Genomic DNA, 68,419 nt, shown 5'->3' with positions numbered 1-68,419 from the left:
TTTATGTCTGGACCTTTAAATAAAGTATGTCAAAACATTATCAGAGTTAATCAAAGACTTGTAATTCCCAATTTTGAAGCTCAGAATATCATTCATTGCAAAGCAAATGCTGCAGGCTTAGAAATGGAAACTGAATGTGAAGATCTCTGTTGGCTGCAAAGACACTATTTTAATTTGAAGCTTGATGTGAACCAATGAGAAGTGAGGAAGATACCTTTGAAATAGGTTCTTTCCTTACAATTGAAGACATGTTAATGCATGAACAGGCATTTAAGTAAAATGTCACAAAGTCATTTTGAGTTCTTTATCTAACACTCAGTAGTCACAGAAAACTCAGGAACAAATGCTCATCACGATGAATGCACACAATGCAGCACAAGTGCACAAAGCTAATCTTTCCAGAAAAATTACTCACAACACGTATTCATTATAGATGTATTCAAATTAAAAATTTAGTAAGAAAGCATATAAATATTGTCACAGTCTGGAATACAGTCTTGACAACTGTGTTAACAGAACTTTTCACTTCAAAGCTGCTGAAAGACTAGTTTGTTTTGTTCTTAAAAATGAACCTGCAAAAATTATGAGACAGAAAATTCTTAACATCAGTCAAGTTTTCACATTCATAAATTATTGTGTTGTTTAAGATTACAAAACCAGATTTTGCACATTTGTTTATATTGTATTATAGAAGATTACACACACAGACACACACACACACACACACACACACACACACACACTATTGAGGCATCCTTGGATTTTGATATCCATGGGCATCCTATACCAATATAGAGGAATTACAATGGACATTGTACTATAAAGACTTAAAGACTGTAATAAGAAGGGAAAATGCAATTGTTTATGGAGGCTTTTATGTTCAACATAGCTTCAAATGCAAAAATCAAGAGTAGGCATTGGATCCAAGGTGGGAGAAAAGTCACTACACTACTGAATAGTGTGACAGTCCCCCTCTTGCATCCCCTTGCTCACCCCATTGCCAGGATCTTGAACCAGAAATAGTCTATGTAGAAGTCAGCACAGAGGTCAGACACATTTTCTCCCAAGCTTTGGAATGGGCACATGTGATTTCTGTCTTACAACCTCATAGACTCAATAAATACCTCAATGGACATAGCCTTCTCATTTCAAGTGAGCAGAATCCTCCAGCCCCAGGAAACCCAGAGTATGTTGTCATTCCCTACCAGGAGCATCTTGTATATCTACCATTCCTGTCAAGTTACAAACTACCTACCAGGGACCCTTATAAGCAACATTTCTTAGAAACATATATGATATGTGATGCTTACTGGGTTACCAAGGGCACAGAATTAAGGAGTTGAGGCAATTGTCATTCAGAGACATAAAGATTTTATTAACATTTCATCTAGAATATGTCATTACAAATAAAAAGAACAGATTGCGCAGTTTTTAAATATTCTAAGTTGACAATATTGACCAACAATATTGACCAAGAAAAGGGCAAAAGCAAACCAAACCGAAGTCTCTGGTTAGCAGCATCCAGAAAGCTCTTGTTCTATATTTAGTGAGTGCCTTACTCGTCTCTGTTTATAGTGTCACAGATAGCAGGTACTTCAATATGTATTGAACTAGTGAATAAAAAGACTCTCCTTAAAATACACAGTGAAAGCAAAAACATGTCTACTTTTAAACTCCCAAAACTGTCCAAAATCTTCTCGCTTTACTGATGTCCTTGTTTGGACTGCTTCATTCTTGTTAGGCCAACCTTTCATTCTTTTTCTGCCTCAAGGTAAACTGTGCTTTAGTTGCATGAATGTATAAGGATCCTGTACCCAGTAATGTAAGAATGGATATTAGTGGCAAGCTCACTAACAAAGGCATATTGTTTTCTTATTTTAATAAATTTTATTTAAGTTAGAAACAATCTTATTTTACATATCAATTTCAGTTCCCTCCCTCCCATCCTTCCAGGCCTCCCACCGAACCTCCCATCACATCCCCCATCCACTCCACAGGGAGGGTGAGGCCTTCCACCAGGAATCATCAAAATCTGTCAAGTCATTTGGGGCAGGGCCTAGGCCCTCCCCTGTGTATCTAGGCTAAGAGAGTATCCCTCCATGGGAAATGGGCTCCTGAAGTACATTTGTGTACAGAGATACATTCTGGTTCCACTGCCAGAGGCCCCATAGACTGCCCAGTGCTCCTATGTGACACCCAGGTTCAGGGGACTGGTTTGGTCCTATGTTGGTTCCTCAGCTGTCAGATTGGGGTTCATGAGTCCCACTTGCTCAGTCAGCTGTTTCTGTGGGTTTTCCCAGAGTGGTATTGACCCCTTTATTCATCACTTCTCCAACAGAGGCATATTGTAATAGAGTAGAATGTAGGTTTCTGGTCTCACAATCACTAGTCCTTGAATGTAGGAGAGGTTAATGGGATCAGTATGCAGTAACTACAGTTAGGGAACTACACTATTTCTAGCCCAGATATCACCAGAAGTTCCAGTGTAAGGATTGGCTGTTAAATGGCCAGATGTGAACTATAAGTTCCCATATGAGGTGTGTGAAAAATACTTTGAGGCTTCTGCTTGCCCTCCTTTGAGTCTCCTGGACTGGGGACTGCATGCAGGGTGACCTGCCCCGGTGGACCAAGCCATCCAGAGTCTCCCACATTGGAGTGCTAGTCCTGCCTCTACCCACCAGGAAAGGGAGTGTCTCAGACCCACCTGCACCCACCAGGAGAGCCATCAGAGTATTGTACTTGCTTGTACCCACTGTAAGAGAACCTTGGACAGGTACCCACAAGGAGAGGGAGAGACCCCACCTGCACCCACTGGAAGACAGGATGGAAAGATGACAATATAAGAACACATTCAACAACAGAAAGACCAATATGATGCCGCCAGAATCTAGGGACTCTACACCTACAAGACCTGAACATCCCAACACAGATGAAGCAGAAAAGAAGACCTTAAACAGCTTTATGAAGACAATAGAGATCCTCCTAGAGAAAATGAGAAAATCCCTTAAAGAAACGGAAGAAAAAAAATTCAAGAAATGGAGGAAAAGACAAACCAAAATAAATGCAAGAAATGAATAAATCTCTTAAAGAAAGCAAGGGAAGCCAAGAAAAAAACAACCAAACAAGTGAAGGAAACAATTCAAACATTTCAAGACTTGAAAGGTGAAATAGAGACAAAAAAAAAAAAAAAACACAGGCTGAGGGAATGCTGGGAATAGAAAAGCTGGGTAACTGATCAGGAGAGCATAACCAACAGAATACAGGAGATGGAAGAGAGACTCTCAGGCATTGAAGATACACGAGGAGAAATAGACTCATCCACCAAAGAAAATCTTAAGTCCAACAAATCCCTAACACAAAACATCCAGGAAATATGGGGCACTATGAAAAGACCAAACCTAAGAGTAATAGGTATAGAAGAAGGTGAAGAAACCCACCTTAAAGGTGCAGAAAAATATTCAACAAAATCATAGAAGAAAACTTTCCCAGACTAAAGAATGACATGCCAATGAAAGTACAAGAAGCCTACAGAACACCAAATAGAGTGGACCACAAAAGTCCACTTGCCACATAATAATCAAAAACCCCAAACATACAGAATAAAGAAAGAATATTAAGAGCAGCAAAGGAAAAAAGCTAAGTAACATATAAAGTCAGATGTTATCAGAATTATACCTGACTTCTCCATAGAAACTCTGGAAGCCAGAAGGTCCTGGATAGATGTTCTATAAACACTATGAGATCACAGATGTCAGCCCAGACTATTAAACCCAGCAAACCTTTCAATCACTATAGATGGAGAAAACAAGATATCCCATGACAAAACCAGATTTAAACAGTACATATCTACTAATCCAGCCCTACAGAAAGTACTGAAAGGAAAACACCAACATAAGGAAGTTAACTACACTCACATAAACATAGGCAATAGATAATCCCACTTTAACAAAAGCCAAAAGTAAAAAAGGGGAGGAAATCCACACACAATTCCATCACCACCACCAAATCCAAAACAAACAACAATTAACAATCAATAGTCATTAATATCCCTCAATATCAATGGTCTTAACTCGCCTATAAAAAGACACAGGCTAACAGAATGGATACGAAGACAAAAGCCATCGTGCTGCATGTAAGAAACACACCTAAACTTCAAAGACAGACGGTACCTCAGAGTTAAGGGATGGGAAAAGATTTTCCAATCAAATGGACCCAAGAAATAATCTGGTATAGTAATGCTAATATCTAAAACTTAGACTTCAAACTAAAATCAATCAAAAGAAATGAAGAAAGTCATTTCATATTCATCACAAAAAAATCCATCAAGATGAAGTCTCAATTCTGAACATCTATGCCCCAAACACAAAGGCACCCATGTTTATAACAGAAACATTACTAAAACTCAAATCACACATAAAACCTCACACATTTATATTGGGAGACTTCAACAACCCACTCTTACCACTAGACAGGACCACCAGACAGAAAAACAACAAAACAAAGGAATTAACAGAAGATATGATCCAGTTGGGTTTAACAGACATCTATAGAACATACCATCCAAACACAGAAGAATATACCCTTTTCTCAGTGCCACATGGAACATTCTCTAAAATTGACCACATATTTGGGAAAACAGCAAACCTTAACAGATACAAAACAGTGGAATAAACTTATCAGATCATTTTATCAGATCATCATGGTTTAAAATTAGATTCAACAACAACACAAATTGCAGAAACCCTACAAACTCATGGAACTTGAACAATGCGCTATTGCATCATTCCTGGGTCAAAGAAGAAATAAAAAAAGAAATTAAAGACTTTCTAGAATTCAATGAGAATGAAGATAAAACATACCTAAACTTATGGACTCTTTAAAAGCAGTGCTAAGAGGAAAGATCATAGTACTAAGTGCCCACAGGAAGAAACTTGAGAATAGTCACACTAGAGAATTAACAGCACACATGAAGGCTCTAGAACAAAAAGAAGCAAACTCACCCCACAGGAGTAGATGCCAGGAAATAATCAAATTAAAGCCTGTAATCAGTAAAGGAGAAACAAATAAAACTTACAAAGAATCAATATAACAAAGAATTGGTTCTTTGAGAAAATCAACAAGATAGACAAACCTTTATCTAACCTAATGAAAAGGCAGACAGAGAACATGCAAATTAAAAAACAGAAATGAAAAGGAGGACATAATAACAGCCACTAGGGAAATCCAGAGAATCAACAGGTCATACTTTGAAAATCTGTACTCCACCAAATTTGAAAATCCAAAGGAAGTGGACAATTTTCTGCATAGATACCCACTTACCAAAATTAAAACAAGGACAAGCAATTTAAATAGACCTATAACCCTAGTGAAATAGAAGCAGTCATCAAGAGTCTCCCAACCAAAAAAATCCCAAGGGCCAGATGGTTTCAGTGTAGGATTCTACTGGAAATTCAAAGAAGAGCTAATACCAATAGTCCTCAAAGTATTCCACACAATAGAAGCAGAAGGGACATTGCCAAACTCTTTTTACGAAGCTACAATTACCTTAGTACCCAAGCCACACAAAGACACAACTAAGAAAGAGAACTATAGACCAATCTCCCTCATGAACATAGATGCAAAAATACTCAATAAAATACTGGCAAATAGAATCCAAGAACAAATGAGAAAAATCATCCACCATGATCAAGTAGATACAACATATAAAAATCCATCAATGAAATCCACCATATAAACAAACTGAGAAAGAAAAACCACATGATCATCTCACTAGATGCTGAAAAGCCTTTTACAAAATCTAACACCCCATGATGATAAAGGTCTTGGAGAGATCAGGGATAACAGGAACATACGTAAACATAATAAAAACAATATACAGCAAGCCAAAAGCCAACATCAAAGTAAATGGAGAGAAACTCAACATGATTCCTCTAAAATCAGGAAGAAGACAAGGCTGTCCACTCTCTCCATATCTCTTCAATATTGGATTTGAAGTTCTAGCTAGAGCAATAAGACAACAAAAGGAGATCAAGGGGATATAAATTGGAAAGGAAGAAGTCAAACTTTCACTATTTGCAGATAATATGATAGTCTACATAAGTGACTTGAAAAACTCTACCAGGGAACTCATACAGCTGATAAACACCTTCAGCAAAGTGGCAGGACACAAGATTAACTCAAAAAAAATCAGTAAACCCACTATCTATAGATGATAAATGTGCTGAGAAAGAATTCAGAAAAACATCACCCTTTACAACAGCCACAAATAACATAAAATATCTTGGGTGTCTCAGAGTTGTTTTGAGTTGCATTTCTCTGATGGCCAAGGATTTTGAGCACTTTCTTAAGTGTCTTTCAGCCATTTCAGATTCCTCTGCTGAGAATTCTCTATTTAGTTCTGCACCCTACTTCTTAATTTCATTCTTTGGTGTTTTGGTGACTAGCTTCTTGAGTTCATTGTATATTTTGGAAATCAGGCCTCTGTCAGATGTAGGGTTTGTGAATATCTTTTCCCATTCTGTGGGCTGTCAATTTGTCTTACTGCCTGTGTCCTTTGATTGATGGGGGAAGTACTTTTGTGTATGTTTATCTTATTGATTGTTTAATAAAGTTCTGTTTGACCAATGAAACAGCAAGTTAGACAGGACTAGGAGTCAAAGAGGATTCTGGGAAATGTAGTAGAGAAGTGGTGATCCAGGCAGGAAGTAACATAGCAAGGAAGTGTCCCCCTTTGCCCCTTTGCCTCCTCCATATGGCGGGATATGAGCCACCGGCAAGGAGGGACGCCAATAAGGCATCCGATAAGATAAGTCTTATAAAATATATAGATTTATGATAATTGAGACTGAGCTAACAGATGAGAATCCTAGTCATTGGTCAAGCAGCATTGTACCTAATACAAGTCTCTCTGTGCATTAATTGGGACCCAGACTTGGGCTGGGGGCTGGCGTAAAGTGTACATGTGGCTGTGGGGTTCTGCGGCTTATGGTGGAAAGATTTATCATTACAGAATGGAAATCAGCCCTCTGTCAGATGTGGGGTTGGTGAATATCTTTTCCCATTCTGTGGGCTGTTGTTTTGTCTTACTGCCTGTGTCCTTTGATGGCTAAAATCGAAACACCAATGACAATCTATGCTGGAGAGGATGTGGAGGAAAAAGGAACACTTCTCCATTGCTGGTGGGAGTGCAAACTTGTAAGACCACTTTGGAAATCAGTATGGCGGTTGCTCAGAAAAATGGCAATCAGTCTACCTCAAGATCCAGCAATTCCTCTCTTGGGCATATACCCAAATAATGCACATTCATACAACACGGACATATGTTCAACTATGTTCATAGCAGCATTGTTTGTAATAGCCAGAACCTGGAAGCAACCTAGATGCCCCTCAACTGAAGAATGGATTGAGAAAATGCGGTACATTTATACAATGGAGTCCTACTCAGCAGAAAACAAACAAACAAACAAACAAACAAAAAAAAAACAATGGATTCTTGAAATTCGAAGGCAAATGGATGGAACTAGAAGAAACCATCCTGAGTGAGGTTAACCCAGTCACAAAAAGACAAACATGGTATATACTCACTCATATATGGATTTTAGACATAGAGCACAGGATTACCAGCCTACAATCCTCTTCACCAAAGAAACTAGGAAACAAGAAGGACTCTAAGGGACAAATGCATGGACCCCAAACAATGGGAAGGGGCAGGATCTCATGAGCTAATTGGGAGCATAAGGGTAGGGGAGAGGGAGTTGCCAGAATGAGAGGATGAGAAGAGGAGGGGAGAGGAGGAAATGGAGGAGCAGGAATGTTGAGTTGGGGGAAGAATAGTGGAGAGCAGGATGAGAGATATCATATCAGAGGGAGCCATTATAGGTCCAAGGAGAGTTCTGGCACTAGGGAGATTTCCAGAGATCTACAAGGATGACATGAACTGACAATCTAGGCAATGGTGGAGCAGATAACATAAATGCCCTTCCCCTATAATGAGACTGATGACTATTTTATGCCATCCTAGAGCCCTCATCCAGTGGCTGATGGAAGCAGAGGCAGACATCCACAGATATACACTGAACTGAACTCTGGAACCTAGTTGCAGAGAGGGAGGAATGAAGATCAAAGGGGTCAGAACCAGGCTGGTGAAACCCACAGAAACAGCTGGTCTGTACAAGGGGGAGCACATGGACCCCAGACTGCTGTCTGGGAGGCCATCACAGGACTGATCCAGACCCCTGAGCATGGATGTCAATGAGGAGGCCTCGGCACTCTAGGACGCCCCTGGTAGTGGATTACTATTTTTCCCTGGTGCAACAAGGGACTTTGAGTGCCCATCCCATGTGAAGGGATGCACTCTTGGCCTGGACACATGGGGGGGAGCTAGGCTCGGCGGAGGATGATGTGGTGGACTTTGGGGAGCCCCTGATGAGGGCCCTACCCTGCCTGGGGAGTGGAGGGTGAATGGGGTGGGGGGCAGGGGGGGTGACGGGGAAAGTTAGGGGGGAGGGGAGGGAGAGGGAGAAGTGATTGACATGAGAAGAAAGCTTATTCCTAATTTGAACTAATAAAAATTTAATTACAAAAAATATCTTGGGGGTAACCCTAACCAAACAAGTAAAAGATCTGTATGACAAGAACACTGAGTCTTTAAAGAAAGTAATTAAAGAAGATACCAGAAATTGGAAAGAGCTCCCATGCTCCTGGATAGGTAGGATCAACAAAGTAAAAATGGCAATCTTGCCAAAAGCAATGCACACATTCAATGCAATAATCCCCATCAAAATACCAGCACAATTCTTCACAGACCTTGAAAGAACAATACTCAACTTTATATGGAAAAACAAAAGACCCAGGATAGCCAAAACTACCCTGTATAATAAAGGAACTTCCAAACTATATTATAGAGCTATAGGCCTGAAAACAGCTTGGTATTGGCACAAAAATAGACAAGAAGACCAATGGAATGGAATAAAAAACCCTGATATTAACCCACACAACCATGAACACATGATTTTGATAAAGAAGCTAAAATTATAAAATGGATAAAAGAAAGCATCTTGAACAAATGGTGCTGGCATAACTGGATGCTAGACTGTAGAAGATTGGCGATAGATCCATATCTATTGCCATGCACTAAACTTAAGTCCAAATGGATCAAGTCCTCAGCATTAATACAGCCACACTGAACCTCTTAGAAGAGAAAGTAGGAACTACCCTTGAACGAATTCGTACAGGAGACTTCTTTCTGAACATAACACTAGTAGCAGACACTGAGATCGACACTTAATAAATGGAACCTCCTGAAACTGAGAAGTTTCTCTAAGGCAAAGGACACAGTCAACAAGACAAAATGGCAGCCTACAGAATGGGAGAAGATATTCACCAACTCTACATCTGAAAGAGGGCTGATTTCCAAAATATACAAAGATCTTAAGAAGCTAGTCACAAAACACCAAATAATCCAATGAAAAAGTGGAGTACAGAACTAAATAGACAATTCTTAATAGAGGAATCTAAAATGGCTGAAAGACACTTAAGAATGTGCTCAACATCCTTAGCCATCAGGGAAATGCAAATCTGAGATACCATCTTACTCCTGTCATAATGGCTAAAATAAAAAACTCCAATGACAGTTTATGCTGGAGAGGTTGTGGAGAAAAGGAACAATCCTTCACTGCTGGTGGGAGTGCGAACTTTTACAGCCACTCTGGAAACCAGTATGGAGATTCTTTAGGAAAATGGGAATCTGCCTACCAGAAGATCCAGCAATTCCACTCTTAGGCATATACCCAAAAGATGCACATTCATACAACAAGGATATCTACTCAACTATTTTCATAGTGTCATTATTTGTAATAGCCAGAACATGCAAACAACCTAGATGCACTTCAAGAGAAGAATGGATAAAGAATATGTGGGTATCCTGGGTCTTTTGTTTTCCCATATAAAGTTGAGAATTGTTTTTTTCTAGTTCTGTGAAGAAATGTGCTGGGATTTTGATGGGGATTGCATTGAATCTGTAGATTGCTTTTGCCAATATTGCCATTTTTACTATGGTGATCCTACCTATTCAAGAACATGGGAGATCCTTCCTATTCTGGTATGTTCTTTAATTTCTTCCTTTAAAGACTCAAAATTCTTATGATACAGGTCTTTCACTTATTTGGTTAGCAATACCCCCAAGGTATTTTATGTTATTTGTAGCAATTGTAAAGAGTGATATTTCTCTGATTTCTTTCTCAGCATATTTATCATTTATATATAGTAGGGCTATTGATTTTTTGAGTTAAACTTGTATCCTGCCACTTTGCTGAAGGTGTTTATCAGCTGTATGAGTTCCCTGGTAGAGTTTTTTGGTTCTCCTATGTAGACTATCTTATCAGCTGTAAATAGTGAAAGTTTGACTTCTTCCTTTCCAATTTATATCCCCTTGATCTCCTTTTGTTTTCTTATTGCTCCAGCTAGAACTTCAAGGCCAATATTGAAGAGATATGGAGAGAGTGGACAGCCTTGTCTTCTTCCTGATTTTAGAGGAATCATGTTGAGTTTCTCCCCATTTAGTTTGATGTTGGCTGTTGGCTTGCTCTATATTGTTTTTATTATGTTTAGGTATGTTCCTGTTATTCCTGATCTCTCCAGGACCTTTATCATCATGGGGTGTTGGATTTTGTCAAGGCATTTTCAGCATCTAGTGAGATGATCATGTGTTTTTTTCTTTCTCAGTTTGTTTATATGGTGGATTACATTGGTAGATTTTCTAATGTTGAATCATCCCTGCATCCCTGGGATGAAGCCTACTTGATCATGGTGGATGATTTTTCTGATATGTTCTTAGTTTCAGTTTGCCAGTATTTTATAGAGTATTTTTGCATCTATGCTCATGAGGGAAATTGGTCTGTAGTTCTCTTTCTTAGTTGTGTCTTTCCCTGTACAATAAAAGAACTTCCAGAGGCATCATCATCCCTGATTTCAAGCTCTATTATAGAGGTATAGTCCTGAAAATAGCTTCGTATTGGCACAAAAATAGACAGGTAGACCAATGAAATTGAGTTGAAAACCTTGATATTAACCCGCACACCTATGAACACCTGATTTTTGATAAAGAAGCTAAAGTTATACAATGGAATAAAGAAAGCATCTTCAACAAATGGTGCTGGCATAACTGGATGCTGGCATGTAGAAGACTGCATATAGATCCATGTCTATCACCATGCACAAAACTTAAGTCCAAATGGATCAAAGATCTCAACATAAACATAGCCAAACTGAGAGAAGAGAACGTAGGAAATACCCTTGAATGAATTGGCACAGGAGACTGGTTCCTGAACATAACACCAGTAGCACAGACACTGAGATCCACAATTAATAAATAAAACCTCCTGAAACTGAGAAGCTTCTGTAAGGCAAAGGACACAGTCAACAAGACAAAACAACAGCCCGCAGATTGGGAAAAGATATTCACCAACCCTATATCTGACAGAGGACTGATTTCCAAAATATACAAAGAACTCAAGAAACAAGTTCCCAAAACACCAAATAATCCAATTAAAAAGTGGGGTACAGAACTAAATAGACATTCTCAATAGAGGAATCTAAAATGGCTGAAAGACACATAAGAAAGTATTCAACATCCTTAGCCATTAGGGAAATGCAAATCAAAACAACTCTGAGATACCATCTTACACATGTCAGAATGGCTAAAATCAAAAACACCAATGACAGTTTATGCTGGAGAGGATGTGGAGAAAGGGGAACACTCCTTTACTGCTGGTGTGTGTACCAACTCGTATAGTCACTTTGGAAATCTGTATGGTGATTCCTCAGGAAAATGGAAATCAGTCTAGCTTAGGATCTAGCAATTCCACTCTTAGGCATATACCCCAAAGAAGCACATTCATACAACAAGGACATCTGTTCAATGATGTTCATAGCAGCATTATTTGTAATAGCCAGAATCTGGAAACAACCTAGATGCCACTCAACTGAAGAATGGATAGAGAAAATGCGGTACATTTACACAATGGAGTACTACTCAGCGGGGGGTGGGGGGAAGCAATGGAATCTTGAAATTCACAGGCAAATGGATGGAACTAGAAGAAACCATTCTGAGCGAGCAGTAACCTAGTCACAAAAAGACAAACATGGTATGTATTCACTCATATTTGGATTTCAGACATAGAGAAAAGAATTACCAGCCTACAATCCAGATTGCCAGAGAAGTTAGGAAACAAGGAGGACCCTAAGGGAGACATACATGATCCCCTGGAGAAGAGGAAAGGGACAAGACCTCCTGAGCAAGTTGGGATCATGGGGGGAAGAGAGAGGGAGCTAGTAGAATGAGAAGGGGAGAAGAGGAGGGGTGAGGAAGACATGATGGGGCAGGGTGGTTGAGTTGGGGAAGAACCGAAGAGAGCAAGATAAGAGATAATACAATAGAGGGAGACATTATAGGTTTAGAGAAATCAGGCACTAGGGAAATGTCTGGAGAGATAAAATGATGACACCAACTAACAATCTAAGCAACAGAGTAGAGGCTACCTTAAATGCCCTTTCCTGATAATGAAGTTGATGACTAATTCTTATGCCATCATATAGCCTTCTTCCAAGCAGCTGGTGGAGTAGAAGCAGACACCCACAGGTAAACCTTGAACTGAGCTGAAATCCAGTTGCAGAGAAGGAGGACTGATGAGCAAAGGGGTCCATACCAGGCTGGTGAAACCCACAGAAACAGCTGACCTGAACAAGGGAGAACTCTTGGTCCCCAGACTGATAGCTGGGAAACCAGCATGGGACTGATCCAGACCCCCTGATGTGGGTGTCAGTGAGGGGACCTTGGACATCTATAGGGACTCTTGTAGTGGACCAGTACTTATCCCTAGCATAGGAATGGACTTTGGGACCCCATCACACATGGATGGATACTCTCTGAGCCTAGACACAAGGGGGTTGGCCTAGGCCCTATCCCAAAGAATATGACAGACTTTGAAGACCCCCCATGGAAGTCCTCACCTTCCCTGGGCAACAGAAAGGGTATGGAATAGGTAGGGTGTTAGTTGGCAGAGGGGCCAGGGAGGAGGGGAGGGAGAGGGACCTGGGATTGACATGTAAATAATTTTCTTTCTAGTTAAAGTTAAAAAAGAAAATGTGGTACATTTACATTTATATTTTTAGTGAAAAAAGAGTATGAAATCTTAATATTTACAGGCAAATGGATGGAACTAGAAGAAACCATTCCAAGTGAGGTTACCTAGTCATAAAAACACAAACACAGTATGTACCCACTCATATATGGATATTAGACATAGAGCAAAGGATTATTAGCCTACAATCCACACTGCCAGAGAAGCCAAGAAAGAAGGAGGACCCTAAGAGAGACATGCATGGTTCCCCAGAGAAGGGGAAAGGAACAAGAGTTCCTGAGCAAATTGGGAGCACGGGGGTGGGGAGGGATGGAGGAAACAGAGAAGGGGAGAAGAGGAGGGGGAAGGAAACATGAGACATCATGAAGATTGAGTCTGGTGAAGAATAGAGGAGAGCAAAAAAAGACATACCATAATAGAGGGAGCCATTATAGGTTTAAAGAGAAATCTGGCACTAGGGAAATGTGCAGTTATCTACAAGGCTGACCCCAGCTAAGAATCTAAGCAATAGTGGAGAGGCTACATTAAATGCCCTTCCCCTATAATGAGATTGATGACTACCTTACATGCCATCCTAAGTCCTTCATCCAGTAGCTGATGGAAGCAGAAGCAGACACCCACAGCTAAGCACTGAGCTGAACTCCTGGAATTCAGTTGCAGAAAGGGAGGACTGATGAGCAAAGGGGTCAAGACCAGGCTGTGGAAACCCACAGAAACAGCTGACCTGAAGAAGGGGGAGCTCATGGTCCCCAGACTGACAGCTGGGAAACCAGTATAGGACTGATCCAGACCCCTTGAACATGCATGCTCAAGGAGGCCTGCACAGTCTATGGGGCCTCTGGTAGTGGATGTGCATTTGTCCCTAGTGTACGAATGGACTTTGGGAGCCCATTCTCCATAGAGAGATACTCTCTAAGTGTAGACACATGGGCAAGGTCCTCAGCCCTGCCCCAATTGATGTGGCAGACTTTGATGATCCTAAGTTAAAGTCCTTACCCTCCCTGGGTAGCAGAATGGGGGGTGGAATGGGGGGTTTTGTGGGGAGTATGGGTGATGGGGAATGTAGTAAAGAAGTGAGCAGGATAACCCCACGCCCCAAATTTCCCAGACAAAGAGGGAAACCTGCCGCCACGCCTGCCCTCTGGGACCGCTGAGAGGCATTGGAGCAGCTTCCATATGCTTGCGCCATCCAGGCGCTTCTGGAGTTTAGACTCAGCATTTCTGAGATGATAAAGACAGATCCAGATAAAGAAAAACCTCTAAAGGTTTACACTACATTTAAAAATATATGTAGGCTTGTGAGAGAAAAAGTAACAGGAGGAAGTAGAGTAGCCGGTTATGGTGGCCAACGCTGGTAGGATTTGCTGAAGGAACCAGAGGCAGGCAGATTTCCACAGAGAAACTCTGTCTCAGAAAAAAAAACAAACAAAAGAAAGTAAAAATAAGGTAATAAAAAAAGCCACATAATGATGGAAAATACACAGAGAATCTGGATACTAAATGCCATACTGTTGTCTTTAAATTAATTGCCGAGGAAAGAATTACTACTGCTAAAATACATTTGATTAAAAATACTGCTAAATTAATTCAACTTATACATTTTAAAAATGCTTTGACTTCAAAATTTAAGTTTAAGGACAGGCTACTGACAATGAAAGGTTTTGCTTGTATTTCCACAGAAAATAAAAAGCTGTGGATTCCTTCCAGACTAATATGGTTTGATCAAGCAAGACCCCCTAAAGCTGAGATGATACAGCCCTTACAGACTACCAAAACAAGGACTTGGTCAGGTTTCTATGTTTTATCATGATCCCCATGGTATATGAACATCGCCCCCAATCAGCAGGAAGCAGTTTAGAAGAAACGATGCCCATATTCCCAAATATTGTTTATAAATGTTTGTTTTCATTTAAATGGGGTTAGTTATAAATGATAATGAGCAGAGTCAATCTCTTTTTAAAGAAAAAAAGGAGAAGAGGATATAGGAATGAATACTTTGCATTGGCATAGATTTTCATTTATTGATGCAACTTTAACGTCAATTTTGTGATATGTATATGTCTCCTCTTGTTTAGGTATTGTGTTTATATAGATCTTTTAAAATGATATACATAATTAAATACAGGTTATATAGTCACCTATGATAGTCAGAACTTGTAATTAGGTTAGTTAGGTTTTCTAGATTTACAGAGATGAATTTGAGATGGTTAGGTATTCTTCAAACCTTTCAAAGACCTACAGAAATATGGCATTTAAATGGTTTAGGGTTTTTCTTGGCAGTGAGATACAACTGCTCCTGGCACACCAATTATGTCAGAAAGGAGGATGGGCATCGAAGAAACTCGTTATGGAGTTTGCTTTCAACATGGCAAGATTAGCCATTTGGGCAAGAAACTGCTCTTGCCTGGACTGTTCGCTGCTGTATAAACTGGACATGCAGGATCCACAAAAAATGACTGCTGAACTTACAAGACAGTACTGAAGGGTTCCTGTTAAAATGGAGAAGTGTGCCAGACACACAATGGCCTATGGGCTGAATATGGATGCCCCAACGTTACAGAGAAACTTTGGGTGACTGTCCAGGTAGCGAGAAGTCTCTGTCAATTCTAGAGTTCATATTTTATCCTTCTGTGGTCTTTGATAGAGTTGAAGACAGATAGCTATGGTTATAGTTTTCTTCAGTTATTATTATAAAAGATAAGTTAACCTTTTTATTTAGACAGAAAAGAGGAGATGATGGGGAATGTACTGTGTATATTTATCTTATTGATTGTTAAATAAAATACTGTTTGGCCAATGAGACAGGAAGTTAGACAGGACTAGAAGTCAAAGAGGATTCTGGGAAATACAGTAGAGAAGTGGTGATCCAGGCAGGAAGTGACATATCAAGGAGACTCATATTTAAGCGAAGGAGAAACAGGAAGGGCTCTCTTTTCCTCTCTGCTCCTGCTCCAGCGCACGATGTGATCTACTGGCCAGGAGGGACGCCAATAAGGAGTCCGATAAGTCTTATAAAATATATAGATTTTTGATAATTGAGACTGAGCTAACAGATGAGAATCCTAGTCATTGGCCAAGCAGCTTTGAACCTAATACAAGTTTCTGTGTATTCATTTGGGCCTAACTTGGGCGGGCGGCTGGTGTAAAGCTCACACTTGGCGGTGGGGCTCAGGCGGCATTTGGCGGAAAGATTTATCGTAACATATGGGAGTCTGGGAGGGAGAGGTTACTGTAATTGATATGTAAAATAAGATTGTTTCTAATCTAAATATAAAGGTCAACCACCAAAAAAAAAACTTTGAATTAAGAGATATTTATCAAAGTAGCAATTCCTGATGTTATTACAAAATAAGTTTTATTTATAAGCCACCAGAGTATAGAAGGTCTGAAGTGTTTATTTTTCTTATGGAGTAAAAGAGTGAAGAATTGTTCAGCACATTGGGTTGTAAACAAACCTGGTGTTACAGATATTTTAAAATCCAACAAACATGTTCAGTTTCAGTCCCACTTAGAGTCCTCATATAATCATCTAAACCAAGTTAGGATTACTAAGAGAATATAAATCAGCCTTCATTTTGTGAAGTAAACAGTTTTAACTACAAAATTATTATGCATGTTTAAATAGGATATTGATAATTATCTGTCCACAACACTAATTTATAAGTTCATTACTAATAATAATCTCTTTCCTGGAAGAGTCTTATATTTGACTTTTAAATATGATTAGGGCCAATTTGCATTAACATTTTATATAATAAATCTAATCAATATGCTCAGAGTTCACTGAAAGTACTGTGACATTTTTATTTACCAAACTGAAGAATTACTTTCGAATCTGGATAGATAATATAAATGTTTAGAAACACATAAGTGTGGTAATATATGTCTACAAATCTGGATCTCAGAGCTAAAGCATGGAGGATTATGAGATGCCAGCCTAGATAGTACATTGAGAACCTGTTTGAGGAAAAATAAAAGAGATAGCTAAGTCTAAACTGTCTCCTGGGAAGAGAAGCTGCAAATTTTCAAAAGCCTGTGTGATTCTAGGTAACCTGGCTGATGCAACTGCTAGGGGGATTCCAAACAGTGTACCATCTCATCTCTGTATGTGATTATCATATTTGAGACTTCGGTTATTGCTGTTTCCTTTCTGCTTCAGCCTGTAGTTCTTCTGCTTTTATTCTCCCTTTGAACGAAGTCATACAGGTGTCCATGCCAAGATACTCACTAAGGGCAATCATCATTTTTGGAGATATTATTCTAGAGAAAAGCAGAGAAAAGTTATGATCCTTTAAGACGCTTAAATTCACCGAAGGGCCTACTTTGCAAAGACTAAGTGAAAATAAAGTCTGAAAGATCAAGACTCATGCTGTGCATTTGTCACTTAATGGGAGGGATGAATGGAAGAGTACCACCCAATCATAGTTCAGGGCCATCAACATCATGGACCATGGCAGATGCTTTCAGCCCTTCCTACATCTTAGAATCATTCCCAAAGCTTTGAAAAAAAATTCCCAGTTTCTCCACATGCTACACTCCCTGGTTCTTTGGAGAGACAAGATAACTCCTTATTTACTCTGTATATCCTTATTTACTAGACAACAATAGCAAGAATTAGAATAAAAGCTTGCCATTTAAGAAGACTATGTGTGACCCAGTAGTTTTAAGTGTAAGGATGTTTCTAATGTGCATGTGAGACCAAGAATTGTTGCTTAAATCAAGGATAATATTGGATTTCAGATCACTTCTGCTTAGATAAGCCCAGTTCTGCGCAACTTAACTGAACAAGTATTTTTGCATGCTTATTCTTTGTCAGATCCTGTCCTGTGTATAAGCAGAGACCAGGGAAGAACTTAGAAATTGTGTCCTCAGAGAACACACAAGCTGGCTAGTGTCCAGTATGTTAAATGCTAGAAAGCCATGACAAGTGTGATGGCCATACTACCACAAATGTTGGCTTTCCTAAGCAATTAGGGAAGCTGAGGAAGAGTAGGGAATGTAGTGAGTAGGTAGAAATAGCAAAGGAAATACTGTATTTCCCAAGAACACAATCCTCATGCTTCAACTTTCAAAGCACCAACATAATGCCATGAGAGGGAAACTCCACACCTGACATATAACAAATCCTAATGAAAGCGCTTCCTCAGATGGGCGTTTGGGTTGTGTGTAGGTATGCATGGGTACCTGTTCAGACTTAGGTTCTATTTCCAAGATACCTCATTATATATAAATTACTCCAGATTTGAATAAATCAAGTCCCAAACACTTGTGATCCCAAGTGTTGTTCACAAGGGCAATACGTCTTGTGCATACAGTAGGGGGAGGGCAGATTCTCGGTCCTCTCTAGACTCTGGATGTGCTATGCTGGCAAGCTTCCTGAACAGCCATCAGGGCCAGAGGCAGCAGACAGAAGACACTGTCTCCACACTAGATGTGACAGTGTAAGAGGCTATTCACAAATACCCCAGAATGCATCCTGTTGACCTTCAAGAAACTTGGAGGAACTGGAGAATTACCAACTACCTTAGCTTTTTCCCAGAAAAAAAATCAGGATTTTTATCTGTTATTGCAAAAATATAACTCTGCATCATACAAACTAAATTAATTGATATAAAATAAAGACATAAAACAAAAATAAAAGAAGCAGAATGTGGTGTTTTATACAGTAATCAGGGAAGTTGAGGAAGGGACTTGAAAGCCTGGACTATGCAATATAATATTATCTCAAAGAACCAAAGTAAGTGAATAAAGACACACACACACACACACACACACACACACACACACACACACACACACACACCCCACTACTGTTGCCTCCACTACCAAAACAACAGGAAATGACCATAAAACTTCCTCCAATGCTCCCCACCCCAGAATTTGTGTACTGTTTGGTTCTGTGAAGGAACAAATACAGTGCACTCTTGAAAGGCTTAAATAATGACTTATTTTAACAGAAATAGTTCACAGTAGTCCAATTCATTTTCCCTGTGTAATATTAAAATTCTTTGTCATCATTTTAAGTAATAGCAAAGTTACCTCATAGATTAAAAAAAAAAAACTAGCAATGATCAGACAATTTGTTCACAATCAGTCCAAAGGCCAATTAGGTATTCATTAACTTACTGTTTGAGAAATATTGCAAAATAGGAAAACTTGGGTATGAGGAGGTAAACTTGTTCCTCTAAGATAGCATTGAAAATTTTCTGAGCCACGTACTCCTGATCCAGTAGAGGTAGCAGAAGGGGATACCTGGAACGACAATGCAGACAGAAGTTGGGTCAATAGAGTGGTCTTTTCCATGTGGTCAGTACTGAATGCTAGATTTCAGATATCAAATTACAATAGAAACAATGGCTGTAAGAAGTGGAAACATGAGTGAATACTTGGGGTTATCTTATGTTTCTGCTCATGGCCAACGCTGGACCAGTATGGATATCTTTTACTGCCTCGTGTGAATGCCCAGTCCTTGCTTCTTTTCTGCTCTATTGTCTGGATAGAAAGATCCAATTACTAGTCTAGGCAGATGGCTCAGTGGTTAAGCGCTTGGGTCACAAGCTTGAGGACCAGAGTTTGATGCCCAGAACCTGTGTAAATGCAAGGTGGGCCTGGCAGATCACTTGTAATTCCAGGCTCAGAAGTTTGTGGTGGGTGAAGCTGGTTAAGAGGACTAGCCAGATTGTCAAGATCTGGGTTTGATTCAGAGAGCCTGCCTCAGTGAAAAGATTAAAGTGTGGCCATGATGATTCCTCATATCAACCACAGGCTTCCATGTACACATGCGCAGTTTAGCCACAGCTGAAGAAACATGCGCATCACACAGCACAATGGAAAAAATGATGCTTAATTAATCACTTAATTACTTTTAGATTTTTTCTATCAACCTTTCCTCTCCTTCTTCACAAACATATTGAATTAGACACAATAAAAACCATGTTATGAAGAAGTAAAATTGCAAAAATCATTTACCAAAATTATCTCTTGAGCATAAGTAATGTATCATTTTTGGCAGAAAATTGTTACATCATTAAGTGAAATGGTTTATAAAGCAATGGGAGATGTTGGATTAGACTGAAAGTAAAGATTCTATATTTCTTTTTATTTTATATTTTTATATTTGTTCAATCACTTGAACCATATACATTCAGGCACTGTTTCTCTCAGCTGAGTTTGAAAGTAATCAATTTTCTGTGACTGAATTTTGACAACTCTTGAAAGTCCCTGTTGCTCCAGCTTAAGGGGCTCAACACATTTAGATACAAACTCTACAGACCAGTTTCATTTCATCATTTAAGGGTCACTTTAGGATTAAGGACCTTTCTTTCTTCTTTTTTTTTTTCTGGAGAATTTTTTTTTTGGCTTTTATGTACATAGGTATGCCAAGCTTATATAAATCTTTGTTTAACATCATAGCCTTAACTTGACACCATTTTACAATTTTTCTGGCATTTATATTCCTTTTGTGACCTTGACACATTTGAAGCATATACATGGTGACTGAGAGTATCTCTGTGGTTAAGAACACTTTCTGCTCTTGCAGAGGAGCTGGGTTCTGTTCCTAGCACTCACATCATAGCCCACAGGCCTGTGTAACTCCAGTTCCAGGGGATCTGATGCCCACCTATGGCCTCTTCAGGTACCAGGGTTACTTACACATGATATACATACATATAAGCAAGCAAAATACTCAGCAGAAAATAAAATAGGTGAATCTAAATGTTTAAAAAGTATTTACTCATTAATACTGGGGGAAATGAAAGACCATTGAGTTTTGGATTTGGTGGTGGTGGTGGTATTGTGTGTAGATTTACCCCTCATTATTATCAATTCTTACTGATACTGCTGTAAATTAATGTTAGAAATAAAATAGTTAAGATATTGTGCTAGCTAGCTTTATGTCAACTTGGCACAAGCTAGAATCATTTGGGGAGGAGGAACTTCAGTTGAGAAAATGACCCCACCAAATTGGCCTGTGGGCAAGCCTGCAGTAAATTTTCTTGACTGATGATTGATATTGGAAGGCTAAGCTCACTGTAGGTGGTGCCACTCCTTCGAAGTGATCCTGGGTGCTATAAGAGGCAGGCTGAGCAAGCCAGTAAGTGGCACTCCACCATTGCTTCGGCATCAGTTCTTGCCTTCAGGCACCTGTCCTGACTTGCCTCGATGATGGACTGTGATATGAAAGTGTAAGAGAAATAAACCCTTCTTTCTTCCAAATTGCTTGTGGTCATGGAGTTTTATCACAGCAATAGAACCCTAACTAAGACAGATGCCAAAGGCATAATATGTTATGTGTCACTACTCACACATGGGGAAATGTTTATTGAGCTTTGCCAACTGTAAAATTTGGGTCATTTTTCTTTTACTAGTCCATAGTTAAATTTTCTTTATGTAGCTTAGAAAGAAGTCCTTAATAAGCTATAGGATTTATCTTTTTTTTTTTTTTTTTTTTTTTTTTTTTTTTTTTTTTTTTTTTTTTTAGACAGGGTTTCTCTGTGTAGCTTTGTAGATCAAGTTGACTTCGAACTCACAGAGATCCATCTGCCTCTGCCTCCCCAGGGCTGAGATTAAAGGTGTGCACCACCACCGCCTGGCTTCAGTAAGTTTTTTTAAAACTGGAATATATTAATTGTATGTGATACTAGGATTTGTGAAGACATTTTCAAACAAATATATATATATTTGTTTGAAGCACACTTCTCCTTCACATAGTTCACCTCTCATCTTTTTCTACCTTTCCTCTGCCATTTTCAACCTCCTTTCTCCAGACAGATTTACTTCTACTTTCAGGTCAAACATACACATGTGAGTGTGTGTACAAGTGTGCACACTCCCACACACGGTTTTATGTATCCATGTAAAATCTAGGATACACAAGTGAGAAAACACATAGAAACTAAATTCATTTAATGATTATCTTTAAAGCAGAAATATTTTAAAATTTGATGGATCCAGTTTGCTTTCTGTTGCTATTTGTCCTTTTGGTGTTACAGTTGGTAGATCACCACATAGTCCAAGGCCACAAAAATCCAGTTTTTCTTTATGATTTAACTTTTATTCATTTGCGGTTAACTTTTGTGTGAAGGGGGCTTGTGTGGTGAAATTTGTTTGTGTTCTAACAAATAAAGCTTGTCTGAAGATCAGAGGGTAGATCTAGCCACTAGTTAACCACAGGAGGTCTGGCAGTACGGGCATACACCTTTGATCTCAGCACTTGGGAGGTGGAGACCGGAAGTGATATGGCTGGCTGGAGAGAGGACTATAAGGAGGGAGGAGACAGGAGCTCAGCCTTTTCAAAAATTATTTTATTTTAAAACAATCTTTTCTCATTTTATATACCAATCCCAGTTTCCACTGCCTCCCCTTCTCCTACTCTCCCCACTTCCCACTGCCCCCCATTCACTCCTCAGAGAGGGTAAGGCTTCCCATGGGGAGTCAGCAAAGTCTGGCACATCATTTGAGGCAGGACCAAGGCTCCCCCACTCCCCATATCTAGGCTAAGCAAGGTGACCCTCCAAGGCAAATGGGCTCCAAAAAGGCAGTTCAAGCACTAGGGATAAATCCTGGCCCCACTGCCAGTGGCCTCACAGACTGCCCAAGCCACACAACTGTCACCACATTCAGAGGTCCTAGGCAGGTTCCTTGCTGTCAGTCAGGAGTCTGTGAGGAGCTCAGCCTTTTGCAATGGGGATTTCATAGAGGTAAGAACTTTGTGGCTGCTTTACTTCTCTGATCTTTCAGCATTTACCCTGATATCTCACTTCGGGTTTTTATTATTAATACCAATTTGAATTTCAGTTGTCCCAGCACTATTTGCTGGAAACAGTTATTTTTGACATTTTGGCTGTGAGCCTATCCTCTAGTGGATGAACTGTCTCTCCATCCCCAAGCTGTTACTGAATTATCTTGTCACTCTTATTGAAATTTAGTGGAAAATTAATGTAAAGTGTTTTTTACCATCAACTCTATTCTGTTGATTTGTGACTCTGCCCCATTAGAGCATTCTTTGTGTGCTGCTGAGAGCTTCTACTAGTTTGACATTGGAAGCAGGGATTTGGTTTATCTTTCTTCTGCATTTTCAAGTTAACTTAGGTTCAGCCAAATTTTCTATCAAGGTGCTTGTCCCCAGAGAAGGCTGATGCCCCTCTCACAGCAGCCATTGTTGTCTGTTGCTCTTCATCTAAGGGTGGTAGGGCCTTTTGAGTTTCCTCTAGCAATTGTGTTGAATTTAGGTAGAAGTAGAATCTTAACAGTACTGAGTCTTTCTGTCCTTAAACAGAATTTAGTATGCTTTCATCTTTGTCAAACATGTGCTTAAAATATTTTTTCATAGTATAAGTGGTTACCTTCTGTTAAATCTGTTCTATGTGTCTTATTACCTTTATACAATTATAAATGGAATTGCTTTTATTAATTTCCTCTTGGGCCTGTTCATTATAATTGTATAGAAATGCAACTGATTTTTGCATTGATTTTGTATATTGATATTGTATAATTCCTTTCTTAGACATAATAGTTTTATATATGATATTTTCAAGTGTGTGTGCGTGCGTGTGTGCGTGTGTGTGTGTGTGTGTGTGTGTGTGTGTGTGCGTGTGTGTGTGTCTATGTGTGCACTTCAGCATGTATGTTTATGCGTAGGATTTTCTACATGACACCCTACATGTCAACTCAGAACAGGCTTTCTTCTTCCTTTTCACTTCCCTGTATTTTATTTCATGTGATGTGATGAGCATGCACACATTTGCATTGTTTTCTGTTCTTAGTTTTTTGTGCTGAAGATGGAACATAGGACCTGGCACATGGTAGCTAAGCACTCTACCACTGCACCACACTATGTATTCCCCAACTTAGTCTTGCTTTTAGGGGCAAAGCAATGTTTTCAGCACTGAGTACAAGGCAACCTGTGACTTTTTCACAGATGTCATTTGTCTGGTTGTAGCAGCTCCCTTCTATTTCTTGTTTCTTGGATCTTGTTAATGTTGATGTCTTTTCTGTGATACTGAGATGATCGAGTAATTTTTGCCTCTTATCTATAGATACGACATATTGTATGAAATTAGCCGCTGGGCAGTGGTGGTGTATGCCTTTAATCCCAGCACTCAGGAAGCAGAGACAGGCAGATCTTTGTGAGTTTGAGGCCAGTCTGGACTTCAGAGCAAGTTTTGGACAGGCTCCAAAGCTACAGAGAATCCCTGTCTCAAGAAATCAAACAAAAAAAGAAAAATAAAAAGAAAAAAATTAGCTGAAATATGACCTCAAACTGGTATCTCCAGGATAAAAGAAAATCCCCTTTGATCATGGCTCATGTCCATCATTGGATGACACTGGATTTGGTTTGTTGGTATCTTATTGAGGATTTTTGTTTTGTTTGTAGGAGTTGTTGATCTTTAGTTTTATGTTCTTGAGTTGTTTTGTCTGACTTTGGCATCAGGGTAATATTACATCCAGTGAGTGAGTTCTAAAATGTCTGATCTCTATCTAATTTGAGTAATAGTGTTCAGAATTCAGGTGTTTAATTCTTGTGATGCTTAATATATTTCCTCCAGGAAGCCATCTTGACTAGGTTGTTGGTATTCCGGAACCTTTTAGATTACTAATTCAGTATTTTCCTCCAGGTAAGTTCTGCCAGGCAGTTTGTCCTCACATCAGTGACATCTGGCTTGATAGTGTGTGAGTGCTCATACTTTTCCTTATGATCCTTTCCCATTGGGAATGACAGTGCTGGCTTTCTTTGGTTCTTGCTTCAGCAGGGAGTCTTCTCTTTTCATCTTCTTTTACTAGTATAGCCAGAGTTTCACTGATTTTTATTAATCTTTTCAATGAACCAGCTTTGGATTAGTCCCTTTTCTAATCCTCTAATTTCTATAGTGAGATTTAATATTTCTGCTTGCATTGGATTCATTGCAATCTTAGTTTACACAGTTTCTGAAGATAGAAGATGAAGTATTGGTACAATATTTTATATAGTTATTTACAATTATAAATGTTCCTGAATAGTTGAACCTCATAAAAGTTTGCATGTTATATTTCAACATATTTGGAAATTTCTCAAATTTTCTTTTGTTTTGGTTTACAATTTTATTCAATTTTAGCTAGGCAGTATACTTTATATGACTTTATTCTTTTAGATTTTATTGATGGTGTGTTATGGCCAGGCAGATGCTTCCTTCTGGGCGATGCCTGAGACACACTCAGCATGAGTGTGCACTCTGTTTCTGTTGAGCAGAGTGACTGTCAAGGTCTATTTCATCTGCTTGATTGGGGCCTTTTGCTTATCAAGGCATCCTTTAGTATCTTAAAATTCAATTTTAAGTTATTTACTGTTTAGTTTTGCTGAGGTATATACTATGTATCTTAATCTAGAAGAATCCACTTTTGATATATAGCACCTAAATTTTGGTGTGACATAGAAACTTTGTTCCTACAAAGCTATATTCTTTTCTTCCCTTATGCCACAATAATATTACTATAGAAATACAACATTGTGGTTATTACTTTGGAAGTTCTGTGTTTTAAAGAAGGTGAAGGACAAGGGAAAGAAGGTACATATTATAGAGTCCCTCCATGCTGCTTCTTTCTGTCTGCAATCATCTCCTAAGTCTAATAGAGTTTTGTTCCCATTCATCTCATTTGAGATTTTAACAATACTCTTATGTACACGTTGTATATGGCAGTGTATTCATAATTAGTTCAAGGGAGGAAAAGAAATACATGCCTCTACTGTGTTTTACACAGTTATCTATTGTAATGTGTTTTTGATAGTTTTCTCATGTGAGTTCTGATTATTCTTTGACATCACCTGTTGTAATCTGAGAACTTCATTTTTTGTTTCTTGTAGGTTGGATTATGAACTCTCTTTTTTTAGTGGTCTTCATTTTTGCAATATGGCTTTGCTGGAAAACATTCTTGGTTGATTTTTCTTTTAGTTTCTTGACTGTGTCATGTGTCATCTGAAGTCTTTCATTGATTATGTTGGAAGTTCACCTATTAATCATATCTGAGTTGACTTGCTTTTGATTAGATACTTTTCTTCTTGCTGCTTTTAAGATTATCTTTGTTTTGTCTTTCAGTATTCTGACCATGCCACATCTGTATGTGGAACACTAAGTGCCTATTTTTCTTGGAGATCACTGAGGTTTTAGGAAATATCTATGAAGTTTAACAACATGATTAAAACTTACTTGAATGATAACAAAGTTTTAGCTATGAAGACACCACAGAGGCTATATCTCATAACCAATATTTGGAATTGAATGGACATCTATATTGTTTGTTTTCATTTTTTTTGAAAGATCCATTTATTGGTTCCGTGATAACATGACTATTACTTTGTTTAGAAACTGGTCCATTTTTAGCAAACAATTCTAAAATACATCTTCAGTTTTAACTGGAATGACCTGCAGTTGTTGAGGAATCTTGTGTAAACAGTTGATGAAAATCCACTTTTTTTGTTTTTGAAAAATACTCATTTTATACATTACAAGGAAATAATTAGTATTTTAATCTTTCAACTTTCTATCTGATACTTGAAATGGCAGTCCCCAGAAATTCCCTTGACACATAACTGAATTCAGCTCCTCTTGTGGCTGGTAGTCTCTTGTGTATTTAAACTGTCTTGAGAAAAAGTCACTCTGGTCTAGTACCTTGTAATCATTTGCACTTGCTGCCTCTTATGCCCCTATGGCAGTCTCTTGAAAGCTTGACCACAAACCAGTTTTGAACACTTCAGGAGGGTAATTTACTTGCTATTCCCAATCCTGTCCCGATTCCCCAAATTTCTGATGTTTTCTCCCAGTTGTCTCCACATGGTCCACACGGGGATAAAAGAGAAGGACTGGGTGGGGATGACCTGTCTTCCAACACACTTCATGCCTCCTTCACAAAGTCAACGGCTGACCAAGTGGCAGCCAGTTCCAGCTCCCTATGATGTCACTCTGGAACCTGACTTCTGCCATTCATTCATTATAAACAGCACTCGGTGGTGTTTCTTCTTCAGAAAGCTTGGTGGTATAAAGATTTTCAAAATGAGGGCTCATGATTTTTGTGATTTGTTCATCTACAGCACTTAATAAAGATGTCTGTGTGTCCCCTAGTCCATATTTTGAGCAGTTTGTGACACTGTTTTGATGACAACACTAACTAAGCCTTTTCCTGAAACCATCATTAGATATAGAGATAAATAGTCCAGAAACAAATGGCAAAGGAATGACATAGCTGTATGAAGAGCTATTCAGATTTTTCAGTACTGTTGTTTAAGATCGGTGTTCCTTGATCAAGGTAACAGATACAACTGGAAATCACTCAGTTTTGATCTCCTCTACACACATCATACTACACAGCATTGTTCTCCCTCCTGTCCATGGCTGCTTACCCCCACCAAGGTCGAATATTATGTTCATGCATAGGGAATGGATGGGTGGGGTATAGCCCCCATATCCTCTGCCCTAGTCACATAAGATGCCAAACAGGTCAGTTGGGTGTCCTGGATATTCAATGATTCACTGTGTAGGTGAGGGTTTGTGTTGTGGGCTAAATGTAGTGTGGCACATGGCTATAATCATAGGACTTGCAATCTGAGCCAGGAGGATCACCAGTTCAAGATTAGTACAGGCTATACAACTAGCTCTGGCCGGGGTGAATTATATTATGGGATTATGCCCCAAGGAAACAAATAAATGGAACAACACCTCAGATATGCCAGTGGCATGGGACATTGTTCTCCTGTGGGGTCTGTTGTACATATGCTTGTTGGTTGGTGAAGTTAGAGTAGTTCTGACTGAATGCTACCAATATATAATTTTGATGTCATCTTTTTTTCAGAGAATGTAGTCTTGGATATAACAAAGTGTTCCTAGCTGTAGATGCCACTGATGGTTGTGGTTTTAATCAAAATCCTTTTCTTGTGTGTATATATGTATGTATATGTGTGTGCATGTGTGTACATGTGTGAATGTGTGTGTATATATGTGTATGTGTATGTATATGTGTTTATGTTTGTGCGTGTGTGTGCATATGTGTATGAGTGCATGTTTTTATATGTGTGCATTTGTGCTTGTGTGTGTACTTGTGTATGTGCATGCCTGTGTATGTGTATGTGCATATGTGTGCGTGTGTGTATGTGTGCATGTTTTTGTGCATGTGCACACACCTGGGAGCATGTGGAGCCAAAGGATGACATCAGGATGTCCTTCTCAATTGCCTTGCAATCTTACTTATTCTTCTGAGCCATGATCTCTCACTGAACCAGGGGCTTTCTATTTCAGAGAGGCTGGCAAGCAAGTCCCCAGGATACAGTTTTCTACCATGTAGCACTGGGCTTGCAGGTACATATACACCCTGGTTGTGTATATGGGTGCCACAGGGATCTGAACTATCTTCCTCATTTTCCTGCAGCAAGTCCTTTACTCCTGGAGTCATCTTCCTGGCCTCCAGCCAGCAGACTTTTCTAGTCAACTTCCTGGTTGGTCTGCTGCTGTCTTATCACATCCAGCTCCAAAAGTTGCTAAGTGGTTATGCTATTTCTAAAAAGTATTCTGATCAATGATCAATAATTGAAGTCAGGTCAACAGAGAAAAAGAATCCCTTTCTTGAGATTGTCTTTGGCCTTCACCTGGTAGAATCTTGACTATGGAGCAGGACAAGTGGGTCCTTGGTTTTCTCTGACTAATTCTATTCAGTTCATCTTATTCTGGAAGAGGGTGGAAGGAACTGGAGGTGACAGCTGCTGCCACCATTCTGTATGGACTTTCTACAACCCAGATCCCAGAAAGACAAGATCTACTGATGTCATTTCTCTGGCAAGTCTACCTAAAATCTGTTTAGGAGACTTGAAGTTGTGGGAGCTGATGCTGTACTGCTGAAGACCCTGGGGCACTGTAACAACAAGCTGCCACTCTAAAAACAGGAGTTGCATCAGAGGAACAAGCCCTGTCTGGATGAGGCTACTCCTTCAGGGTAGTTTGTATAGTATGTCTACTATGCAGAGCTGCAGAAAGCAGGCTTGTCAAGGACTCCCTGCTGCCAGCATGTGGAGTTGAGCGCTTCAGTCTCTGAGCAGAGGAAAGTGGGAACTGTCATTCAGTTACCATGTCAAGTGAAGTGACTATCTCACAGAGACTGGTGTAGTATGGAGGCCCTAATGTCATGGCCTCTCAGGATTATTATTGGGTTTTGAAATATTCTTTGAACAGTCTTCTCAACTGCAGTAAGTTCTTTGGTCAGTCCCTAGAAACTTTAAATGATTGTCATATGACTTTCAGCACCCTGGTAAACAACCTTGAGGTCAAAGCTCCCCCTTCCCCTGTCCATTCAAATAATGCTTTGTCACCTGCTTTGGAGTTTCTAACTTAATTTTATAGCTTCAGTGGACTCAAAATATCCTCATAGTCTTTTTGCTGGCTCCCTGTCTTCCTCCAAACACATCTGACTTGTGTGCCATCATGTCAGGCCATTTTCTAACAATCATAATAGCTGCCCAGTACTCACATTAAGGTCATAGTTGTCCACTGCTCCCTGTGCAAAAGTCTTCATGCTGCATTAGCATTCTCATTTTAATTATTCTAGATAAGTGTTCTCTTCATATAAAAATCACTTTGCAGACTTTCCTGTCTATATTAACAAACCTTTCAAAATATTTTATATTTGGGGATATCTATAATATTTTATAGAAGAAGCAAAAATTCTCATTGCCAACTTCTGTTATATGTTAATATTATGTAGAAAGAAAGATTGCTGAAAGAGCTCACTTACTTGGTTGCACAACCTTCAAACATTCCAGTTTTGATGAAATATGGGCAAACGATGGTGCTTTTAACTTTAGATTTTCTTAGTATATTTAATTCAAGGAAGAGGGACTCAGCAAAGCCAAAGGCTGCAAATTTGCTTGAAGAATAATCTGAAATACAGTGAGAGGCCACAGTGATACAGCTTGGGAACTTGTCAAAATGATTTAAAAATAATCCTCTTTTCTTTTTTTCTGGCTTGTTCTTGAGGATAGAGTATCTCCACACTGCGTGGCCAATAAAAACACTGAAATCTTTTCAATTTCCCTTAACCAAAAAATACCAATGAATCAATAGGTGTGCACACACTATTTTTATGTGTTTTTAAAAAGGAGAGTACCTTTTCCAGTCTGCCATTGTAAGGAGGGAAATGGGAAGGAATGCACCTGGTTTATGAGGAGGGTTGAATGTTTCAAGAGTTCTGTTTGGGGCAGGAAGAGCTTCTCTGCATTCTGTAAGGGCCCTATTTCTGGGGTAATAGAAGGATACATGGTAAATGGAAATACCCACCTGAGAGTCTATTGGTACCCACTAGTCCTGCAATGCTTGAAATACAGACCAGGTGACCATGGTCAGCTTTAATCATGGCAGGAAGGAAGGCCTTACATGTCTGGGAAATATAAAAACATTAATTGATTAATTAATTATTTTCAGTATTCTGTAAGTATTTGATGAACTTATTAATCCACTTAATGAAGTTTTATTTAATACTCATGGTGTGTTAAGTTCTACGGCAGCACAAAAGTAGGAAGTATAGAGCACTTTTCCTGATATTAGAGTTTATTATGTGCTCAGATACAGGAAATAGTATGTTTTCTTTTTCTATGGAAGTGAACTTTACTAATTTAACCAAATAAGCTTTTATACTCAGTTTTCTATAAATTGTAGCAATTTTTAAGTACTCTGTTTTCTTTATATAATTTTAACAACTTGCATAAAATCAATCACACCTTCTAGACTTTACTATCAACACAATTTGCCTTTACTTTCAGGAATTAGCAGAAATGGGAGAAATTGTTAGAGGAAGATGAATTTAATGCAAGCTATTCATCTGCTGATAAGAAGGCTGCTTTGGAACTACCAGGACTAACATGGTATGTGTTAGTAAACATTCATTTTGTATGTTTTGGTAAGCTTCATTTATTTGGTATGTTTTGGTAAGCTTCATTCATATATCTTTAAGCAATGTACCCATTCCAAAAATATTCTTTTCTTTCCCTCACATATTCTGTCAGGGAAGTTTCATATTCTTTATTCAACCCCAATAACAGACTCTCTTTTTCTAGACCTCATTCTTAAGCAATTTGTAAAAATTGTGGGCATATGAAAGAGACAATGGAATGTCTTGTAGCATACTGGAATATTTTCTTTAAAAAGATTTCTAAAAATTGTGCATTTATGTATGTATGTATTTATTTATTTAGTGTTCGTGTGTCTCCATGAATGTCATCATTTACTCTATTGCTGTGATAAGCACTATGACGAAAAACACAGTTTGTGGGGGATATTTACTATTACAGTCTATAGTCCATATGAAAGGAAGTAAGAGCAGGAACTCAAGACAAGAGCCTGGAGGCTGACACGGATGCAGAGGCCAAGAATGATTGCTGGTTACTGGCTTGTTTCCCATAGTTTAGTCCATCTGTTTTCTTATATAACCCAGTGCTACCTGCTTAGGTGTGGGACTGGTCATTCACAGTGGGATGATCCCTCCCTCATCAGTGGTTGATCAAGAAAATGATTCACAGACTTGTCCACAGGCCAATCTGATGGGGGTGTTGTCTCTATTGATGTTTCCTCTTCCCAGATATGTCTAGGTTGTGTCAAGTTGTGTATGTATACCACATGCATGCTGATGTCCACTGAGGACAGAAATGGGTATATGATCCTATGACATAGGCTACCTGATGTAGGTGGTGGGAATAATGTAATTAATGTTTTTTGGATATTTAATGTAATTAATGTTTTTTTCCTCTGATGAGTACACTGGTAAGTGTATGAGGAATCACTTTCCCTTTATTCTTGACTTAATTCTTTAAAAATTATTATATATACTACTTTTATATAAGGGCATTTTTGAATGACTTTGTTGTATAAGTTAAATGTTGCTTCTTGATTTATTTATAATCCTCTATTTATGAAACTGTAAGTACTTCAAGATAGAGTGAAATTCTTTGTGAATTCTTTTTTTGGTACTACCCAAATCCAGTGAAAAATATTTGTGGGTAACAAAGGAAGACAGTTTTGACAGACCAGGAAGCTTAACAGTTTGAGAAAAGAAATCTCTCTAGAAGTGCCACAGGCACAGTGTCTGGAGGTATCTGTAGACAGCTTGGCCATCAAGCTTGAAGCAGGTGAATCCAGTGCAAGGGAGAAGTGTACAAAATATGAGTCTCTCAAATTTTAGAAATGGTTTTAGATGGAAATGGATTCCCTGGTTTTAATGGTTGCTCAGAATCACATGCAAATTTGCTGATGCATACCACAGTGGCTTACTGTGCTTACTGATTCTTTTCACTGTTAACTGTGTGAACAAGTTAGGGGCATAACTGAATTTACATACAATATAAAAGTACAGGATCAGTGACTACAGGTGGCCAGAAGAATGCAAGTCAGTAGAAAGAAGAATCATGTCAGAGAGAACAGCTCATTCCAAGGCCCCCTGAGGAGGGTTTGACATACTAGGGTCTAGTCAGGATCTCAGGAGTAAATTGAACAAGAGCAGAAAACAGACAAGGTGAGAGTTGAGAGGCAGATTAAGAGGCTATTACCATGTCATGATAGGGTTTACAAGCTATGCTATGTAAGTATACTCCATTCTTAATGTTTGGGACCCTCTGAATGAGGGTTGTTTGAATCATATATTGAATGAGATTGTTTGACTAATACAGTAGAAATAGCAACTTGCTTCCATATGAAGTTACATAGAAGGCACCAGTGTTGAAGATGGAAAGCCATGATAAGTTGTCAGTAGATGGAAGAGGTGGCTTGAGCAGCTGGCACTAAGGCTGGAGAGAGATTCACTTGAGCATGAGTTGTATAACTGGCAAGACAGTGCCAAAGAAAAGGTGATTTCTAGGTCTGTGATGTGATAAGTAGTGTGTGGGTCCTAGTTTCATCAACCAACATGGTATTTACCATCACCCAAGGGAAAAGCTTAGGATGTCAATGTTGCAGGTAAGGAAACCAACAACTTATAGAAATGTTTATGGGAAACCTAAAGTATGTAAGCACTGTGTTAGTTGTTTTATTAGTACTGACAAAAATAAATTTGTGGGCTCCAATGTCATTTCACACCACTTCCTGGTGACCAAAGAAGAAGACCAATTTTATGAAGATTATAAAGATTGCAAAAATTTTCAGTGACAAGAAGTAGGAATCGGGAGACTTGAAACAAATCCATTCCAAGATCTCTCAGAGACAAAAAAGATTGAGGCTCTGCTACCCCTTGTGAGTCTCCATGTTATCCATGACCCTGGCTTCAGTTACTTGAACATCCTGCATCTTGCATGCACCACTAATTACTGGTATCATTTTTCTATCACAAGTATACTCCCTCCCAGTGGAAAGAACTTCAGCAATCCTGCTTCCTTCAGTCTCTTACCAACTCCATAGAATGGCACTGTTCAAGGCATTAGCTTCTAGGCACTTGTGGTTAATTAAGTGTACATTAATTGTTATAAATTAGATAATATTATTAAAGGGCTTAAATTTAGGTGTTTAGCTCTTCATTCCCACCAATCATGTTTCAAGTGGTTACCATATGAGGATGCAGACAGAGAACATTTTTATTGCCAAAGGCAGTTACAGATGTCCCTGAGAATTTGGAGGAAGGCAAGACCAGTAAAAATTAATCCAGGTTAGGTAGAGTGGAGCCTGGTGAGGGGAGATTCCACCAGCTGTCAATAGGAAACAACCAAATGCTATATTTATAGACAAATGACTGAACAGTTGCTTGAGATTTTTACACTCACTAAGAGAAATGAGAGAGAGACTTACCCAGAAATGAGAGAGGGCATTGACAAGAAATGATCTTTCTACCATGTGATCTGGAATATCAAGGAAGGGCTTCCCTGTTACGACACCTGCATTATTAATTAGAATGGTGACATCACCAACTTCTTCTTTAACCTGGCCAGAAATGAGAGAGACATGACATTGATTGAAGTACTGAATTTTTGACATTTACTTTCCTATATCACATTTTCCCTTATTTTACTCAAGTGCCATTGTGGAATGTACAATGTGCCAATCAATGACAGATAAAGGTAGTCCCAAGATTAAATTGTCTGGTGACACTGTAGTCATATTTGCTTGGTTAAGAAAACTATGATGTACCCACTACTATGAAATCACTTAGCAATGTGTCCTTCAGAACACACATCCATCATTCTATCATACTTGACTACTATTTCATTAAAACTATTTATACAATGGAGTACTACTCAGTGGAAAAAAAATGGAATCTTGAAATTTGCAGGCAAATGGATGGAACTAGAAGAAACCATTCTGAGCAAGGTAACCCGGTCACAAAAAGACAAACATGGTATGTACTCATTCATATATGGATATTTGACATAGAGCAAAGGATTACCAGCCTACAATCCACACTGCCAGAGAAACTAGGAAACACGTAGGACCCTAAGAAAGACATATATGGTTCCCCAGAGAAGGGGAAAGGGATAATATTTCCTGAGGAAATTGGGAGCATGGTGGGAGGGGAGAGGGAGCTAGGATAATGAGAAGGGGAGAAGAGGAGGGGTGAGGAGGACTTGAGGGAGCAGGAAGGTTGAGTCGGGGGAAGAACATAGGAGAGCAAGATAAGAGGGAGCCATTATAGGTTTAAAGAGAAATCAGGTACTAGGGAAATGTCCAGAGATCTACAAGGATGACACCAGCTAACAATCTAAGCAACAGTGGAGAGGCTACCTTAAATGCCTTCCCCTGATAATGAGATTGATGATTAACTTATTTGCCATCTTAGAGCCTTCATCTAGCAGCTGATGGAAGTAGAAACAGACACTCACAGCTAAACCTTGAACTGAACTGGAATCCAGTTTTAGAGAGGGATGAGTCATGAGCAAAGGGTTCAGACCAGGCTGGTGTAACCCACAGAAACAGTTGACCTGAACATGGGGGAGCTCATGGTCCCCAGACTGATAGCTGTGAAACCAGCATAGGACTGATCCAGACCCAATGAACCTGGGTGTCAGTGAGGAGACCTCAGAAATCTACAGGGCCTCTTGTAGTAGATCAGTACTTATCCCTAGCATAGGAATGTATTTTGGGAGCACATTCCTCATAGAGGGATACTCCCTCAGCCTAGACACATGGGGGAGGGCCTAGGCCCTATTCCAAAAGATATGAAAAGATATGACAGACTCTGAAGATCCCCCATGGAAGTCCCCACCCTCCCTGGGGAGCAGAAAGGGGATGGGATTGGTAGAATGTTAGTGGAGGGCAGGGGAGGAGGGGAGGGAGAGGGAACTGGGATTGGCATATAAAACAATCTTGTTTCTAATTTAAATAAAAAATGGAAAAACCTATTTATTCCTATTGTTTCTCATAAAGAAATTGAGCAATTTAAAAGTAATCCTTTGATCAATTATACTAATATGATTTCCTCCAGAAGATGGCCTGTTACACAGGGCAGTAATCCTCTCTCTCTGTCTCTCTCTCCCTCTCTCTCTTTTCCCTTATGCCTCCCTCCCTCTCTTTCTTTCTTCTTCCTGTTTTTGATACTGAAGATTAAAACCTGTGTCTTGAGCATGCTAGCCAAGCAATCTACTCCCAAGTTGTCTTGCTAGCCCATTTTTTACTTCAAGGCTTCCCTACGTTGCTTATACTGGTGTTACTATTGCTCTGTACTCCAGACTGGACCTGTTCCTGTGATCCTCTCACCATAGTTTCCTGGGTAGTTGGGAAAACAGCTAGTGTCCCACAGACCCAGCACAGCCTATTTCCCACTTGCATCTCTTTGTTCTGGTTTTCTTTCCTGCTGGTCTTTAGTGACAGTGAAGTGTGAGGACACTTTCTGCTGTCTGTCTCTGAGTATATTCCTTCTTGTAGCCAAAGCTTACTGTCAGTCTGTGGATGCCTGATGATTAATTCTGTCAGCATCATTTCCTTGACTCCTGTTTGACTATGCCAAGTCAGTACTTGAATGAAGACATCCCGTACAATGATGTGTTTGATCTAGTGCCCAGAGACTTCAGTGATCTTGTGCACTCTGCCCTAAAGATGGCCTCTAATCTAAATGCTATCTTCTACTAGGCTGTTACAAGCTCTCATCTCTTCCATCCCACATAGCCCACTTCACCTGCTTACATAACACGGTAAACATATGAGTCCTGTTTGGAGCATAACATGCTCCAGGAAACACCTAGCAAACCTTCTCTCTCCTACAGTGTTGTCTCAAATTATATCTGTGTAAATCACAGTGACAAAGCTGGGACAGAATAAAAAACAGGTTAAGTAATGACTTGAAAACTTCATATATTTTTTAAAAACCTGAATTGGGAAAAAAATCCTGAATCAAATCTTTTGACAGATATAATTACTCTTTCCTTCCTCCAGACAAGAAGTGTTGCCTACCCTGACTCTTCTAATTCTTGGTCCATGCTATATGCTAAGCCCAGCAGTTGGAGGCTTTGGAAAGATAGGGAAACACTGTTGTTGATATAGGTAAGTGAGGTGGGTTATAAAGGGAGATTTAATGATGCTGACTTGGTAATGGGAAGGTAGGATGATGACTGGGTGATGGAGGAAGGTAGGCCTAAGGAATAGTCTGTGAAAGACTAAGGACATCTTACTGGTTTAGTGGGACAATGAATATAAACAAGGGCTCAGTCATAGACTAGGGAGGGATGCCTGGTCAAAAATGGGGAGAAGGAGGTCAAGTCTTTTGTGTAAAATCTGTAACATCTTAGGGAATGAATGATCACTCAGGTTACTCCAAGAGAATGTCCCCCACTGAGGGACACAGTAGCAGGAGAAGAATTGTCTAGCTTATGGGATTTAATTTTTACTGTACTTTGAGAAGACATTTATGTAGGCATTATTTTAGCCCATGGGTGAGCAAATAGGCTATGGGAAATTAAGAACCTTCTGAAAGACTCACTGCTGAGAGAACATTGATTCACACACAATCTGAAGGTACATATAATATCTGCTTTTACATAAATTTACTCTTGTTTATCACCAAGATTATATCTTCATCTTGCCCTGAACTCACAATCTTCCTGCCTCAACCTTGCCGATGCTGCGATTATGAGCATGCGTGCTATGTTTGACTGTATTTTTGACTTTGCATGCTGGGATTGAAAATTCTTTTTTCCTCTGCCTGTGGAAAGCTAATTACTGTGCCCTTTGGAATGCTGCCATGCTAAGTGTGAACTCATTTCAAGGCTGAGGCTGATGTCTGCCATTTGTTAAAGTCTTACAGATAAAATATTTGGGTTTCCCAGTACTTAATAACTAACGACAATTAAACCAAAACGAAGATAGAGTTGTAAACTTAGAAGAGAGAGTGGCAGAGAAGGAATATTTCAGATATATTCCAATGGAAAATATTGTCAAATTTTTGGGGTGTTCTCCTACTGGACACAAGAAAATTTTAACCGAAACAGAATACTTTGAAAGGGGATTGGGATAGTGGTATAGGAGATCATGGGGGAAGGTTGGGTGATGTTCTCATTGTTTACAGTTCACTGACAATGCTCCTATGATAAAGTAGCAGGGGCTCTAGGGCCACTTAAGGTCTGTAAATTTCCTTCAGCTTTCCCTGCCTATGTTTTATCATTGGCAAAGTATCCAAAGAATAGTTCCTGTTTCATTGTGACGTTTATATACAATCAGAGACAGAAGCAAAGACATTTCCAGCTGCTCCCTCCCCCTGAGCTGGATGATTCCTGGTTCTGAAACATGAGCCCCTGAAAAAAGGGATTACACAAGTTTACCCCAAATGCATTCTGCAGGGAGCTCTTCCTGCCATGTTTCTTTCCCTTTTGCAAAATGAGGACAAGCCTTGACTTGCCCTGTTCTGTATCAAAATGGATCTAGGGAGTTATAATGCCCACATTGTTGGTATCTATCAGTGAGTTACAAAAACCCAAATCCTGTGGGTCCCCAAACAAAGAAAGAGGAAGAAGAAAGCAAAGAAGTATGAAGAGAGAGGATTGGAAAGTATTACTGTGTGGTAATTCAATAATTAATTTTTAATAAATCAAAAAATGAATAGAATAGAATATCCATGAATAGAAATTGGATTGCAAAGAAATTTCTTGGAGATTCTGTGTTCAACTGGTATGTAACTTGTGGCTTCCAGCTATGACTCTATCTTTATCTCTTGCCAGGTTCTGCCTAGTGATCTTGGGTGAGTTGCATGTTCAGTGCTCCTTGGCTTTAACATCTTGTTTAAAAGGAATGGTCGTAGCAACATACATTTCTGAAGGTCGAGGTGCATGAATTAACTGAGTTATTAGGAGCAAAAACTGCTTAAAATGGTAACTATTAAGATAAAAATAATATAGCTGAGTTTTATTTCTGTTTGTTGAGATATCTTCAATCAGCTTTGTGACTCTGACTAGAGCTGGTACATTAACCCCTTTGAGAAAGCCATTAATCTTATATCTCCAACTGTTTCCCTTAATAGGGTTACCACAGTCTAGGCAACTACCATGTCTATCTCAATCATGCCAGAGTCGTCGACTAGAATACCAAGATGTCCGTATGCCATACAGCCCTTTGAAATTATTCAAATTATCCAGTTACTAAATAGCTTGCCTGCGCTTCTCTGTGGGAACAATATCTGCCTAGAGTTTCCCTTCTCTTGTTTCCTGCCACACTGATATTTCCATTGGAGGTTCCCTTCATGCTGTTCAGTGCTGTGTCTGCTAAGGGGACTGTGGGTAAAGTAGAACATCCCACCTGAAGTTAGACAATACCAGTAGGTGAAGTGTGAGAAGAACTTTGTATGCTGAGTGCTTTCCCCCTCATACTCCATATACATGCTCAACAAACACAATATTGCAATAGACTTGCCATAAGATGGGATGGGATTTCGGTGTCATATAGGACATTAAAGCTGCATATGGTCTTGCTAACCACTAGCTTTTCATTTCATGGATGTGGAAACAAGGGTGTAGAAAGGTAAATAACTTGGTAAAAGTTGCGCAATCAAAGCAGAAGGGCTGGGGCTTGGCAGAGTGTCTACCAACCAAGGTTGTTGAGTGATTCACTAAGCAAAGCTGACAGGTAGGAGGGCTCTGATAGCCCTGGGCTCTGAAGCAGGACCAAACCCCAATCCTACTGCTTTAGGCTATGCTGCTTTTCGGAGGTCATGAAGTCATACTTAAGACAAAAAGAATTAAACTGAAAGTATACAACACTCTTTGGGAGAACCTATAACAAATCACCCCCTCTGGTATTAGGAAAAGACAGACTAGAAGCAATTTTCTCAGAATCAAAGCAAAGGACAGCAATCAGCTCACCTGATCGGCGACCCTGTAGACCTCTTTCCTGTTGCTGCAGTCACACTTATAGGCAAAGACTTTCACATCACCTTTCTCTTTGGCCAATCTGCATGTTTCCATGTTGCCTTCTTGATTAATATCCCAGAGAACTAAGACGGCCCCATGGCTGGCAAAATGCATGGCCAGTAGCCTTCCAAGTCCACTTCCGGCTCCTGTTATAAGTACGATCTCTCCAGCAACATCCTTTTTCCTTCTAGGAATTACCTTGAAAACTACAGATTCTAAAAAGTAATATAGAAATTTCCCCAAAAACACGGCTGTGTCTGCCACTGCATTCATGACGATTGATTGAAGAAAGTAATGTCCTCCTAAGGAGAAAAGCAGCTGGAAGAAAAGTCTGTTTGTTTACAACAGCTGCCACGCATGAATCACTGGGCACAAGGGCTTTATATTTGAGGCATTATTTTCAAATCATGTGCCTTAGCAGGAACTGCCAAAACTGCTGAGTTGTAAATTATATAAACAATTATTTTGAGAACATTTAATGTTAAAAAAAACAGGATTTGTTTTTCAGATAATCTGGTTGATAGGTATGCCATAGGTGATAGGAAGAGCTTTGTAGTTAGGGACATAAAAGCTTTGTGCGGTGACTCACCCAACCTTACATAAATAAACGAAGTCTTTGGACACCTGGTTCAGTCATTTTTCTACTGTATTGTCCTAGTTCGTTTTCTATTGCTGTGATAAAGACCTAAAGTAACTTTGGGAAGAAAGAGTTTAATTTACCTTACAGCTTACAGTTTGTCATGAAGGGAAGTCAGGACAGGCATTAAAAGCAGGAACTTGAGGCAGAAACTGAAGCGGAGACCGTGGGAGAATGCTGCTTCCTGGCTTTGTCCCCATGGCTTGCCTAACCTGCTTTCTTATACAATCCATGACTACCTGCCCAGGGGTGGCACCATCCACAGTCAGCTGGGCCCTCCCACATCAGTCATTAATTAAGAAAATAAATGCCTCTCAAACTTGCCTGCAGGCCATTTTTTCCCAGATGCCACTGCCTTGTGTCAAGTTGACACAAAAAAAGTAAAGCAAAAAACAAAACAAAACAACAACAAAATCTTGCCAGCACATAAATAAACATACTTAATGATCTCTATGATCTAACAGAAATGCATTTCCACTTGGCAACTCTTTAATAAGAATATAGGAATAATATTGTATTACAAAGAAGCCTCCATGTCTTGAGAGCCAAATACTGATATTTTGTACTGAAACAGCAAAGTAGTTTCATAGGGGTGGTGGTGGTGGTCATCTAGCTAGCTAGTCAAAAACGTGTCTCCCTTCTGTTCTCTGATTCTTTACAACTAGACTAGGCTGTGTTTGGAACTAATGGATCCTTTATCCACAGCCATCTTTAGAAAAAAGTTAGATGATTTTATATTTGTCACATTTTCCTTATTCTTTGATAGTTTTCTTCTTTCATACTTAAATTATCCTACACCATAATCTTATGGAACATTAGATATAGAACATATAAAACCTATACTTAAGCCAGAACACCTCAGGGAATACCCATTGTAATGGTGACAATGCTATAAACTGTTGTTATTACTGCTATAGAAATTCACATACTAGGCAAATCCCCAGTGCCCAGTTGGCAGGACATCACTGAGATGTCCATCTCACTGAAGAAAGTGAGGTCGGCAAGAGGCTGGCTAATCAAACCACAGTTAGTAATAGAGGAAGCAGAGGTTGACTCCACATCAGGACTTCAGTGTCTGTCTTAAAAATCTAAATGATAGCAATTCTTTCCCATTCTCTGCAAAGACAAAAGTTGAGTCTGAGAAAAGAATTGTCTTTCAAGACTTTTCATTTTAAACAAGTCAAGAATTTGACATCCTACTGAGGATGTCAAAAGACCCAAGGTGGTGTCACCTTGCTGTTTGTTAGCTCTGTCCTGCCAGTAATTTCCACTGAGAGAAGAATTCTGTTCCCAAATCATTACTGTAAATATTTATTTATGTGGACTTCATAGGGGAAGAAACAAGAGAAAGGAAATTAAGTTGAAATAATGTGTTGTGTTTCAAAGGTTCTGAGGTACAGTCTATACCATCAAGGAAGACAGTGGAGCTCTGAGACATGTAAGGGAGATAAACACAAGGCTGCAGTGTGGTAAGTGGTACAGGGTGTCATCTTAGCAAATGGTTTGGCCCTAGTGCTGAGTGATAGGGAGAGTGCTTCTTAGAGGATTGGCTTTTAGTTTATCTAGAATGCTTCCATTAACTAACCTTGATTTATGGAAAACAGTAAGTCTATTCTGAGAGGTTATCATGGATATTTGCACTTATCTTGAGTTTAAAGTTAATGATGATTGCCAGTTTCTACTTAGGAAAGAGATAGAGATAGAGATAGAGAAAATCCCCTGTCTTCTCCATGTATTCTCCAAGGGGAACCTACTAGAAAGGGATATTTAGTCTTTTCTGTGTCAAGCACAACCTCAAATTACATGTATTGCATTTTAGTGATGAAAGAAACCCATATCCAAGCTTCTAGTAAAAAGAATTATAGGTATGATGGAGAAGAAGTGTTGGACCAAACAGGATAGGGAGAAAAGCAAGGGCTGGGGCTTCAATGGTCTCACCTCAGATTGCTGATTCTCAAAGTATAGAGTGTGAAGTCTTTAGAAAGGAATTAAATTGATCTTACTATAAATTTATCTTGCTGCATCAGCAACATATGCTTGGAACTACTTGAAGAATAAAACATGTGCATCTTAAAGACAGGAACCATCATTTAAATATGCATTGAACTGCATTTTCAGACTACAGAAAGCATTAAAATTTGGATCTAAGTTTAAAAAATACACACAAACCCTGATGTATCTAGTGATGGCCCTAAGAATTATTGTTTCCAGGTGGGTGCTTGTACACTTGAGGCTACCAAGGAATCAGAAAAATGGTCAGGAAGCCTTATGATGAGAAAACACTTATCAAGTGCCAGTTGCCACTAACTAACTTCCCTGCCTTATTTTTATTTCATACTCTGTAGTCCAGAGGATTAACAAGGAAGCTCATGTGATTATACAACTAGCCAAGGGTTGCACCACTCATGAATAGATTTGAATTGTAGCCTAGACTCCATGATTGCAGAACCCTTCCTTCTCTGGCTGCTACAAAGACAACTTCCTCAAATAACTTTCAATAAATGGGGCCTTAACTCATGAGGGCCTTCCTTCATTTTTTTCAGGCATGTGCTAAGGGCTTCAAGTTAAGGATGTAATATGAGACTGGGGTATGCATTGGTACTGATTTCACAGTTGGAATTATCAGACTCATATTTGGAGGCATGGATTATAGTGCTATCTGCTCCTTGAGGATTTCAGACATGCTTATCTTTTTGGAACCTTTGGTTCCACATCTGTGAGGTAAGTATACTACTGACTTCCCACGGATGCCATATATAATGAAATAGCAAATGTAAAAGGAATTTTTCCAACTGCAAATACATAGCAAATAGTAGTTTTTGTCCCTTTCACAAATTCCTCTTTGGTGCTGACAGCAGATTTGCAGTCATGCATCCATAAATATGTTCAATAACAACACATGAAAAACATCTCTGTGGTTTCCAGCTAGACCTACATGATAAACTTGTCCTGGAGAACTTCAAAGAGGGGTTTGTACAAGTGTTCACCCAAGTCACATTTTACGTACTGTCTGTTGGTAAGTCTAAGATCCTCTTAAGAAGGATCTGGTATACATTGTGGCATACGCAAGCCAAATGCAGTTGCTCATGGGGGTGTCTACTAGCTCACACAAGCCCTTCAAGTACTTCCCCTCACTCCCTGGGCATTTCCCTTCTTCATCACATGTTCTCCTTAACCTGACAAAAGTCAATGAAAGCAAGGGGAATCTACTAGAAAGGGATAATAATGAGCCATTAGAGATAGTAAATGTTAATTCATGGCCCCATCTAGTAAATGTACTCAGTCATGCTCAGAAAAACCAGGTCTTAATAATGATATACAGCTGTGCTAAGGGTTCAAAGGATCTAATTATACCTAAATAAATACTGCATTCAGATCATGTGCTGTGTAGTTTTATGTCAACATGACACATGCTGGAGTCATTTTTCAAGAGGAAACCTCATTTGAGACAATACCCCCAACAGATTGGCCTGTGATGCATTTTCTTGATTGATGAACAATGTGGTAGGGTCCAGCCTCACTTTGAATGGTGTCCTTCCTGGCCTAGTGATCCTGGGTGCTATAAAAATGAAGCCGGAGCAACCCACGATGAACAAACTAGTAGGCAGTCTCTTCATTGCCTCCACATAAGCTCCTGTCTCCAGGTTCCTGCCCTGATTTACTTCAATGATAGATAGTGATGTGGAAGGGTAAGCAAAATAAGGCCCCTCCTTCCCAAATTGCTTATGGTCCTGGCATTTTATCACAGCAATAGAAATCCTAACTAAGACAGCTGTGCTTCATGTGGATTTGTTTGATGGGTCCTCCAACATTTCTGACATCTGTCTAGTACCTGACACAGATACATCAACCATGGGAATGTGCCTACTGCTTCCTCCATATTTTCAGTGCTGCAATATATGGCACATATCTTTGTAAATTCAGCTGTCAAAATGGCCTGGAGTGAGAGATGTGTCTCTGTGTATGAAAGCTCTTCTATAATAAATAAATGGTGAACATCATAGTGTTGGAGAGTTCTATAAACATTGTGACAGAATACCTCACATGTTATGCTTGTCTTTTCCCATGGTATCATTCTGCCTTTGTCATCAGCTCTTCATGCTTTCCCTTAACTATTTCTATACAGAACACAAACAGTTCCTTAGTTTAGTAAGGTAAATATGAATAAAGTTGCTAACTCATTTAAACAATTTGATGGGTAGGATACATTTTTACCCCCTCCCAGTTTTTTTTATTATGAAAAATTTCTAGCAGTCACAACTCTTGAGAAAAGGTCATGTAAACATCCCAAGAACACACACATAGCTCGAACAACTAGACCAAACATTTTACTGCATCTGCTTTTTTTCTCCATCTCTGGCAGAATCCCTTGCAAGTAACCTCCAGAGGTCATGGCACTGTTCTGAGGGAACTCAGGTGTCTTCTAACAAGGAAGGCACATCACACAGCCCCAGTAAAATTATTAGCCCTAATAGAATTAAGAACACACCAACACCTGCTAGTGATCCACATTCAAGTTTCTCCACCTGACCTGAATAGCTGTTGCAATCATGCACTGCATTTGGTTATGTCTTTAGTACCATTTTGCCTAGAAGGGCTCTGCTCCAATAAGTTAAAATTTATTGAGAAGATTCGTATAGAATCGGCAGACATTGTTAATAGAATGGCTCACATTCTCTGATTTTTCTTTTCCCATGCATCAGTTACTTAGATTTCATTCTATGCATCTCTTGCAAATTCCAAGTTAGATGTAGGGGCTTTACTACATTCTATGAAATATTTTTTGGCAAAGAAATATCTTATTTTAACTATTTATTGCAACACACCGTAATGTTCAGTGTTAGTGCTTTTTCATTGGCAGTGATGATAAATTCAGTCCCAAGGCTTCTCTGCTGCAAAGCTCAGCTTTCCATTGTTTAATTAATAGAGCTCAGGAGGATAGTTCTTGGGTACTAGGTACTACCTTGCTCCCTATAATCTTTTACATAACAGTTCTTTAAACTGTGTATTTTAAGAAGTTGTTTTTAGGTCTTAGGGAAATTGTTCAGAATGAGTTCCCATACACTCCCCCATCCTGTGTTGTCACTCCTTGCCCCAGTTCCTACCATAGGCATTCCAACAACACAATAGAATATCTGTTATGACAGATGTGTAAGGCACACTAGGTTTCTCCTTGGTTCTTGTCTTCTCAATGGAAAGCATTCTTCCAAGAAACATGGACAGTCTAATCAGATATTTGTTTAGCAATAAATAAATAAATAAATAAATAAATAGTATACACCAGAAAGAGATTGGAGAGGCTCAGTGAAAAGAGTGTGGAATTCACTATGCTGAATTTTGTATGGTGGGGTTTTAAGGCACTTTAAGGAATATTTATAGGGTAGATAGTACATTCATGGTGATACAGTGGTGCATTTACCCTTTACAAACTATGGTAGACAGGATCTACCTTTTATGGAATTTCTTCCCACAGTATTCTTTTTTTTTTTTTTAATTTATTAGTTTAAGTTAGGGAACAAGCTTGTTTCACATGTAAGTTCCTTCTCCCTCTCCCTCTCCTCATCCCCTTCCCTCCTCACCCACCCCCAAACTACTCCTCACCCCATCCACCCACCACTCCCCAGGCAGGGTAGGGCCCTCAACGGGGGCTCTGCAGTGTCCTCCAAATCTTCCTGTACTGGGCCTGGGCCCTTCCCCATGTGTCCAGGGCCAGAGTGTATCCCTTCATGTGGGATGGGCTCTCAAAGTCCCTTCTTGGACCAGGGAAAAATACTAATCCACTACCAGAGGCTCCCTGGAGTGCAGAGGCCTTCTTATTGACATCCATGTCCAGGGGTCTGGATCAGTCTTGTACTGGCCTCCCAGACAGCATCTGGGTTCCATGTGCTCTCCCTTGTTCAGGCCAACTGTTTCTGTGGGTTTCTCCAACCTGGTACAGACCCCTTCACTCTTCATTCCTCCCTCTCTTTAACTAAATTCCCGATTTCAGTTCAGTGTATGTCTGTGGATGTCTGTCTCTGCTTCCATCAGCCACTGGATGAGGGTTCTAGGATGGCATAAAGAGAAGTCATCAATCTCATTTTAGGGGGAGGGATTTTAGGTTATCCTCTCCACCATTGCCTAGATTGTCAGATCGTGTCATCCTTGTAGGTCTCTCGAGATCTCCCTAGTTCCAGATCTCTTCTCAGACTTATAGTGGCTCCCTTTGATATGGTATCTCTCATCCTTCTCTCTCTCCTCTATTCTTCCCCCGACTCAATATTTCTGCTCCTCCATTTCCTCTCCTCTACTCATCTTCTCTTGCTCTTATTGTGGCAGCTCCCTCTCCCCTACCCCCATGCTCCCAATTAGCTTAGGAGTTCATGCCACTTCCCATTCCTGGGGACCATTTATCCCTTAGAGTCCTTCATGTTTCCTAGTTTCTTTGGTGAAGAGGATTATAGACTGGTAGTCCTTTGCTTTATGTCTAAAATTCATATATGAGTGAGTATATACCATGTTTGTCCCTTTGTGACTGGGTTACCTCACTCAGGATGGTTTCTTCTAGTTACATCCATTTGCCTGTGAATTTCAAGATTCCATTGCTTTTTTATGCTGAGTAGTACTCCATTGTATAAATGTACCACATTTTCTCAATTCATTCTTCAGTTGAGGGGCATCTAGGTTGCTTCCAGGTTCTGGCTATTACAAACAATGCTGCTATGAACATGGTTGAACATATGTCCTTGTTGTATGAACATGCACTATTTGGGTATATACCCAAGAGAGGAATGGCTGGATCTTGAGGTAGACTGATTCCCATTTTTCTGAGCAACCGCCATACTGATTTCCAGAGTGGTCTTACAAGTTCGCACTCCCACCAGCAATGGAGGAGTGTTCCTTCTTCTCCGCATCCTCTCCAGCATAGATTGTCACTGGTATTTTTGATTTTAGCCATTCTGACTGGTGTGAGGTGGTATCTCAGAGTTGTTTTGAGTTGCATTTCTCTGATGGTCAAGGATTTTGAGCAGTTTCTTAAGTGTCTTTCAGCCATTTCAGATTCCTCTGTTGAGAATTCTCTATTTAGTTCTGCACCCCACTTTTTAATTTCATTGTTTGGTGTTTTGGTGGCTAGCTTCCTGAGCTCCTTATATATTTTGGAAATCAGTCCTCCATCAGATGTGGGATCGGTGAAGATCTTTTCCCATTCTGTGGATGGTTGTTTTGTCTTACTAACTGTTTCCTTTGCCTTGCAGAAGCTTCTCAGTTTCAGGAGGTCCCATTTATTAATTGCAGACCTCAATGTCTGTGCTACTGGCATAATGTTCAGGAAGTGGTCTCCTGTGCCAATTTGTTCAAGGGTAATTCCCACTTTCTCTTCTAGAAGATTCAGTGTGGCTGGCTTTATGGTGAGATCTTTGATCCATTTGCACTTAAGTTTTGTGCATGGTGACATGCATGGATCTATCTGCAATTTTTTGCATGTCTGAATCCAATTGTGCCAGCACCATTTGTTGAAGATGCTATCTTTTTTTCCATTGTATAGATTTAGCACCTTTGTCAAAAATAAGGTGTTCGTGGATGCATGGGTTAATATCAGGTTTTTCAATTCGATTCCATTGGTCTATATGTCTATTTTTGTGCCAATACCAAGCTGTTTTCAGAACTATGGCTCTATAGTAGAGCTTGAAGTCAGGGATGGTGATGCCTCCAGAAGATCCTTTATTGTAAACAGTTGTTTTGGCTATCCTGGGTTTTTTATTTTCCCATATAAAGTTGAGTATTGTTCTTTCAATGTCTGTGAAGAACTGTGTTGGGATTTTGATGGGGATTGCATTGAATCTGTAGATTGCATTTGGCAGGATTGCCATTTTTACTATGTTAATTTTACCTATCCAAGAGCATGGGAGATCTTTCCATTTTCTGGTATCTTCTTTAATTTCTTTCTTTAAAGTCTCAAAGTTTTTATTGTAGAGGTCTTTCACTTTTTTGGTTAGTGTTACCCCAACATTTTATGATGCTTGTGGATATTGTGAAAGGTGATGTTTCCCTGATTTTTTTCTCATTGGATTTATCATCTGTATATAGTAGGGCTACTGATTTCTTTGAGTTAATTTTGTATCCTGCTACCTTGCTGAAGGTGTCTATCAGCCATAGGAGTTCCCTGGTAGAGTTTTTTGGGTCACTAATGTTGACTATCATGTCATCTGCAAATAGTGAAAGTTTGACTTCTTCCTTTCCAATTTGTATCCCTTGATCCCCTTTTCTTGTCTTATTGCTTTAGATAGAACTTCAAGTACAATATTTCCCTCAGTATTCTTATAAAGCCCAGTTAAGGGAAGACTGAAACTGTAATTAAAATGGCATTATAACAAAACTTGGATCTTTTGAGGATTTAGACCCTTAATAGTGCACAATGTGTTTTGTTTTAGTTCTTTATATATTCTAAATACTAATCCTTTATCATATGTATAATTGATGTCTTTTTCCATTCTGTAAGCTGCTGTGTCCTTTGCTGTACAGAATGTGTAAGCTTCTTGAGGTCCCACTTACTAATTGTCGGTGTTAGTGCCAGTGCTACCTTGGTCATGTTTTGAAAGGCCATTCCTGTGCCCGTGAGTTCAAGACTACTCTCCACCTCCTCTTTTATTGGAACCAAGGTGTCTTGTTTTATGTTGAGGTCACTGATTCATGTGAAGTTGATTTTTGTGCAGGGTGATAAATATGGATCTATTTGCATTCTTCTGCATGCAGACATCTGTTTGACCAGCACCATTTTGTTAAAGATTCCATCTTTTTTTCAGTGTGTGTTTCTGGCTTCTCTATCAAAAGTCAGGTGTCCTTTATAATATATATATTATATATATATATATATATAATATATTATATATGATATTATATTTATAATAACTATATAATATATATGGCTGGGTCTTCAATTTGATTCCTTTTTGTCTCTCTTTAGAAAACAGACAGACATCTAAGGTATAAACGTAAGATAAAATAAATTATAATAAGATAAAATAAAAGCAAACACATCAGACTAGGACAAAGCAAACAAACAGAAGGAAAAGATCCCAAGAAAAGGCAAAAAGGCACAAGAAACAGATACAGACTCAAAGAGCAACTTGCTTACACACTCAGGTATACCATAAAAACACTAAATTGCAAGCCATAATATATACCCAAAGGAAGTGTAGGGTAAAAGGAGAGAAAAATAAAATAAAATATAAAGTAAGATAAAATAATACATAAAGCCCGGATACAATATTATGAGACAAGGAATCTCCAAATATGGAATTGAGTTCATTTTCTTTTGGCCTTCTACTGCTGGCATGCAGCCTACCCTCAAGAATAGTTTGTTCCCCAGTGAGACGCCCTTGGTGAAAATCAAATTTTCATTCATAAGTGGCTATCAATTGGAGACAGCTCCCAGGTGTTTGATGGGGTCATGTGTCCACTTCTACTTTGAGCTCTAGGACCCCATCTTTTTGAATACTGGGCAGTCCCCATGCATGCTGCTTCAGTCTCTGTGAGTTCATGTGTGCAATGATCCTGAGATCTTGTTGTTTTCTTGAAGTCCTCCATTCCCTCTGGCTCTTACATTCTTTCCACATGTTCTTCCACATGGTTTCCTGAGTCCCGAGGGGAGGGATTTGATGGAGACTTCCTTTTAGATCTGAGTGTTCCAAGGTTTCTCACCCTCTGCATATTGTCTGGCAGGGGCTCTATTTTTTCCTATTTGCTTCAGGTGATGTCTCTGGTGATGACTGAATAAGGCACTGATCTATGAGTATAGCAGAATGTCATTAGGAGTCATTTTGTTGCAACTCTCTGTTAGCAGAACAGTAGTATTTGGTTTTTTACCATAATTCCCTGAGCTATCTGGTCTCAGGTTCATGGCCACCCAAGCACTGTCAGGTATGGGTTTCATCTCTTGAAGTGGGCCTTAAGTCAAATCAGTTAGTGAATGGTTTACCTACAAGCTTTCACTAGCATATCATGTAGGCAGGACACTATCAAAAGGTTTGTATGTGGGTTAGAATTCGCCTTTTCCATTTCGTAGCATGCAGAACACCTTCTTGAACCAAAAATACAAGCAAGTATGAGCAAAGACTCTATGTAGGCACCAGATCAACATTACAATGTTCAATGAGTTGTGTAGGTGTTGTTTTCTGCAACAGGCAGAAAACAGTTTGCGGAGAGCTATATAGACTTGGCAATAGCCTGTGTTGTTTGGGGACCCCCATAGTACCCCTTTGGCCAAGAACTCAATTAGATGTTATCAAATCCTGTACTGGAAGCTTCATTTGGTGACAAGAGATGTCCAGTTGGGGCTGTATCTCCCCCACTGTTCTGTGGTTTCATTTAGATCACTTTCATAAATGTATGTATTTTAAGAAGCTTCAACTTTATTAGGTTTCAAATGGCCACCAGTGTTATCTGTTTCTCCCCATGTTTCATCTGTCTCACTTACCCTCCCCTTCTTCACTTGAGCCTCTCTTTCCTGTCCCACCCCATCCATCTATAACTATTTCCATTTCCTAGGGATACCTATCTGCAGCTCCTACCCTTAATTGTTTACTCTATACCTAAATTCTGCAGTTTTACAGATTATAGTTTAGTTATCATTGACTTAACAGGTAAAATACACATATAAGCAAATACATACCATATTTGTCTTTCTGGGTCTCAGATACCTCACTCAGGATGATTTATTTTTTTACTTTCATCCATTTACCTGTGAATTTCATGATTTCATTTTTTTTTTACTGAAAATAGATTTGTCTGTTATAATACATCTTAATCCAGTTTCCCCTCACTCCCTTACTCTGCTCCTCCTAGCCCCTACCATGTCTCCTCTCCCCCAGACTCACTCCTTCATTTCCTCTTCAGAAAGTAGCAGGTCTCCAAGAGATGACAGTCAGACAGGAAAAAAACAATATAAAATAAGACATGGTGAAAAACCCCATATTGAGGCTGGGCAAGGCAACCCAATAGACGGAAAAGAGTCTCAAGAACAGGCAAAAAAGTCAGATATACGCTCTCTCCCACTGCTAGAAGTCCCATAAGAATACCACACCAACAGCCATAACATATATGGAGAGGACCTGGTGTGTAGACCCATACAGGCCCCACGCTTTCTGCTTCAGTCTTTGTGAGCACATGTGAGCCTTGCTTAGATGATTTGGTGGGTCATGTTCTGCTGGTGTTCCCCATCTCCTCTGACTCCTACTGTCTTTCCTCCTCCTCCTCCTTGGGGTTTCCAAGCTCCTAGAGGATGGACTTGATTGAGACCTCCCGGTTAGACTGTCTGGCTGTGGGTCTCTATATCCACTCCCATGACTGCCATGGGAGGCTCTCTGATGGTGACTGCACAAGGCTCATGAGCTATGAGTGCAGCAGAATATCATTAGGAGTAATTTCATTGATTTTTAAATTTATTTTATAATAATAATAATAATAATAATAATAATAATAATAATAATAATAATAATGCCAGCCCTCTTTGGCTCTACCCTAAGTCTCTGGGCAATCCAATCTCCAGTTCTTAGCTATCCAGGAAGTATAGGGCATATGTTCCCTATTATGGGAACCCAAACATCAGTTGGCCACTCCCACATATTCATTTTTTTTAGTTTCTTCATTTTATTTTAATCAACCTTCTAGTTCAGCATTCATAGGACAAAGTATATGCACTCACGAATATATATTGGAATATAGATATTCATAGTTCAATGATCTATGAATCTACATTAAAATCAATATCAACCTGTTAAGTGAAGTTTGCTTATTCATGATAGAAAATACAGATCTGTGTAAATGTATGAATTACTCCTAAAAATGAAACTTTAAGTAACTATTTTAATGTCTCTATATATTTTCCCCTTTCTTATTTTTTCATTAGAAAGAAAATTATTTACATGTCAATCCCAGGTCTCTCTCACTCCCCTCCTCCTCTGCCCCTCCAACTAACTCCCTACCTATCCCATACCCTTATTGCTCCCCAGGGAGGGTAAGGCCTTCCATAGGGGGTCTTCAAAGTCTGTCATAGTCTTTGGGATAGGGCCTAGGCAGAAACCCTTGTGTCTAGGCTCAGGGAGTATTCCTCCATGTGGAATGGGCTCCTAAAGTACTGATCCATTTCAAGAGGCCCCATAGATTTCCAAGGTCTCCTCACTGACACCCACATCCAGGGGTCTGGATCAGTCCCATGCTGGTTTCCCAGCTATCAATCTGGGGACCAAGAATTCTCCCTTGTTCAGGTCAGCTGTTTCTGAGAGTTTCACCAGCCTGGTATGGACCCCTTTGCTCATCAGTCCTCCTTCTCTGCAACTGGATTTCAGTTCAGTTCAAGCTTTAGCTGTGGGTGTCTGCTTCTACTTCCACCAGCTGCTTGGATGAAGGCCATATTGATGGCGTAAGAATTAGAAATCAATCTCATTATCAGGAGAAGGCATTTAAGGTAGCCTCTCCTTTGTTGCTAGATTGTTAGTTGGTGTCATCTTTGTAGCTCTCTGGACATTTCCCTAGTGCCTGATTTCTCTTTGAACTTATAATGTCTCCTTCTATTATATTATCTCTTATCTTGCTCTATTCTGTTCTTCCCCCAACTCAACCTCCCTGTCCCATCATGTCTTCCTCACCCCTCCTCTTCTCCCCTTCTCATTCTCATACATTCCTCTCCCCTCCTCCCCATGATCCCAATTTGCTCAGGAGAGATTGTCCCTTTGCTCTTCTCCAGGGGATCATGTATGTCTCCCTTAGGGTCCTCCTTGTTTCCTAGCTTCTCTGGCAATCTGGATTGTAGGCTGGTAATTCTTTTCTCTATGTCTAAAATCCAAATATGAGTGAATACATACCATGTTTGTCTTTTTGTGACTAGGTTACCTCGCTCAGAATGGTTTTTTCAAGTTCCATCCATTTGCTTGCAAATTTCAAGATTCCATTTTTTTTTCCGCTGAGTAGTACTCCATTGTGTAAATGTACCACATTTTCTTTATCTATTCTTCAGTTGAGGGGCATCTAGGTTGTTTCCAGGTTCTAGCTATTACAAATAATGCTGCTATGAACATCGTTGAACAGATGTCCTTGTTGTATGAACGTGCTTCTTTTGGGTATGCCTAAGAGTGGAATTGCTGGATCTTGTGGTAGACTGATTCCCATTTTCCTGAGGAATCGCCATACAGATTTCCAAAGTGGCAGTACGAGTTGGCACTCCCACCAGCAGTGGAGGAGTGTTCCCCTTTCTCCACATCCTCTCCAACATAAACTGTCATTGGTGTTTTTGATTTTAGCCATTCTGACATGTGTAAGATGGTATCTCAGAGTTATTTTGATTTGCATTTCCCTGATGGCTAAGGATGTGGAACACTTTCTTATGTGTCTTTCAGCCACTTTCGATTCCTCTATTGAGAATTGTCTATTTAGTTCTGTACTCATCTTTTTAATTGGATTATTTGGTGTTTTGGAGACTACCTTCCTGATTCCTTTTTATATTTTGGAGATCATTCCTCTGTCAGATGTGGGGTTGGTGAATATCTTTTCCCAATCCGTGGGCAGTCGTTTTGTAGACTATGTCCTTTGCCTTACAGAAGCTTCTCAGTTTCAGGGGGTTTTATTTATTGTGGATCTCAGTGTCTGTGCTACTGGGGTTATTTTCAGAAAGCGGTCTCTTGTACCAATTTGTTCAAGGGTATTTCCTACATTCTCTTCTAATAAGTTCAGTTTGGCTGGGTTTGTGTTGAGACCTTTGATCCATTTGGACTTAAGTTTTGTGCATGGCGATAGACATGGATCTAAATGCAGTCTTCTACATGTCAACATCCAGTTATGCCAGCACCGTTTGTTGAAGATGCTCTCTTTATTCCATTGAATAGCTTTGGCTTTCTTGTCAAAAATCAGGTGTTCATAGGTGTGCGGATTAATATCAGGGTTTTCAACTTGATTCTATTGGTCTCCCAGTCTATTTTTGTGCCAATACCAAGCTGTTTTCATGACCATACCTCTATAATAGAGCTTGAAATCAGGGATGGTGATGCCTCTGGAAGTTCTTTTATTGTACAGGGTTCTTTTGGCTATCCTGGGTCATTTATTTTTCCATATAAAGTTGAGAATTGTTTTTTCAGGGTCTGTGAAGAATTGTGCTGGGATTTTGTTGAGGGGATTGAATTGAATCTGTAAATTGCTTTTGTCAAGATTGCCATTTTTACTATGTTGATTCTACCTATCCAAGAACATGGGAGATCCTTCCATTTTCTGGTATCTTCTTTAATTTTTTTCTTTAAAGACTCAAATTTCTTACAATACAGGTCTTTCACTTTTTTGGTTAGTGTTACCCCAAGATATTTTATGTTGCTTGTGGATATTGTGAAAGGTGATGTTTCTCTGATTTCTTTCTCAGCACATTTATCATCAGTATATAGTAGGGCTACTGATTTTTTAGAGTCAATTTTGTATCCTGCCACTTTGCTGAAGGTGTTTATCAGCTGTAGGAGTTCCCTGGTAGAGTTCTTCGGTTCACTTATGTAGACTATCATGTCATCTGCAAACAGTGAAAGCTTGACTTCTTCCTTTCTGATTTGTATCCCCTTGATCTCCTTTTGTTGTCTTATTGTTCTAGCTAGAACTTCAAAGCCAATATTGAAGAGCTTTGGAGAGGGTGGACAACCTTGTCTTATTCCTGATTTTGAGGGATAGCTTTGATTTTCTCTCCATTTAGTTTGATGTTGGTTGTTGGCTTACTGTGTATTGTTTTTATTATGTTCAGTTGTGTTCCTGTTATTCCTGATCTCTCCACGACCTTTATCATGAAGGGATGTTAGATTTTGTCAAACACTTTTTCAGTATCTATTGAGATGATCATGTGGTTTTTCTGTTTTTTATTTTATTTTATTTTATTTTTACTCTTTTCTTTTCAGTTCAAATGAAGAACAAGCTTGCTTCACATGTCAATCCCTTCTCCCTTTCCCTCCCCTTCACCACCCCTTCGCCTCCCTCCCACTCCATCCACCCACCACTCCCCAGGCAGGGTAGGGTCCTCAATGGGGGCTCCCCAAAGTTCATCACATCATCCTTGACCGGGCCTAGGCCCTCACCCATGTGTCCAGGCCAAGAGTGCATCCCTTCACGTGGGATGGGCTCTCTAAGTCCCTTTTTACACCAGGGAAAAATACTAATCCACTACCAGGCACCCCCTAGAGTGCAGAGGCCTCCTAATTGACATCCATATTCAGGGGTCTGGATCAGTCCTGTACTGGCCTCCCAGACAGCAGTCTGGCGTCCATGTGCTCCCCCTTGTACAGACCAGGTGTCTCTGTGGGTTTCACCAGCCTGGTTCCCATCCCTTTGATCTTCATTCCTCCCTCTCTGCAACTAGGTTCCAGAGTTCAGTTTAGTGTATATCTGTGGATGTCTGCCTCTGCTTCCATCAGCCACTGGATGAGGGATCTAGGATGGCGTAAAAAATAGTCATCAGTCTCATTATAGGGGAAGAGCATTTAGGTTATCCTCTCCACCATTGCCTAGATTGTCAGTTTGTGTCATCCTTGTAGATTTCTAGAAATCTCCCTAGTGCCAGATCTCTCCTTGGACCTATGATGGCTCCCTCTGATATGGTATCTCTTATCCTGCTCTCCTCTATTCTTCCCCCAACTCAATATTTCTGCTCCTCCATTTCCTCCTCTCCTCTCTTCTTCTCCTCCTCTCATTCTGGCAGTTCCCTCTCCCCTATTATCATGCTCCCAATTAGCTCCGGAGTTCCTGCCCCTTCCCATTCCTGGGGTCCATGCTTTTTTTCCCTTAGAGTCCTTCTTGTATTGGTCTGTAGTTCTCTTTTTGAGTTGTATCTTTGTGTGGCTTGGGTAGCAACATGATTGTAGCCTTGTAAAGAGTTTGGCAATGTCCCTTCTGCTTCTGTTGTATGGCACAATTTGAGGAGTACTGGTATTAGGTCTTGTTTGAATTTCTGGTAGAATTCTGCAGTGAAGCCATCTGGCCCTGGGCTTTTTTTTGTTTGGGAGGCTTTTGATGACTGCTTCTATTTCATTAGGGGTTCTTGGTTTTATTTTGGTAAGTGATAGCTATCCAGAAAGTTGTCCATTTCCTTTAGATTTTCGAATTTTGTGGAGTACAGGTTTTCAAAGTATGACCTGATGATTCTCTGGATTTCCTCAGTGTCCATTGTTGACCCCCCTTTTTGTTTCTGATTTTATTAATTAGCATGCTCTGTCTCTGCTTTTTGGTTAGTTTGGATAGAGGTTTGTGTATCTTGTTGATCTTCTCAAAGAACCAACTCTTTGTTTCATTGATTCGTTGCAAGGTTTTTCTTGTTTCTACTTTATTGATTTCAGCCCTCAGTTTGATTATTTCCTGGTGTCTACTCCTCTGTGGTGAGTTTGCTTCTTTTTGCTCTAAAGCTTTCAGTTGTTCTGTCAATTCTCTAGTGTGACTATTCTCCAGTTTCTTCATGTAGGCACTTAGTGCTATGAACTTTCCTCTTATCACTGGTTTCAGAGTGTCCCATAAGTTTGGGTATGTTGTGTCTACATTCTCATTAAATTCTAGGAAGTCTTTAATTTCTGTTTTTATTTCTTCCTCAATCCAGGAATGGTGCAATTGTGTGTTATTCAATTTCCACGAGTTTGTAAGTTTTCTGCAATTTGTATTGTTGTTGAATTCTAACTTTAAAGCGTGGTGGTCTGATAAGATACAGGGGGTTAGTTCAATCCTTTTGTATCTGTGGAGGTTTGCTTTGTGGCCAACTATGTGGTCAATTTTAGACAAGGTTCCATGTGGCGCTGAGAAGAAGGTATATTCTTTTGTGTTTGGATGGAATGTTCTGTAGATATCTGTTAAACCCAATTGGGACATAACTTCTGTTAGATCTTTTGTTTCTTTGTTAAGTTTCTGTCTGGTGGTCCTGTCTAGTGGTGAAAGCAGGGTGTTGAAGTCTCTTACTGTATGTGTGTGTGGTTTTATGTGTGGTTTGGGCTTTAGTAATGTTTCTTTTACAAATGTGGGTGCCTTCGTATTTGGGGCATAGATGTTTAGAACTGAGACTTCTTCCTGATGGATTATTCCTGTGATGAATATGAAATGACCTTCTTCATCTCTTTTGATTGATTTTAGTTTGAAGTTTAATTTGTTAGATGTTAGGATTGCTACACCAGCTTGTTTCTTGGGCCCATTTGATTGGAAAATCTTTTCCCAACCCTTTACTCTGAGGTAATGCCTGTCTTTGAAGTTGAGGTGTGTTTCTTGTATACAGAAGGATGGATTCTGTCTTCTTATCCATTCTGTTAGCCTGTATCTTTTTATGGGCAGTTTAAGACCATTGACATTGAGGGATATTAAGTACCATTGAGTGTTTATTCTTATTTGTTTTTAATTTGTTGTTGGTAGTGGTATTGTATGTGGATTTACCCTGCTGTTTCTTTTGGGTTTTCGTTATGTGGGATTATCTATTGCCTAGGTTTTTGTGAGTATAGTTAATTTCCTTAGGTTGGAGTTTTCCTTCCAGTACTTTCTGTAGCGTTGGATTAGTGATTACATATTGTTTAAATCTGATTTTGTCATGGAATATCTTGTTTCTCTATTTATAGTGGTTGAAAGCTTTGCTGGGTATAGTAGTCTGGGCTGGCATTTGTGTTCTCTTAGAGTTGGTAGAATATCTATCCAGGTCCTTCTGGCTTTCAGAGTTTCCATGGAAAAGTCCAGTAGGTTTATAGGTTTGCCTTTATATGTTACTTGGCCTTTTTCCTTTGCTGCTCTAAATATTCTTTCTTTATTCTGTACATTTGGTGTTTTAATTATTATATGACAAGAGGACTTTCTTTTGTGGTCCATTCTATTTGGCATTCTGTAGGCTTCTTGTAGTTTCATTGTCATGTCTTTCTTTAGGTTGGGGAAGTTTTCTTCTATGATTTTGTTGAATATGTTTTCTGCACCTTTGAGTTGGGTTTCTTCACCTTCTTCTATACCTATTATCCTTAGGTTTGGTCTTTTCACAGTGTCCCATATTTCCTGGATATTTTGTGTTAGGGATTTGTTGGACTTAAGATTTTCTTTGCTTGATGAATTAATTTCCTCTACTTTATCTTCAGCATCTGAGTTTCTGTCTTCCATCTCTTGTATTCTGTTGGTTATGCTTGCATCTGTGGTTCCTGACTGTTTCGTTAGCTTTTCCACTTCCAGCATTCCCTCAGTTTGTGTTTTCTTTATTGTCTCTATTTCAGTTTACAGGTCCTAAACTGTTACCTTCAGCTGTTTAATTGTATTTTCTTGGCTTTCCTTGATTTCTTGCATCTTTTGGTTCATCTTTTCTTCCATTTCTCCGAAGGATTTTTCTGATCTCCTCTCTTAGGGTCTCTATCATCTGCACGAAGTTATTTTTAAGGTTGCTCTCTTCTGTTTCATCTGTGTTGGGGTGTTCAGGTCTTGCTGGTAGAGAGTCCCTAGACTCTGGTGGTGTACTATTGGTTTTCCTGTTGTTGGATGTGTTCTTATGTTGTCGTCTTCCCATCTCTTCTTCCAGTGGGTGCAGGTGGGTCTGAGGTTCTCTTCAGGTGAGTGCAATTGGCTCCAAACTCTGATGGCTCTCAAGGTGGGTGCAGGCAGGTCTGAGGCACCCACTCTCCAGGTGGGTGAGAGCAGGACTAGGCCACTGAAGTTACCAGACTCTGGGTTGCTTGGTCCTCATGGGCCAATTCAATCTGCCTCTACACTGTGTGGGGGCCAGAACAGCCCAGCGATCTCAGCAGAATCAGGGTCACTTGGTCCTCAGTTTTCCTGCAGACCCCCAGGCAGGATTTCCCAGAGTGGGCCGGGCAGGCAGAAGTTGGGCCGAAGGCAGGGACCAAAGCAGCTCAAAAGCACTCTGTGTGGGCCAGCATAACCCAGCGATCTCAGCAGAGTCATGGTCCCTTGGTCTTCAGGGACTGATTCAGTCTGCCTGCAGACCCCGCACTCCCACACATTCTGTGCCACCATTTCCCCAGCACATCTTGAAGCAGGACTGGTTGTAGGTGGTAGGTTTTATGGCTGGATTTCTATACAGGTTTCTCTTTCCATAGTCTCTGCCAAAAAGACTAGAATGTAATGGTGAAGACTCACAGCCCACACCAACTTGACCTCTCTCCATTGAATGAGCTGAGTGGAAATTGTCCTCAGCGAAAGAATTGTCTTCTGTCAGTTTTCAGGGGGCAACCTGCTGTCCTAGCATCAGCCTGGGTTGTTTAATGGTCTCCACTGGACCTCTTCGACCAACATCTCCACTGAATAAAACCCAGTCCCACCACTGTAACAAAAGATAACCAGTTCAGATGCCTTATCCTCCATTATTAGGAGTCCTCACTATGGTCACCCTCATAGATTCCAGGAAATTAACACTCAACTAGGTTTCCACGCCAAGCCTAAATACCTCCAAATTCCAGCTGTCTCTTCCACTACTCTCTCCACCTTCCTCTCTCCTACCTGATTCCTCCCACTCCCATCCCCATCCACCGCAGTCAACCCTCAGAATCTTGTATTTCCCCTTCCCAGGAGACCCATGCTTCCCTCCTGTAACCCTCCTCTTTACCTAACCTCTCTGAGTCTTCCGTGGATTGTAGCTTGATTACCATTTACTTAGTAGCTCCACTTATAAGTGAATATATACCATATTTGTCTTTCCCAGTCTGGATTACATCACTCAAATTGATTTTTTTCTAGTTTCATCCATTTTTGCCTTCAAATTTTGTGATGCCTGCAAATTTGGTGATGCTGGCTGTTGGTTAACTGTATATTGCCTTTATTATGTTTAGGTATGTTCCTGTAATCCCTGATCTCTTCAAGACCTTTATCATGAAGGGTTGTTGGATTTTGTCAAAGGCTTTTTCAGCATCTAGTGAGATGATCATGTGGTTTTTCTTCTTCAGTTGGTTTATATGGTGGATTACATTGATGGATTTTCATATGTTGAACCATCCTTGCATCCCTGGGATGGAGCCTACTTGATCATGGTGGATGATTTCTCTGATGTTTTCTTGGATTCGGTTTGCCAGTATTTTATTGGCTATGTTTGCATCAATGTTCATGAGGGATATTGGTTTGTAGTTCTCTTTCTTAGTTGTGTCTTTGTTTGGCTTGGGTTCCAAGGTTATTGAAGCCTGATAAAAATAGTTTGGCAATGACCCTTCTGCTTCTATTGTATGGAATACTTTGAGGAGAATTGGTATTAGCTGTTCCTTGATTTTCCGGTAGAATTCTGCACAGAAGCCATCTGCCCCTGGGCTTTTTTTTTTTTTTTGGTTGGAAGACTATTGATGACTTCTATTTCATTAGGTGTTATAGGTCTATTCAAATTGCTTATCTGTTCTTGATTTAATTTTGGTAAGTGAAATCTGTCCAGAAAATTGTCCATTTCCTTTATTTTGGAATTTTGAGGAATACAGGTTTTCAAAGTATGACCTGATGATTCTCTGGATTTTCTCAGTGTCTGTTGCTGTGTCCCCCTTTTCATTTCTCATTTTATTAATTTGCATTTTCACTTTCTGCCGTTTGTTAAGTTTGGATAAAGGTTTGTCTATCTTCTTGATTTTCTTGAAGAACTAACTCTTAGTTATACTGATTCTTTGTATTGTTTTCCTAGTTTCCACTTTACTGATTTCAGCCCTCAATTTGATTATTTCCTGGTGTCTACTCCTCTAGGATGTGTTGGTTTCTTTGTGTTCTAGAGCTTTCAGTTGTGCAGTTAAATCTCTAGTGTGACTATTCTCCAGTTTCTTCATGTGGGCACTTAGTGCTATGAACTTTCCTCTTAACACTGCTTTCAAAGTGTCCCATATGTTTGGGTTAAATTCTTTAATTACTACTCATATTTACATATCCACCACCTATTCCCTTGCCCTCCCATCCTGCCATGTTTCCTACCAATCGCCTCAACCCATCCCCAAATTCCTCCCCAGGAATAGTGAGGCCCTACACCAGGGACCTTCAAAGTCTGTCATATCGTTTGGGGGAGGGTCTAGGCCCTCCTTGCTGTATCTGGGCTGCAATAGTATCCCTCCATAGGGAATGAGCTTCCAAAATCCATTTGTGCTCTAGGATTAAAGAGTGGCTCCACTATTAGAGGTCCCATAGACTGTCTTGGCCTCCTAGCTGGCACCCACATTCAGAGGGCTTGGTTTAGTCCAATGCTGTTTCTGCAGATTTATGACTAGGGTCTCCATGTTCTCACTAGGACAGGTCAACTGTTTCTGCAGGTTTCTGCAGCACTGACTTGGCTTCTTTACTCATCCCTCCTCCCTCTCCACAATTGGATTCCAGGGGTATGGTTCAGTGCTTAGCTGTGGGTGCCTGTTTCTGCTTCTAACAGCTACTGAATGAAGGCTCTAGGAATGGTAACCAAGGTAGACACCAATCTAATTATAGCGGAAGGGCATCAATGGCATTTTCTCCACCACTGCTTGGATTCTTTGTTGGGGTCATCCCTGTGCCAGACCTGTCTCTCCATACCTGTAGTGTCTCCCTCTATCAAGGCATCTCCTTTCTTGCCCTCCTCTATTCCTCTCCTCTCTCAGGCCTCTTGTTCTCCTCCCCCCTCCCCTTCTTCCCTTCTCACCTCCTTCCTCTCCACCCATGGCCTGTGATTCCACTTTGTTCAGGGCCATGCACAAAACTTAAATCCCAATGGATCAAGGACCTCAACACAAATTCAGCCACACTGAACCTCCTAGAAGAGAAGGTAGGTGGTACCCACAGACGAATTGGTACAGGAGACCGCTTTCTGAACATAACACCAGCAGCACAAACATTGAGATTGACAATTAATAAATGGGACCTCCTGAAACTGAGAAGCTTCTGTAAGGCAAAGGACAAAGTCAGCATGACAAAACGAGGCCCACAGAATGGGAAAAGATATTCACCAACCCCACATCTGACACAGGGCTGATCACCAAAATATACAGTGAACTCAAGAAGCTAGCCACCAAAACACCAAACAATGCAATTAAAAAGTGAAGTACAGAACTAAATAGAGAATTCTCAACAGAGGAAAATAAAATGGCTGAAAGACACTTGAGAAAGTACTCAACATCCTTAGCCATCAGGGAAATGCAGCTCAAAACCACTCTGAGATACCATCTTACTCCTATCAGAATGGCTAAAATCAATAACACCAATGACAGTCTATCCTGGAGAGGATGTGGAGAAAAAGGAACACTTCTCCACTGCTGGTAGGAGTGCCAACTTGTACAACCACTGTGGAAATCAGTATGGCGGTTTCTCAGGAAAATGGAAAGCAGTCTACTTCAAGCTCCAGCAATTCCTTTCTTGGGCATATACCCAAAGAATGCACATACATTCATAAATAAGGACATATGTTCAACTATGTTCATAGCGCCATTATTTGTAATAGCCAGAACATGGAAGCAACCTAGATGCCCCCCAACTGAAGAATGGATAGAGAAAATGTGGTACATTTACACAATGGAGTACTACTCAGCCGAGAAAAACAATGGAATCTTGAAATTTGCAGGCAAATGGATGGAACTAGAAGAAACCATCCTGAGTGAGGTAACCCAGTCATAAAAAGACAAACATGGTATGTACTCACTCATATATGATTTTTAGACATAGAGCAAAGGATTACCAGTCTGCAATCCATACTGCCAGAGGAGGTAGGAAATCAGGAGGATCCCAAGAGAAGGTTGCATAATATCTCAAAGAAAGATAGGGGGACTTCTAGGAAATCTTTAATCTCATATCTATATCTATATCTATATCTATATCTATATCTATATCTATATCTATATCTATCTATCTATCTATCTATCTATCTATCTATCTATCTATCTATATATATTCCTCAACCCAGGAATTGTGCAATTGGGCATTATTCAATTTTCATGAGTTTGTAGGTTTTCTGCAGTTTGTGTTGTTGAATTCTAACTTTAAAGCATGGTGGTCTGATAAGATACGGGGGGGGGTTATTCCATTTTTTTGTATCTGTGTAGGTTTGCTATGTTGCCAAGTATGTGGTCAATTTTAGAGAAAGTTCCATGTGGCGCTGAGAAGAATGTGTATTCTTTTGTGTTTGGATGGAATGTTCTATAGATGTTTGTTAAACCCAATTGGGCCATAACTTCTATTAGTTCCTTTGTTTCTTTGTTAAGTTTCTGTCTGGTGTTCCTGTCTAGTGGTGAGAGTGGGGTGTTGAAGTCTCCCACTATAAGTTTGTAGGGTTTTTGTGTGATTTGAGTTTTAGTAATGTTTCTTTTATGAATGTGGATACTTTTGATTTTGGGGCATAGGTGATCAGAGCTGAGACTTCATCTTGATGGATTTTTCTTATGATGAATATGAAATGACCTTCTGCATCTCTTTTGATTGATTTTTGTTTAAAGTATAATTTGTTAGTTATTAGGATTCCTACCCCTTTTTGTTTCTTGGGTCCATTTGATTGGAAAATCTTTTCCCAACCCTTTACTCTGAGGTTCCTTCTGTCTTTGAAGTTGACGTGTGTTTCTTGTATGCAGCAGAAGGATGGATTCTGTCTTCTTATCCATTCTGCTTGCCTATACCATTTTATAGGCGAGTTAAGACCATTAATATTGAGGGATATTAATGACTATTGATTATTCATTCTTGTTTGTTTTGGATTTGGTCAGGGTGGTGGAATTCTGTGTGGGTTCCCATCCCTTTTTTTCTTTTGGCTGTTGGTAAAGTGGGATTATCTATTGCCTATGTTTGTCTGATTGCAGTTAACTTCCTTGGGTTGGAGTATTTCTTCCCGAACTTTCTGCAGGGCTCTATTGGTGGATATGTCTTGTTTAAATCTTGTTTTGTCATGGAATATCTTGTTTTCTCCCTGTATAGTGATTGAAAGCTTTGCTATAGTAGTCTGGGCTGGCACCCATGGTCTCTTAGTGTAGGTAGAACATCTATCCAGGACCTTCTGGCTTTCAGAGTTTCCATGGAAAATCAGGTGTAATTCTAATAGCTTTGTCTTTATATGTTACTTGGCCTATTTCCTTGCTGCTCTTAATATTCTTTCTTTATTCTGTATGTTTGGGGTTTTGGTTATGTGGTGAGGAGATTTTTTTTTTGTGTTCCACTCTATTTGGTGTTCTGTAGGCTTCTTGTACTTTCGTTGGCATGTGTTTCTTTAGGTTGGGAAAGTTTTCTTCTATGATTTTGTTGAATATGTTTTCTGCACCTTTGAGTTGGGTTTCTTCACCTTCTTCTATACCTATTATTCTTAGGTTTATTCTTTTCTCAGTGTCCAATATTTCCTGGATATTTTGTGTTAGGGATTTGCTGGACTTAAGATTTTCTTTGGTCAGAATGCACACTCATACAATAAGGACATATGTTCAGCTATGTTTTATAGCAGCATTATTTTTAATAGCCAGAACCTGGAAACAACCTAGATGCCCCTCTACTGAAGAATGGATAGAGGAAATGTGGTATATTTACATAATGGAGTAATACTCAGAGGGCAAAAAAAAGCAATGGAATCTTGAAATTCTCAGGCAAATGGATGGAACTAAAAGAAACCATCCTGAGTAAGGTAACCCAATCACAAAAAGATAAACATGGTATGTGCTCACTCATTTTTGATTTTAGACATAGAGCAAAGGTTCACTAGCCTACAATCCATACTGCCAGAGGAGCTAGGAAACCAGGAGGACCCCAAGAGAAGATTTAATAGTCACTTGAAGAAGGGAATGATGACAACAACCCCTGACCATACTGGAGCCCGGGGGCAGGGAGAGGAAAAAGAGTCATCATCCAGTTGCTGTTCCAAGCAGAAACAGACCCACAGCTAAGCACTGTTGTGAAGGAGGAGGATTACGCAAAGGAGCCATGATGGGGATGGAGAGACCTGAAGAAACATTGGGCCTGTCCTATTGATAGCATGGAGACCCTAGTCATAAAGCTGGGGAAACAGCATTGGACCAAACCAAGCTGTCTGAATGTGGGTACCAGCTAGGAGTCCAAGACAGTCTATGGGACCTCTAACAGTGGAGCCAGTCTTTGTCCCTAGAGCACAAATGGGAGCCCATTCCCTATGGAGGGATACTATTGCAGCCCAGATACAGCAAGGAAGGCCTAGGCCCTCCCCCAAACAATGTGACAGACTTTGAAGGTCCTTGGTGGAGGGCCTCACTATCCCTGGGGAGGAGTTTGGGCATGGGTTGGGGGATTGGTGGGGAACATGGGAGGATGGGAGGGTGAAGGAATGGGGGGATGGATATGTAAATATGAGTAATTAAAAATTAAAGATTTTCTTTGGTCAAAGCATCTATTTCTCCTAGTGTGTCTTCAACTCCTGAGATTCTCTCTTCCATCTCTTTTATTCTGTTGGTTATGCTTGCATATGTAGTTCCTGATCATTTACTCAGGTTTTCTATTTCCAGCATTCCCTGAGTTTGTGTATTCTTTATTGTCTCTATTTCAGTTTTCTGGTCTTGAACTGTCTGCATTGTTTCCTTCAGCTTTTGATTGTATTTTCTTGATTGGCTTTCCTTAAGAGATTTGTTGATTACTAGTGTTTTTTTGTTTTTTTCCTTTCATTTCTTTATGGGATTTTCTCATATCCTCTTTGAGGCCCTCTATCATTTTCATGAAGATGTTTTTAAGGTCATTTTCTTCTGCTTTACCTGCATTGTGATGCTCAGGTCTTGCCGGTGTAGCGTCCCTAGACTCCTGTGGTGTCATATTGGTTTTTTTGTTGTTGAAGGTGTTTTTACATTGTTTTCTTCCCATCCCTTTTTCTGGTGGGTGTATAAGGAGTCTCTTCCTCTCCTGGTGGGTATGAGTACAAGATTCTGATGCTTCTCATCTTTTGGTGGATGGAGGCAGGACAGGACCAGGGGACTTGGAAGTCTCTGGGTGGGCTGGATCCCGCCGAATTGGGATCTGCAGTCAGCAGACCCCTGGCCTCGGGTGTCCCATGCAGGACAGTGGATGGCAGGCAGGAAACAGGCCTAAGCCTACCTAGGCCCTTGGATGGAGGTGTGACTGGTACCAAGTCTTTGGCAGTCTCTGGGTGTGCTGGATCCCACTGAATTGGGATCTGCTGTGAGCAAACCCCCAGCCTCAGGTGTCCCTGAGTAGGGCAGAGGAAGCAATTCCCAATTTTCTAAGGAAACACCATATTCTGCTGCTCAGATTAGGTGCATTTTTACCTCTTTTGATAATTAACTTCAATTGTATGTGTTTTCCACCCTCATAAATGGCTGCGCACAGGGGGACAAGTACAAGACTGTTCTGCTTCATATAAGGTTTGGTGGAGATAGAAAACAACATGTAATATCAATTATATGTGACAGGCATATATGTACTGCAGATTCAGAGAATCTAAATTAGATATTCCCATGTAAAATAATTTTCTTTCTAATAAAAAAATAGATATTCCCTGGGACAGTGGTTGTATTTTGATGTCTGATCACATTTTACATGATTTCACATGGTAGGTATACGACATCTATTTATTAAGTAGTTAATGGGAAAACTGATTTGTGTTATTCTTCATACCATGTGACTAACATTGACAATAGATTAAAAATAAACATTTTAAAATATTTTATCATTAAAGAAATATTTATTATGCACAATAATTTGGTTTTTTGTTTTTCGAGACAGGGTTTCATTGTGGCTTTGGAGGCTGTCCTGGATCTAGCTCTTGTAGACCAGGCTGGTCTCAAACTCACAGAGATCCACCTGCCTCTGCCTCCCAAGTGCTGGGATTAAAGGCGTGCCTGGTTCTTTTTATCTTTTGGGATTTTTCTAAACCATGCCCCACTGTTCTGAAATGGAATTGGAGAACTGAAAAGGATCTTTTAAAATTATTTGTTCTGTTCTAGAATTTTGACATTAGTCTAAAATTCAATAATTAAGCCATTTACCCAAAAATCTGTATTTGTTGTAAAGAGTCCTGGAAGCATTGATAGAATACTTAATATCTTGGGCTGTTATAAAATACTTTTGATTGTGCAAATCCTTTTGAAATTTTAATAACACACTAGATATATATGAAATAGACAATTATTATAATGGGTTAATAATAATTATATTTTGTATGGACTAGCTACACTAACTAATGGTGATAAGACACAACTAGGTAAAATTCATTTTCACAGAGGTACATTAGTTTGGGAAGAGATGGTAAATACAAGGGAGGGAGATTATCTGGTGAAGGGGACTGTGGGTAATACAGGCAAGAAGAGGAAGGTCTATATAACATTAAGGATGTTTGAAAAAGCTACAGGGAAACATTTTATGTTTACTTAAAAATACATATGATATATATATATATATGTATATATATATATATATATATATATATTGAAGTTATGCCACTTGGGATTATAATACTTCCTTCAAGAATCATAGCTTATCTAACAAAACCCCCAGTGACAGGCATGGGAAACTTCCCTTCAAGTTGTTGGTCAGGGGAGCACAAGAGACCCCTAAAACAATATATGCTATTGATATTGCCCTCAGTTGGTTCCAAGAACATGGAGTTTAGACCCTATTACTGAAGACACCTGTTTTAGTTAGGGTTTCTATTGATGTGAAGAGACACCATGATCATAGTGACTCTTACAAAGGAAAACATTTAATTTAACATTTAACTCAGTTACAGTTTAGAGGTTCAGCCCATCATCATCATGGTGAGAGTATGGCAGCATGTAGGCAGACACGTGCTGGAGAGGTAGCTGCTACATATTGATGGTCAGGCAACAGGAAGTAGACTGTGTGTTACATTGAATGAAGCTTGAGCAAAGTTACTTCAAAGCCCACCGCCATAGTGACCCATTTCCTCCACACCCACTTCAACAAAGCCACACCCCCTAATAGTGCCACTTTCTTTGGGGGCCATTTTATTTCAAACTACCACAGCATCTCACATACTTTAGACACAGTCTTGGAGAAATGGACCTGGAACTAACCTGGAAGTCTTCTCCCTGAAGACTAGCTCTTGTATCTGATGGTACTTTGAAAACATCCAAGAGAGGAAAGCAACAGTCCTATGCAGATATAAAGCCTATAAACCACAACACTGACCAGAATGGTAACCCCCAGTGGTGCAATAGTGTCACTTATATTTGGGGGGTAACCCACAGACATAATTAGATAAACCTGGCTCAAAAGAAAGCAGTCCAGGCCTGGTGCTATAAACCTCACCAGGTACCTCCTCTTAGATTCAGCCACATTCTCTAGTACAGCTCCACACTACTGTAATAAGGTACCCAGAGTGAAGGCTCTTTCACATTCTCAGAGGTGCTGCTTTGGGAGGCCACATCCTATTTTTAGCAGTTCCCATCTCCTGTTCTCATTTTTAAGGTTTTTTTT

The 68,419-nt window shown here is 39.7% G+C and overlaps 1 protein-coding gene across 1 annotated transcript; it reads right to left on the bottom strand.

The window, feature by feature from the left end:
- Positions 1-17,272: 17,272 nt before the first annotated feature.
- On the bottom strand, positions 17,273-39,735 carry LOC100760076 (short-chain dehydrogenase/reductase family 16C member 6). The gene is made up of 6 exons (XM_027398706.2): positions 39,415-39,735; positions 33,923-34,054; positions 30,434-30,533; positions 29,892-30,036; positions 19,266-19,391; positions 17,273-17,399 (listed from the first exon to the last, which is right to left on the bottom strand). Exons 1-6 carry the CDS (start codon positions 39,733-39,735, stop codon positions 17,273-17,275), a joined length of 951 nt encoding a protein of 316 aa, XP_027254507.1.
- Positions 39,736-68,419: the final 28,684 nt, after the last annotated feature.

This window comes from Cricetulus griseus, chromosome 2 (assembly GCF_003668045.3).
Source record: "Cricetulus griseus strain 17A/GY chromosome 2, alternate assembly CriGri-PICRH-1.0, whole genome shotgun sequence".
Lineage (NCBI taxonomy): Eukaryota > Metazoa > Chordata > Mammalia > Rodentia > Cricetidae > Cricetulus > Cricetulus griseus.
This window is presented reverse-complemented; position numbering and strand designations above follow the sequence as displayed.

Bases quoted from the DNA above. Each gene is read 5' to 3' on its own strand.
- LOC100760076 (XM_027398706.2), bottom strand. From the start codon at position 39,735: ATGAATGCAGTGGCAGACACAGCCGTGTTTTTGGGGAAATTTCTATAT. The intron at 30,037-30,433 runs GTGGGTATTTCC...ACTGTATTTCAG, and splicing joins GGGTACCAATAGACTCTCAG to ATTATTCTTCAAGCAAATTT. The intron at 17,400-19,265 runs GTAAGTTAATGA...GCTTTTCTCTAG, and splicing joins TTTGCAATATTTCTCAAACA to AATAATATCTCCAAAAATGA.